The 71,144-nt window shown below is 37.6% G+C and overlaps 6 protein-coding genes and 2 pseudogenes across 11 annotated transcripts; 3 read left to right on the top strand and 5 right to left on the bottom strand.

The window, feature by feature from the left end:
- Positions 1-2,194: 2,194 nt before the first annotated feature.
- Positions 2,195-2,755, bottom strand: LOC147924345 (uncharacterized). The gene has a single exon (XM_087496730.1). The coding sequence runs from the start codon at positions 2,753-2,755 to the stop codon at positions 2,195-2,197; it is 561 nt and encodes a 186-aa protein (XP_087352856.1).
- An 8,615-nt stretch (positions 2,756-11,370) lies between these two features.
- Positions 11,371-13,278, top strand: LOC147924344 (uncharacterized). The gene is made up of 3 exons (XM_087496729.1): positions 11,371-11,423; positions 11,514-13,167; positions 13,267-13,278. The coding sequence occupies exons 1-3, from the start codon at positions 11,392-11,394 to the stop codon at positions 13,276-13,278; spliced, it is 1,698 nt and encodes a 565-aa protein (XP_087352855.1). The 5' UTR covers positions 11,371-11,391.
- Positions 13,279-16,172: 2,894 nt separating this feature from the next.
- On the top strand, positions 16,173-18,630 carry LOC104759744 (uncharacterized; annotated as a pseudogene).
- Positions 18,631-18,988: 358 nt separating this feature from the next.
- LOC104757887 (protein MEI2-like 4) lies at positions 18,989-21,071 on the bottom strand. The gene is made up of 4 exons (XM_010480666.3): positions 20,380-21,071; positions 20,208-20,300; positions 19,960-20,104; positions 18,989-19,394 (listed from the first exon to the last, which is right to left on the bottom strand). Exons 1-4 carry the CDS (start codon positions 20,820-20,822, stop codon positions 19,218-19,220), a joined length of 858 nt encoding a protein of 285 aa, XP_010478968.1. The 5' UTR covers positions 20,823-21,071; the 3' UTR covers positions 18,989-19,217.
- An 8,525-nt stretch (positions 21,072-29,596) lies between these two features.
- LOC147924343 (uncharacterized) lies at positions 29,597-33,273 on the bottom strand. The gene is made up of 3 exons (XM_087496728.1): positions 33,139-33,273; positions 31,276-32,899; positions 29,597-31,086 (listed from the first exon to the last, which is right to left on the bottom strand). Exons 1-3 carry the CDS (start codon positions 33,271-33,273, stop codon positions 29,597-29,599), a joined length of 3,249 nt encoding a protein of 1,082 aa, XP_087352854.1.
- A 1,490-nt stretch (positions 33,274-34,763) lies between these two features.
- Positions 34,764-38,881, bottom strand: LOC104759745 (biotin--protein ligase 2-like; annotated as a pseudogene).
- An 805-nt stretch (positions 38,882-39,686) lies between these two features.
- Positions 39,687-45,313, bottom strand: LOC104757888 (O-fucosyltransferase 11). 6 transcript variants are annotated; one of them, XM_087495911.1, is made up of 12 exons: positions 44,906-45,313; positions 44,113-44,195; positions 42,465-43,052; positions 42,265-42,358; positions 42,063-42,136; positions 41,898-41,986; positions 41,613-41,810; positions 41,310-41,514; positions 41,050-41,217; positions 40,798-40,965; positions 40,524-40,714; positions 39,687-40,309 (listed from the first exon to the last, which is right to left on the bottom strand). In XM_087495911.1, the coding sequence occupies exons 3-12, from the start codon at positions 42,816-42,818 to the stop codon at positions 40,078-40,080; spliced, it is 1,773 nt and encodes a 590-aa protein (XP_087352037.1). In that variant the 5' UTR covers positions 42,819-43,052; positions 44,113-44,195; positions 44,906-45,313; the 3' UTR covers positions 39,687-40,077. The 6 variants fall into 6 exon arrangements, with proteins under 6 accessions (XP_087352037.1, XP_087352039.1, XP_087352040.1 ...); XM_087495913.1 differs by having other exon boundaries at positions 42,265-42,355; positions 44,113-44,232; positions 44,906-45,231; XM_087495914.1 differs by having other exon boundaries at positions 42,265-42,355; positions 44,906-45,119.
- Positions 45,314-50,869: 5,556 nt separating this feature from the next.
- Positions 50,870-51,322, top strand: LOC147924342 (uncharacterized). Its single transcript, XM_087496727.1, has one exon. It carries the CDS (start codon positions 50,870-50,872, stop codon positions 51,320-51,322), a length of 453 nt encoding a protein of 150 aa, XP_087352853.1.
- The last annotated feature ends 19,822 nt before the right edge of the window (positions 51,323-71,144 follow it).

The following is a 71,144-nucleotide window of genomic DNA, read 5'->3' as shown; positions in this document are numbered from 1 at the left end:
TGACTTCAGAGGATATACATGGGGAGATCGCTTCATCGACGATCTCTGTACTAGAGCTCCCCTAGGAGGTGAAGAGGGTCTGGTAATATTTGATATCTCTCTTTCAATTTTTGCATGACCTTCCTCTTCTTCAATGACAGAAATATTATTGATTGCTTTCCTTCTTCTGGTAGAAGCATGGAAAAACCACGTATTCCTATCCCCCAAGGCGAGCCAAAGTTGGCGGCTTCTTTGCTTCCAAAACTCCTCCTCAGCTTGGTAAGCCGCCAAAAGTTCTTTATTAATTAGAGATATTTGATCATTGTCTATTGCATCACTGACCATACTGTCCTCTTGTCGCTGTCTGAGCTCTTCAATTTTCTGTTGGCTATTAGAGTCTTTCTCTCTATTCCATTTTATGATAACCCGACGACAAAGGTTGATTCTCTCATCTGTGGTCGTGGCGGTTGAGTGTTTCCAGGCCGTCTGGATTAGCTTTTTAACTTCTGCATTGTCTCCTAATTTGTGGTCATATCGAAATAGACCAGCTTGTTTCTTTTTTTCAGAGTTAAAGGAGATAATGATTGGTCTGTGGTCAGAGCCTTCAAAGCATAGGTATTCACTACGACCAGAGGGTTAGGCCTCCGCCCAGGCACTATTGGCCATGGCTCTATCAAGACGACAGCAAACCAAAATGTGAGTGCCTCTGTCCCCGCCAAGAGAGAAAATTCCCAGAGTAGTTAAGTTCATATAGATCACATTCAGACATAAAGGTTCTAAGGTCAACAAATGATCCTTCTGATCTTACCGGTCCTCCTCTTTTTCAGAGTTATTAATGATATCATTGAAATCTCCTGTTAGGATCCATGGACCCTCTCTTGTTTCTGCAAAAGCACAGAGTTCTTCCCAATTTTGGATTCGTTTTGTTCTGTCCGGCTCGCCATAGAGAAAGGTAGCAAAGAAAGACCTTCCTTTGGCACTTATCTTGGCGTTAATGAAATTCTGGCTAGAGTTAATGATTTCTACCTCTGTTCCTTGTTTCCAGAAAAGCGCAAGTCCCCCAGCTCCCGGAGAAAGTGGTGGGATAATCATATCTGAAGGATAATCTAGCCAATCTAACTTTTGGAGCACTTGTTCTGAACTATTCTTTGTCTCCATGAGGAATAAGAAGTCAGGAGATATTTTCCGGTGAATATCCCTGAGTCGACGAACTGTTATGGGATTCCCCAACCCACAACAGTTCCAGCTCACTATCTTTAAGGAAGAGGAGCTGGTGGATTCTGAATACCCACTCCTTTCTTCCTTGTGGATATTAGATTGATAGGTGGGGGTGCAGTTGAAGACTCTGACCTACTAGCGGGTGAAGGGGGCTCAGATACATGAGCGGGTGAAGGGTTTGACTTTGAAGTTCTACCTCTACTAGAGTTCCCTTTCTCGGTAACAAAGGTACCTTTTCCTGAACTAACTTTTCTTGGGGACCCTTTAGTGAGGTTTCGCCTTTGGGTTTTAGCGCCTGGAAGTAATACATTAACCTTGGTTCCTGTTTTGTGAATTGGGGGGCGCCCTCTGGCTCTTTTACTGCTCAAACCCGGCGTTTGCTCTAATCTGGGGAGGATATCAGGTGAGGGGCGGTTTATAGTCTTTGTTATGTCCATCATCTGTGATTCATTACCAACAAGGGCAGGTGGTTGTCTAGAGGTAGAGGCAAGGATTTTGGAAGCTGTTTCTTCCATTAAGTTTCTTGATTCTCCTTGGATTACTCTTAGTTTGCGAGCTGCACTTTCAGTTGCATCCGCGTATGAAGTGTACTGGACTGTTACTTCCATCAATTCTTCCATAACTTGTTCCTTGGAGGTTACCACCAGAGGTGGAGGATCTTGGGAGGGCACTCTCATTGGTGGGGACTTTTCCCCTGTGGTGGTTAGGGTTCTCCTAGTCTCCCGGGTTGGGGCCCGCGGGGGTGGGGGTTAAAATCTCCTTGATCGCGTTCTAGAGGTGGCCGGCGGGCTCTAGAAGAGGCAGATGAATCATCCCGGGGTTGAGTCGAGGAGTGGGATCTTTCTCTCCACCGCATGTTTCTTGTGAGAGATTTTGATGGGGATTTGTCTCTTGGACGGTAAACAGATGCTCGACCCTTATGGGGGTGGTACCGCGATGGTTCACGGAGCCGAGAGGAATTTGCTCTAGTAGCTTGGTGGTGACTGCGACTTAAATCTTAAGCCCTACTGTAGGAGTCAAATTCCAAACGCTCATAAGGTCTCTTTTGTGGGATTGAGCTTCTCTGCGAGTTGATGCTTCTTATAGGGCTATGGGGATGTTCTTGCGGGGGTAAGAAATTTTTTTCTGGGGTATAGTAGTTCCTCACCGTACCTTGGGAGTTAAGATTTGAGTTAGGTTTGGTAGGGTGTGCACTTTGGGTTTGTTCTTCTGATTCCAGTAAGCCTGGGCAGTTTTTCTTCTCATGGGTGATTATGAGGCAGTGTTGACAGTGGTTCTTCAGATTTTTATAATCCAGAAAGACAAAGGTTTCAGATCCTGTGGAGAACTCTACAATCGTCTCTTTGGTGATAGGTTGGAGTCCCTCGATAAGCACACGCACCTTCGCAGAGTCTGAGGAGATATCAAGTTCCATAACTTCTCCAATCTCTTCACCTATTGTTTGGAGCATAGTCGGTTGCCAGAAATGCTTTGGGAGACCTTGGACTTCTACCCAAAAAGGGATTTGCGAGGGGAAAGAGTCAGAGATTGTTGGTTCCCATCGTTGGAGAATGACCATCTACTGGTCAAAGTGCAAAGGTCTTTCTTCTAAGACTCTTTGGAGATCTTCCTCAAAGTCGAAACGAAGTTGAAAGATACCCGTCCTAGATCTGATCCTTTAGTTTTTCCATTTAGGTTCCAGCGTTTCTCCAGGAAGGGTAGAAGAGCCCACATACGCTGACCCGATGGGTTTGTGAGGCAACCAATGAGGGTAAGGGCATTCTCCTCCATTAGTGCAGAGCAGTCTAGCTCCGGTGCTCGGATTCGCTTCTTTGGGGGAGGAGAGTAACCTCGTACTACTCCTTTTCCTTTTTGATAAGCAGGGATCCTGTTATTCATGGTACCAGGTTTTTGTTTGGAGGAAATCAAACCGGAGTAAAAGCAGATTGGTATAGAAGTGGCTTTGAGAGGATTATTCTATCGTCGAGAGTATGAGGAGGGGACTAGTAATCTGGTAAGACGCAAGATTATGCGGAGGAGGAGGCCGGCAGAAGCTTACTTGCGGCGGGGGAGGGGGGTTGGTGTTTGGGAGTTTGAAAATGGGGGGAGGCATAATATCCTGTGTGTAAAGTTCCAACGGATGGGTAAAGACCAGCAAGACTTACCTTTTTTGCTAAAAAGGAGTAGGTGAGATCCGGATAAAAGCTTGCTTCATGGTACTTCGGTGAAAACACTAGGACTCGTGCCTGGGAGAGTCTTCAAAAATTAACTCAGAGGTAATCTTTTTGAGTAGAAACACGTGGATCCAAAGTGTTTGGACATAAGCTTATTCGGATCTTAGATATTGTAGATGCATGTCTAATCATGTAAGTTCTCGCAAACCTTAAGTAAAATTAAATCCAAACAGATTATTTGCAAATACCAACCATAATATTCGTTAGTCATCTAAACTCCAACAAATCAGGGATTTTAAACAAAACCGTTTTATACAACTTACCATTCACCACAAACGTCACCATAGTAAATAATTGCCATATATGTTCGTCAATTATTTAGCAAAAAAACACGGTGAATCCAAACAGCTTTGTTTCAATTATATACCATAACAATTCTGTTGCCATAATCATCACCATAGTAAATCATTTTCATATCGTAATGTAATCTGGTAAAGTTATGCGAATGAAAACAATATTGATTTCAAAAACTTACCATAATATCAAACATGTTAAACAAAAACAGATACTATTTTAATGCAATCAACAATCATGCTCGACCATATTTCTTCAAACAAATAATAAAATGAAAACATTAACTGAAAATCTAGAATTGATTTTCCGAATATTCTACAATTACCACAATCGCAACAACTCATAACTAAAACTTCTATATAAACAAGAGAATACGACATACACTTAAAAACACATCAAACGTAGAAAAATAGATCAGAAAATCACCTTAGTAGAAGAGATGGCTGCCAATGATGGTTTCACTCATGTCTCCGAACTTAAGGACTTCAAAACAACATGGAAAATAAAATTCAAGATTGTGCATACGTAGACGCAGTATACCACATACACTGGAGAGACTCTAGAGATGATTTTGGCTGATACCATAATAAGTCTATTATTTTTACAAAAACTTTTGAAAATATTTTATATATGTTCCAATGATCTTGGAAGGTTTTCAAAATATATAATTTCATTATTTATCATTGTTAAGGTACCCTCATTCATACCACTGTTAATAAGTAGCAGTTGAACAAGTTTCAAAGGCTTATTGTCTTTGGTGAGTGGCGAATAATAGAGAACTTTCAACTTACAAGAGCCTCAGGAAAGTTTCAGGATAGGTAAGTATAATGTATTTTTTGTTTAAATTATATATATAGATTAATATTTCTAATATTAGTATTGAATAATTATTTTCTAATGCAGATGTTGTTGGCCAAGTGCTTTCTATTGGTGACATGAAAACGTCAGAGCTCAGTGACAAACCAAAAAAGAGATTAGAGGTTGAGCTGCGAGACACAAGGTAGTGATTACAGATTTTCTCTGTTGAGAAAGAGCTAAAAAAATAATAAAGACTAAATATTTTCAAAATAATTTCAATGCAGTGACCAGCGTCTGTCATGTACTTTGTGGGGAAAGTCATGTACTTTGTGTGGAAAGTTTGCTGACAATATTTGGACAGCATGTCATGATGCAAATGATGCAATGGTCATTACAAGATTTTGATTGTGGATAAAGACGAAAACCCTCAGAAGGAAACTATGAATGTTGTTTTCAAAGAAGTGTTTCAGAATTTGAAATAACTCGCTTAGAAAACGTTCATCAAGGTAAGAATATTTCTTTAGTGTTTTCTGTATTTTAATATTTTTAAGATTTAAAATTCTACGTTTTTTTAATATATAACCTATTACCACTTCTAATATTCGAAAAAGATTATTACAATGGATGAAAAGACTGTCGAAGATGGTGTAGAGGAGTATGGTTTTTGTTACAGAGAAACATTTTTGTGAAGGAATAAGTTAGTGTTTTATCTTAACGTTGAAAGTATTATCTTAAGGACAAATGATTTATCTTTATTGTTAAGATTATGTTGTAATAAGTTAGTGTGGTTTTTTTTTCTGTTTGAAGTATACCTATTGTATCTACCGTAAGTTTATTTCAAAAAAATTTCCATACTATTAAAAACTTTTGTTTTCTATAAATAAATATTTGTTTCCTTTGTTAGATTTTTAAAAATAGCGAATATAAACTATTTTCTTTAATTATTATTTGTCAATCATAGACAATCACAAAACAGAGACAAGATTAAAAAAAGCAACACATTGAGATGAATATGGAACTTGAAAAACTTACAAGTAACAAATGATGATGTATTCTTTATTCCACAGCCAGTTTGTAAGTGTACTCATCTTAATGTAAAATCAGAATCAGCCTAAAAAAAATCGTATTAGAGTTTAGTAAACTTTAAAGCCCGTAATTATTTAAATTTAAAATTGATTTTGTTACTTATCTTTGATATCTTAGTCCTCAACTGTTTCATTTCCTGATATCCTGATAAGGTCAATAAAACTCATATCTAAAAAGAAGAACTGACAAGTAAACAATGTAATTTTATAAGATTTTAATTAAAAGTATATGAAGCAAACTTATTTCTAAAGGATCAACAAGTCTCGTACCGGATTTACATTGGACAAATTCCACGTCAAGACTATATTCAAACGAAATGAATCAATTAGATTACAAATTAAACTGTTGGTTTAATTAGAGAAATAGATCCCAACTATTATCTTACCAGTTCAATCGATTTCCAATAACATCAAAAAGCAGTTATTGTAGTGGTGGATCTCATTTTGTCATAGGGAAATCGGTTGACCTGTTTGATGAATTAACATGCTCAACAGATCCTCCAACTGCTTCTTCAACTCTCCCATCTCTGTTGGAGCCACGGAGCCTTGGATAATGGTGTTGTCCCTGGTTCCAGTTCAATCGTGAAAGGATCAGACTGAGATGGTGGTAACCCTACAACGACCGGAACACGTCCTCAAACTGCTTAACAACCCGAATACAGCTAACCGTAGACTGCCCCACTGACTCTGGCATCGATATAGTAACCAAATAAGCCTCACGGCTCTTCTCGATCATCTTCCCAGCCTGCATGGCCGAGATCACGAGACTCCCCGAAGTCGGTCTAACTCCCTCAAAAACCAACTTTCCTCCTGGACGCTCAAACTCACTCTACCATGGTAGCAATCAAGATGTACTTTATGTTGATGTAACCAATCCATCCCGAGAATAACATCATACAACTCCACTTGACAGATAAGCAAATCCGCTGGCCACGACTCTCCAGCGATCTGAATATCAACTCCCCTCGCTCGTCCAATGACCCTCAGAAACTTGCTTCCTGCAACTCTGACAACTCTTGCACGCTCCACGGAATCTCCTCTGATATCAGCACTCTCTACACACTCCGGAGTAATGAAGCTATGAGAAGCTCCATAATCAAACATAACATGGGACTTAAACCCGCCGACCAACAGGGTCCCTAAAATAACCTCATGTGTTGAGAACCTAACACTCTATCACAGGCAAAACATAAAATCTAAACCTACTGAAAATCACAAAGTTAAGTACCAGAAAATATACTTGTGATCGCCCCAGCACTGGTTCCACCAGGCTCGACCGTCGTGTAAACCTGTGGTACCTGCTCAATCTGTGCCACCTGCTGCACTCCAGGCTGCACCACATGCTGCACTGCTACCAATGCCATCTACTGCAACTTGGGACACTTGGGCTTGATGTGCCCAGGCTCCCTGCAATGATAGCACACACGAACCGCTGCCGTCATAGCACTCCTCTGGGGATAGCTAGCTACCTTGTAATCCATGCTCCCACATCCAAAGCACCCTGCACCACTCGGTCTCTGCGTAGCCTCCCACTTCCTCTTGGTTCCCTGCGCAGGCCTGCCGCCCTTGCTAGAACCTCCATCATGATGAGCCTTCCTTGGCTGCACCTCTGGACTAACCGTCACTGCCTATGCCTGGATATCCTCTTCAATCTCTGTTGCAGTCTCAACCAGCTCTGCACGCGTAACATAACTCCGTCCCCTGCAATGGACCCTCAAATCATCACGAAGAGCCCTCATAAACCTCCTAATCTGGGCCTACTCAGACTCCCCGACCCCCATAAGCCAGAAGTCGACTGAACTCCAACTCCAGCTCTGACCGTGTCCCCTGAGATAATTAAAGGAACTGCACCTCCAACTGGTCCAATGCCTCTCTCGGAAAGTACTTCGGTTGAACTCCTCCATGAAAAGAGAAGGAAGAAGTCCCCATGGATTGGTAATTCACACTATGTCTAGTGGCAAGCACCACCTACTGACCGGCCATATTCAACCTGACCGATGCAAGCCAAAGGCGACGGATCAATCACAACCCTCATGTGATCGATGCCGAGAGTCCCCACCAGACATACCAGCCGTAGCCAATGCCATGACCAGCGTACCATGTCCCGCGTACCGTGTACCACATCTTATGTACCGCATAACATGTCCACTGTACCAGCTGCTATGTCCGCGACCGTTCATCCGTGTACCGCGAGACAATCCAAACAACCACCATCCTACCACCAACCATCACCTTCTATTTAGGTATGTTTTTATTATTTTTATTTTATCATTATTATTTATGGTTTTAGGTTTTTGTTTCAAGGAGGATGCATTTAGAGATATACCAAAAACAATTCGAATGAACTTAGTCTAGTTCATACTCGATGTCAAGCAACCAAAATAAGTACAAACGGTTAGTCACCACACTTTCATACCACTGCCGAATTCTTAGAAAATTTTTGGGCAACTATAAAACGTCTAAGAGTTGACAAACATCATTCCATCAAGGTGACATTGTTCTTAAACCCTACACTTTTCCTTATGATTTTTAATCCTCAACTCTTTCTTTTTTTCCCCCGAGGACGGTGTGATTTAAGTCTGGGGGGAAGGATGTTCCCTCCTATACTAATGCTACTTTCTATTTTGTTAACTTGAGACCTTTTTCCACTTATATATCAATAATTTTGACGTTTTTTCGAGTCACATTTTTTTTATTGAGTCAAAACTAGTAAGGGATTATGATCTTATTCTAATGGTTTATTTGATTTGGATTAACACTCTTATGACTCTTGATTATGCTTGACAACAGAACCAAAGTTTGGAAAGACTGTGAGCCGACTCAACAATCCTCAAGTCCCTATTCAATGGATATTCAGATGATCTAACGTTGTCTCTAACTTTTATAGGACCTAAACCGGACTTAATTTTCAGGCCTTGGGAATTGGTATACATTGGATTAGATCTCTACATTCAAGCCACACAAGACATTGCACTTCTTCAAAAGTATGTTCCCCTCTCTCTTCCCTTCAATATTCTAAAAAAAAAAAGATAAAAAAAAGAAAAAAAAGAAGAAGAAAAGAATAAGGATATAGGTAGCAAAGAAGTGAGCCAATGGATGTCGCGTAAACCCGTGCATACGTTGGATTTCATGAAAGTCTGTCCAATGTATCTAAAAAAAAAGAGAAGAAAAAGAGTAAGGGATCTATAAAAAAAAATGATATCCTAGAAAATTAGGGAGAAATAGATTCCTTGGAAGTGAGAAAAGGGAGAGGAAAGGAATCATACAAAGAAAGTCTTGGCTTAAAGAGAGTCGACAAGCTTTTGATCGATTTTCCCTTGGTAAGATTTCACTTTTTTATTATTGCTTTAATTTATGTAAAGAAATGACAATGGGGATTCTGGAAACTCTAAAGAATTGTGGGATCAAGGAGAGTTGATGGTTCTCATAGTGGATTACAAATGGAAGTTCCTAATGTCAAAGCGAAGAAGAGTGCAAAGACGATATCCCCAAAGATAAGTGAATTCCCATTATTTTCAAAACCTCTTTTCCATGATTTATTCTGATTATTTGCTTAAGGACAAGCAAAGTCTAAATCTGCGGGAGTTGATAACATTATTATTTTACCCATTTTAGCTATAGTTTTAGTATGCATTTAGGAAGAATTTAGTATGATTTCAATGCTTTAATGTCTATTATCAAGTATTTTAGGTTTCGAGAAGGTTTTACAAGTTTTATAGCAAAAAGGACCAAAAGACAATGAAAATACGTTTCAGGAAAGATTCAGAGATTGACAGTACGGGATACTTTTGAAGAACTTCCAAAACCCATATTTTGACGTACTTGGTGTCTATGGAAAGCTGGAAGAGTCATCTTTCTCGTAGAAGTATAATCAAGTCAATCCATTCAATTATCAGGAAGTTATGCCCAATTTACTCAGACGTGTTATAAACCGACGTAAGGAGAACCAATCAGCCAAGTAGACTTTAATGACGGCCCAATTAGCAAACATTACGGCGGCCCGACCCGGAGGAATCACCACGTTCTAGAAGCTTCATACGCTGCTCCTTGCCATGCACTTAACAAGAAAAGACGTTTCTACCCTTACAAAACCCTAAACCTAGACAAAACCCTATAGATACTCTTCTAAACCTAGGGTTTAGAGTGTGCACATCTTGTAGCAGCCAAGAGACACGACCAGAGGAGCAGCCGACGACCAGACCTCTCTCTCGTCCCTCTTTTTGAAGCTTTGAGATCCACCAACTCTTTCTATTCTATTTACTTTGTTCTTTGTTTCATGAGGAAGAAGATCCTACAACTTTGTTTGACAATCATTGAAGTAATATATAAATCATTTTTCTCTATTTATTCTTTTATGTTTATGAGTTTATTAAATCTTGCTTTGATGATTCCCTTAAAAATGCTAGAGTAGTTTTCTAGTTGGGTTTCAAGGGATAATCAAAGGCGGGAGATGATTTTAGTTTAGGTGGCAATTTTTAGGGTTTGTTAGATTTATATTCTTGTTTATTCTATGCTTTAATTCTAAGTCTTTGCTTAATGTTTTAAGTTAGCCTCATGAACTAACTATGATCTAAAGTGTGTATGCTTTACCAAAAACTTGCATGTGTGCTTGACCTAGCTTAGATGTGTGAGGAGTCATAGGAAGCACATACCCCTTACCTATGGAATCTCATGGATTAGAATCGAACCTTTTTAAAATGCTTTGATCTATGCGTCGCTGCCTGCGACAGTTAAGTAGCGGAGAGTAGAGATCTTAGACACACTACAAAAAAACTCAACATTGATAGCACATTGTTATAGCAAGGTTTGCTCAACTGCTATTGAAGGTAATTTACAATTTATGTTATCATATAATAGCTATTCAGTAACGCTATAATAGGATTTCAATAAGCGGGAAACTAAAATCTCTAATTCTGCCAAATACTTAGGCAAAAATAAGACTTTTTGCCTTCACTCTCTCTCATTTCTCTCTTCCTCGATAAACCCTATGACATAAACTTTTTGCCTTCACTCTCATTTCCTCGATTTCAAAAGTTATTGTTAATTTCAAACCCTAAAATTTGTTCCGCCGTCACCTCTGTCACCTTCGTCGCCTCCGTCCTAGAAGCTAATCAGCCGCGACATCACCGGAACTATTGGCCGCCCTAAATCCACCAAAATCTGTCAGCGTTGAGCTCCAATCAAAGGCAAAATTCTATCTTACTCTGTTAATTTCTTCCTTTAATCTGATTTTATCACCGAATATATTCTTGTTGCGTCTGAAAATTGTTTTTTCACAAAGAACAGATTTTTTGTGTCTTTGTTGGATCTGTTCTGAAAATCCGATTTGGTTTGCCACATGCGTATAAGCTATTATATGATTTGGTCGAGAATCTCCTCTTATTGCATGTCTGTTCTTGAAAAGTTTTCTTAAAATCGAGTTTGTTGGATATGTTATCGAATCTGTTTTACCTTCATATGTTTGAAGAATCTGCAGATCTGTTATAACTTTACTGATTCTGTAATATTATATTGTTTTGCAAGTGTTATCGAGTAAAACAATGGGAGTTTGAAGCTTATCTTTCTCTTATCACACAACAGGTTAGTACCATCTTCTCTTTGATTCTGTAAACAAATCGAGTTTGTTTTCTTTTTTTTGGTGTGTTTTCAGATTGCTTTGTTTAAAATATACAAAATTATAGAGTTTGTTATGGTTGAGTTATATATTGTATGTGTTTGAGTAATTATATGTGTTTGAGTAATTATATGTGTTTGAGTAGTTTGTTAATTGGATCTAAAGGTTTAAATTAAGGTTAGAACTTATAATGGTGGACAAGGATTGGGTGCATCTTTGCAGGTAAGAATTTTAGTTATGTAACTTAGATGTTAGTAGGTGTTTGGAGTCTTTACTTGGTTTTTTTTTCGTTAACTCTGCAAAAAAATGAAGAGCTGATCCTGCGTATGAGAGAGGGGCAACAAATTTTGTTCGAGCTGTGTCTGCGGATATGGGAGACGTTGATTTGATTGTATGTCCTTGCATTGATTGCCGTAATATTGATCGGCATGCTGGCAGTATAGTAGTTGATCATCTGGTAACAAGAGGAATGGATGAAGCATATAAGATGCGGTCTGATTGGTATCAACATGGAGAATTGAATCCAGTGGTTGATGGTGAAAGCAATCAAAGTCAGTGGAATGATGAGATTTTTGGGTTATATCAAGCGGCTGAATATCTGGATGAGGAGTTTGCTAATACGGATGAGTTGAGTCAGATTGCAGAGGGTGAGGATTTGAAAGAAGATGAGTTCCTTGCAAAGCTTGGGGATGCTGAAACACCATTATATCCATCATGTGTCAACCATAGCAAGCTGTCAGCTATTGTATCACTGTTCAGACTAAAGACACAGAATGGCTGGTCTGACAAGAACTTCAATGATCTGTTGGAGACATTGCCAGAGATGTTACCAGAAGACAATGTGCTGCACACATCACTATATGAGGTGAAGAAATTTTTGAAATCCTTTGATATGGGTTACCAGAAGATTCATGCATGTGTCAATGATTGCATCCTATTCAGAAAAAAGTACCAGACGCTTGAGAACTGTCCTAAATGCAAAGCTTCAAGACGGAAGACTAACATGCATACTGGAGAAGTAAAGAAAGGTGTCCCTCATAAAGTATTACGGTACTTCCCCATAATCCCACGCTTTAAGAGAATGTTTAGGTCTGTTGATATGGCTAAGGATTTAAGGTGGCACTTTAATAACAAGAATAGTGATGGAAAACTCCGCCACCCTGTGGATTCAGTCACATGGGATCAGATGAATGCTAAATACCCTTCATTTGCATCTGAAGAAAGAAATATGAGGCTTGGACTTTCCACTGATGGATTTAATCCATTCAACATGAAGAATACCATGTATAGTTGCTGGCTTGTTATGTTAGTAAACTACAATCTGCCACCTGACTTATGCATGAAGAAGGAGAACATCATGCTTACATTGCTAATTCCTGGTCCACAACAGCCGGGTAATAATATAGATGTGTACTTAGAACCAATCATTGAGGATCTACAACATATGTGGAACGATGTGGAGTTAACATATGATGCTGTTAGTAAATCAACTTTTACTCTTAAGGCAATCCTGCTATGGACGATTAGTGATTTTCCTGCATATGGGAATCTTGCAGGCTGCAAAGTAAAAGGTAAAATGGGATGTCCTTTATGTGGGAAAAATACAGACAGTATGTGGTTGAAGTTCAGTAGAAAACATGTCTACATGTGCCATAGAAAGGGTCTGCCACCAACTCATAGTTTTCGGTGGAAGAAGTCTTGGTTTGATGGAAAAGCTGAACATGGGAGAAAGAAAATAGTATTAAGTGGGCAGGAAATTTCTCAACATTTGAAAAATTTCAAAAACAACTTTGGCAATTTGAAACAGTCTGCATGTAAGAGGACAAGGATGACATCAACTGGATTGGGTTCTGATAGTGAGGATTTATCTAGTGAATCTGAGGAAGATGAAGAGGAAGAGATAGACAAGGAGGAGATATCAAGATGGAAGAAACGGTCAATCTTTTTTAGACTACCTTATTGGGAGGTGTATATATGCCTAATGTTATGTATTTTGGATTCAGACTTTACAACCTATGTTGAATGACTTTGTTGACTTCTGTTCTGAATGTTGAATTGGAGACAGGTTTATGTTTAATGATTTAAATCTCTACTTGTTCTGTTAATTGGTTTATAGATTTAAACAGGTTTAGAGCTTTCTGGAAAAAAATATAATTGGACAAAAAAAACAATTCAATTCATATTTCATAGCTCTCATAATTTGTTATCAAACATTATACTACAACTAATAAAAATGCTATAAGTATATTATATATAACAATTCTCAAAAGCTATTGTATAAGAATATATTATAGCATTGAAGTCATGCTGCATCAATATATTTCAAAGCAAAAGATAATTGCTATTGTATAAGGACCTACGATAACAAAAATCTACGTGTTATATAATAACAAATAATAGCATCAAAATATTGCTATAGTATCTTTGCCAATCATAGCATACGAAAACAACGCTATTGTATGGATGACACCTAGCATGGCTGCCGATGTCACAGCATTTGCGATTTCGCTGTGAAATACCTACCATAGCAGTTTTTCTGCGCTAACAATGTACATATCTCTTGTAGTGACAGTTAGCTTGTGATCTATAAGTTAACAATTCATTCGTGTTTCGTAGTCCGAGTTTTAGATAAACAAACTAATCCTAAACTTTCCTAGATCGATAGATCATCGATTCCCTGCGATTCCCTTGATGCCCAACACTTGTTTTATTATTTTTACTTGCTTTTATTTACGTTTATTGCTTACTACGACGGTGACAACAAAAACCCCCCATTTTTATTGAGTCCTAGCCTTACATCTCTTCCGATTCTAAACAACAACTCTCTCTCTCTCTCTCTGTGGGATCGATCCTTAAATACTCCAACCGATTAACTGTGCACTTGCAGTAGTTGTGTGGTCTTTTGAGGTAAATGATTGAAGTGAACAAAAACCACGCACATCAGGCGGGCTTTCCTCTCAAGAGCAGTGAGGTTGGGCTCAACCAGACAGAGGATACGATGAGGGGTGATCAAATTCCAGTAATGCTCTCCGTCGAAAAGAGCTTTTGTAAACCTTTAAAAAGTTTGGAACATGGCTGTTCCGGTGCAGTACATTGTTATCCAAATGTGAAATTCTTTGAGATGAAGGACAATAGAAAGTAAAATTCAGCTTCCTTACGTGAGCGAGGTGACCAGTTGAGAGGGAAGTGGTCCGCCCAGCCATTCACAGTGGTAAGACTAATGCGAACTAAAAACCAGCACTCACGCCAGTCATCGTCCCAATATGGTAGCCCGGACACTATCTTAAGGTTGGAAAGCTGGCGAAATCCCTGTCGAGCGTTGGATGTACCAAACCAAGCCAAGCTCGAGGAGATCAGTAACCATAAGGCTGTGACCGGCCTCCGTGCCACCATCAAAAGGATAATACTAGTTCTAAGGAGGTTTGGGGAAAGTTGCGCAAGGGCAATTTGTAGGGTACTAAGATACCTAACCAACACCTCGAAGAGGTGAAAGAATAAGCCACATCCCTTGAAATAAAATTCATAAGCACATAACCAGCCATCACAGTGGTTTTCAAGGGATTCGTTAACAAAAGGAAGCGTGATTTCAACATCCAGAGAAATCGAGCAGAGTTTTTTGCATCGGTGAGCGCTGTGAGAGTAGAGACGGAGTGATAATGATGTCCCGTAAAATCTTTTGGATGGGTGCAAATATGGTCCGCCGTATGAAATCTTTTATTTTTTGGGGTAGAAGAGGTAGCTCTAGTCGGCGAAGGAGATAGGGATTCAGCAGACTGAGTGCAACTCTTTTGCTTGGGTTCCAGGTACGGGAAATTATTCTCACTTGAACTCAGAGGGTGTTCTTCCTTGCAATTTCAATTGGAATTAAAGTGAGAAAGCTGAAGAGTCTATTATTGTCTGGGAAGATGCAAAAGTGTGGAGACCAAATTCAGAAGTGGAATTAGTTTCTGATGCTTTAGGTACAATGGTTGCGTGGCCTAATGATAAACTTGTGTTTGTGTGAAATTGTGATGTACTTTGAGTTGTGTGGTTGGATTATGTTTATTAGTTTATGCTTTTAGAACATTCTAACCTTGATTTCAATTAATGTATTTAGGATTTTTAAAGTTTAACCTTTTATTTTTAAATAATAAATAGATAAAATTATAAAATAATTAAAAAACAGTAAAATTGCTATAGCAGGTGAACAAACGCTATTTTATATTAACAAAAAATAGCATATCGTAAAACGTTATCTAATGTACTAAAACGCTATATTATTGTTCAATAGTGTTTTTCCAATGCTAAGAATACACAATTTTCTTGTAGTAAATGCATTTTTCTTTTTCTGGTTTAAACTTCAATAAGTTTGTGTTGTAGACAATGTTTTCACGACCGGACCGTACCGGCCGGTCCGACTGGTTGACCCGCGACCCAGAAAGTTCTCCGGTTTGGGTCCACTACTAATAACCAGAAATCTTAAAACCGGTAAAACCTAGAAAAACCGCTATAAACCCACGACTCGGTGATTCGGACCGGACCGGCCGAGTAACGGTTCAAAAAAAATATTTTCGATTTTGAATCTTGGATTTTTAAGACCAAATATAGGGTTTAGTTATTGAGAACCTCTCATCGCTTGGCTTCATCTTTTCTCACAGTCCTAATCTCTCGTAGTGCTTAACGAAACAGTTGGTTTTCAATTTCTCTTTTATTTATAATTTTTTATATATCTGATCTCCATCATTACTTGATTTTGCACATTAATTTTTTCATGATCGTGGCTTTTTTTTGTAATCATGGCTCTGTTTTTTAAACTATTATAGTTAATCACCAATTCATCATCGTGTTTGCATATATAGCAATCGATTATGTCGTATACTTGTATTATAAATAATTGATCCTCATGTGTTGTGCATCTTTTAAGAATCTGTTATAGTATTATGTTTGAACTCTTTTTTTCTTTTTCTTGTGTAGTTTTGTATTTTACGAGTAATGGAAACTGAAGAAGACTATGAAGAAATAGCAGCTGCAAACCGTTCAGTCCGAAGAAAAAGTGATATAGCTTGGTCCTATGTGATTCAATCAAAAGATGCAAGAGGGAAAACAGTTTTGGAATGTTCATTTTGTCACAAAAAAAAAATAGGAGGTGGAATTAATAGGATGAAACAACATCTTGCTGGTGTGAAAGGAAATACAGATGCGTGTTCGCAGATTCCAGGAGATGTGCGATTTAAGATATTGAACACTTTGAAAAAAATTGAGAACAAGAAGAAAAAGCTTGTTTTAGATGATACGAACGATAGTCCTGAAATTCAAGATGGTGATGGAGATGATATCGAAAGTGATGTTCGCCCAAGTCAAAAGAGGAAGAAAAAAGGTATTGATCTACATGAATACTTTAAAAGAGGTGTGCATGATCCGACCCAACCTACTATAAAAGTTTGTATGCAAAGTAAAGAGAGAATACATGATGTGGACATGTCTGTTGCATTGTGGTTTTATGACGCTTGTATTCCAATGAATGTCGTGAATTCTCCACTTTTCCAGCCTATGATGAATAAGGTAGCAAGTATGGGTCATGGATATGTGGGGCTTTCATACCATGCTCTACGTGTTGGATTGTTGCGTGATGCTAAAGTGCAAGTTTCTTTGATCATTGATAAGTTTAGGAGTACTTGAGCTACTACTGGATGTACTCTTATGGCAGATGGATGGAAGGACACAAAACAAAGACCGCTAGTTAATTTCTTAGTTTATTGTCCTAAAGGAATCACATTTCTCAAGTTAGTTGATGCTTCTGATATCTATGCAAGTGCTGAGAATTTATGCAACTTGTTTGTTGAAGTTGTGGGTATGGTCGGTTCAGAAAATGTACTTCATTTTGTAACTGATAGTGCACCCAACTACAAAGCTGCTGGAAAGCTTCTCGCTGAAAAGTTTCCCACCATTTCTTGGTCTCCATGTGCAGCTCATTGTATCAATCTCATTTTGGAAGATGTGACAAAACTACCTTCTGTTCACAATTTAGCACATCGGATGTCTAAGGTAACCATTTTTGTTTACAACAATAAGTCGACTTTAAATTGGGTCAGAAAAACACCTGGTTGGAGAGAGATCATTCGACCTGGAGAAACACGTTTTGCTACAACTTTCATTGCTCTACAAAGTCTCTATCAACATAAAGAAGATCTACAAGCTTTGGTTACAAGTACAGATGCTGAACTCAAGCAGCTTTTCAAGATGTCTAAAGCAAAGGAAGCTAAATTGATTATCCTAGATGAGCAAATGTGGAATGAATGCTTGATAATCGTCAAGATTATGACTCCTATCATTCGACTGTTACGCATTTGTGATGCTGATGAGAAGCCTTCTTTGCCATATGTGTATGAAGGGATGTATCGAGCAAGATTAGGAATTAAAATGATGTTCAGAAAAAAAAAACTCTCTACCAGCCTTATACAAACATCATTGATAGAAGATGGGATCGTATGTTGCGCCATGATCTTCATGCTGCAGCGTACTATTTGAACCCAGCTTTCATGTATGATCAAACTTCAGTTTGTGAGAAGCCTGAAGTTATGAGTGGGTTGATGAGCTTAATTGGAAAGCAAACAGAGAACAGCAAAACAAAGCTCGTTCAAGAGCTTAGGTCTTACAGAGAACGTGTAGGTAGCTTTTCTCCTGATATGGCTCTTACTTGCAGCAAAACATCTCAGCAAGGTAAGTTACTTAACATGGATTTGACTTGCATTTTACTTTTTATATATATAAAGTAGTGTGATATAATTCAATTGATATTTTAGATGAATGGTGGAGATATTTTGGTTATGATGCTCCTCGTTTGCAAAAGTTAGCAAAAATAATTCTTAGTCAAACTGCTTCTTCATCTGGATGTGAGCGCAATTGGAGTGTGTTTGAGCGGATTCATACCAAGAAGAGGAATAGATAAGAGCATCAACGACTTAATGATCTCGTCTTTGTTCACTACAATTTACGTTTGCAACAAAGGTGAGTATCATACTATCATTAAATAATATGATCTCTTGAGTCTTTGTTCTAGACGTAATGATCTCGTTTTTGTTTTACATGTACAGGTCAAAAAGAAAAAGATCATATGATCCTGTTGACTATGAATCTATTGATAAAACAGAGTTTTGGATCGTTGAAGAAGAAGGAGCAGGTGAATTTGAATATGATGAATTAGAGAATGCTCTTGCTGAAGAATATCCCAAAGACCACGAAGATACAAACCTTGAAAAGTCTAATGGTATCTATATAAATTAAAATTGTCCATTTCACTTTTAGAATTTTCTTTTAGTTGCCTACATTATTTGGTTAAACTATGTAATTTCAGTTGCCTACATTATTTGGTTAAACTATGTGATTTCTAAATGTTTCAGATTTTGATGAAAACTTCACTATGCCACCTGAAGAACACAAGTCATGGTGATAAAGACAACGAATATTGGTTGAGATGATGTTCTTTAATATATTTTAGTGATGATTTTTTACTTAGTATTTTTTTTTCTATTCAATAGGTTCATTCACTTTATTAGTTTATTTTTGTTTTTAGATTAATAATTTATTAACTATGGTATGATTATTTTTATTTTAGTATTTTATAAAACTATATAATTTTTATAAATATAATAAACAAATCATAATCAATAGTCGAACATGGTTGAACCGATAACCCGGTGACCCAGAAAGTAATCCGGTTCATCTTCCGGTCCAGTCGTGAAAACATTGGTTGTTGTAGAAGTCAACGAGACACATAGCTGAAAACAATAAAAAATCAAAAAGACATAGGAAAACTAAACGTGGAATAATTGAGCACTTTGACCATTGTAGCGGTATTTAAGTCCATAACACACCTTAACAAACACATTAACTAGGAAAGTAAAAAGTGAACGAGAGAGAAAGAGGGAAGCTATGTTTCCATTTCACCCCAGCTGGTGACGCCACGTCATCCTGCAAAATCTCAAATCCAGGGAGATAATGAAAACACAATTCCTCTTCTAGGAAACCCTAGAAATCTTAACGCCATGAACCACGACGTGAACCACCGCCACGTAAGCCGACTCTGTCACCAAGCGTCGTGAGAGTGTAACCTATGAAGCCATCACTCGGCGGAGACAGAACCACCGGAAGATAATTGTCGGTGTGGCAAGTGAACCTTGAGTCCTTGAAATGTTTAGTCAGCTCTTCTTTCCCCTATAACAAAAATCAACCACAAAATTTTAACAACTCTAAATACGCAGCTGCAGCAACTAAACCAAGAATAAAAGATTCTTTAACAACCAAAACAAGCGTCTTTAACAAACAAAAACGAAAGAGATCCAAACACTAAATCATATCAGAAAAAGAAACGACGTTTACTCTATATAAGCAACAACAATAAATAAACCAAAAGCAATACAGTCTTTTAACAAACAAAACAAGACAAAAAGAGACTTAAAAACACAAAATTGCACTACTTAACTCCAAACTACATTTACAAAACCAAGAATAACAGAGAGTCTTCTAACAAAACGTTAACTCTAACAACATTTACAAAACCAAGTATAAAAGAGTCTTAACAAGCAAAACAAGAAAAAAGAGACTCAAACACAAAATTGCGGAATTTAACTCTAAACTAGCAACAACAGATACTAAACTTTCACAAGAATAACAGAGAATCTTCTAACAAAAAAAAGAAAGAGACTTAAACACAAAATTTTACTACTTAATTCTACATAAGCAAAAACAAATTAATCACCAAAAAGAAAAAAACTCAAACCTGATACTTAGCCACAGTGATTTCGCAGACCTTCTTCCTATATCCGAGATTACCCCAAGAAAAGTTTTCGAATTCTCTCTGGAATCTCTCAGCTGCGACGGAGGTAGTGAAGTTAACGAAGGCATAACCCAAATTTGCTCGTTTCCTGTAAAAATATTAAATGTATCCATCATCACCGACATTGCAAGAAGCATTTATTTCACTCTAATCTTGCCCAAAGAAAGTGAAAAAAATTAGCATTAACTCACACAAAATCCATAGGCAGATATAGAAAGTCATATGAAGACTCTCTGTTGTGTTTCCGGCAATGCTTGTCCAAAATCCTCAAAAGATCGGTTCGTCTACATAAAAAAATTATTTTAGTTCATCTATCACAACTAAAAGAAAACTAAGTTGAGAGAGAAGAGAGATAAATCTGACCCGAGACAGTTAGGTATATTCTTAACCATGACGGATGTTTTACCGGCGAGCTTATTTTCCGGTAAAGGCACAAACTTTTCGGAAGAAAACTTCTTCAAAAGCCGAGGTGGGAGACATCTCTGGTTACAAAACCCATTACGGAAAGGGCTTTTTGCCGGCTTAACATCTGCGCCGGTACTAGCCTCCCAAGGCTTGGTGTTATAAGGAAACGGCTTGCTCGTCTGAAGCTTGGTCTGATAAGGTAACGTCGTGTTCTTCTGAAGCTTAGTCTGACAAAGAAACGGCTTGGTCTTTTGAAGCTTGGTGTGATAAGGAAACGGCTTGTTAAAGTAGAATATAGGAGGCGGGGGCGAAGGATGGTACAGATTAGGGTTTCGAGTAAACGCCGGTGAAAATTCCGGTGCGTTTGGGTTTAGTGATTTAATGGGATTTTTCTTTTCCATGGAGATGGAAGAAGGTGAAAGAAGAGATAGAGAGAGAGGAGAAGGAGCTTTGTGTTCTAGTGAGGCGACAGTGAGGGCAAAGGGCTTTTGAGAAGATAAGGTTGTGAAAGTGTATACATACAGACGTACAAGGGGGAGTGAGAGAGATGAGGCGTGACTTGTTGTGGGAGAAACGAGGAGAGATTTGAAGTTTTAAGGTGATTGAAAACGTGTCAGAAGAGAAGAATCAGACTAGAAGCTTTTTCAGACAAGTTTTTGGGCTATTTGTTTTTTTTCTTCTTATTTTGTTTTTAACTTTTTTGGCATTTAATGTCGTCTAATGTCCCAATACTTTATTTTGATAAAAAAAAATGGTAGCCTTTTTATGGTCTATTGAATATTTTGATCTGGCGGCGTGATTGAGAAGATGGGAGAAACAGAGTTTACCCAGTGGGTTCTCAAACGTATTGTCGATGAGACATCTTCTGATTTGTACAATTAATGGGTCAATATTTCAATTGCAGGACAAATGTGAAGATATTTTTCACATATTCCGGTTCAAAATTGAAACTCAAATGTTACTAATTAAAACCTGATTTATAGAAATCTGGTTTCAAATAAAAACACAAATTTGATAATATATCTAGATATAGCTTATTCTTTGCTTCTCTATATAAAACTCTGTTTCTCCCTCTTAGATGGTTATTTAAAAACAAATGAATAGTCCAAATTGATTAGAACCAAATTAAAAGAAAAGAAATATAATATATATAAAGTTACATTTCTCACGAAATAAACAAAGATAGTTTTAGTTAAAATGATATGTTGATATGCAATACTGCATACACTAATACTGATATAGAGTTTTTCTTCTTTCTATTCAATTTGCTTTGCTACAATATATAAACTTATTAATATAGATGTAAAATGATGGGTCTGATTGGTAATATAGCCAAAACTGTACAGAATAGCTGTAAGTTAAAATTCTAAGTTTTTACGGAATAGTGCAAAGCTGTAAAAAAGAGATGTACATGAAAGTTGTATAAAAAAACTGAAAATAAAGTTTTTGGTAAAGCTTTTATGATTGGTAAAAATCCAAAGTTATATCATTTGTAAAGCTTTATTAGTGTTTACCAATCACGCCCGATATCTTGATACAGTTATTGCATGTCCATTTATTTCCATGCAAACTGTAGACCATGTTCACACTTACATTTATCAAACATAGGATTCTAATTTGTATTCTATCTTGTTAGAAAGAGTTGGTGAAACAGATACTATTATTATTTAACACTAGTTTTTCAGGTTGAACAGTAGAAGTGAATGTGTCCGTTTGAAGGTCTTTTTATTGACATAAATGTTTTGTCGTTTATACGGGAAACTAGTGGAATTTTTTTATAATGTTAGACCATCATTACTGGAGTAACCCATCATAGTTACTCTCACATTAATTTATTATATAAATAATCATAAATTAAGTAAAATAACCCTAAAAGAACTTAAGCAAAATCACTTTATTACTAGAGAACCCCAAAAAAGGTTACTCAAGCATTTAAATAATAATTTTTTAATTTATGTTTATTAATTATCAAAATTTAATTATGTAAAATGATAAAACAATTATTTAATTTTTTTATATTACATAAAACTTTGAAATATTAAACATATTTTACAAATTTTGGAATATTAAACATATTTTACAAAATTTAGAATATTAAATATATTTTACAAAATTCAGATTAACTTTCATATAAGATGACAAATACTGTATAACATGTATTAATTTTATGTTTGGATTTATTTCTCTATGTTTTAAGTTTCTTGATGAATGGTTAGATAAAAATTTAAAACAAACATTGCATTGCATGATGGATGGATTAACAGAACACAATCAAGAACATTCATAATAGAACACAATCTAACAAAAGAGTAAAGAAGAGTTTCCGATCAAATATCTAATGGCAAATATTAAAATCAAATCTAGTTCATATAGTGAAATTTCAGATAAATTCAGCAGCCTACTTTAATAGAAAACAGATCGGACTATACAAGCTAATAGAAAGAATCGTACGAGCATCAATGGATAGTGGATACTATCACCTAAACTTCAAGACATCTCTTAATGCAGACAGACTACTTTGACAACTTCAGTCATTAGTATATTACAAACTCCACTTATTCTAAGTCCTACATTACCAAGACCATACTAACTCAAAAGACATTACCTATACGCTTCCTTCTCTTCAATTTCTAAGTTTGGATCAAGATATGTTAAGCGGGTCACTTCCAATTTCTAAGTTTGGTTCTGTTGATTTTGATTGCCCTGAAAAGAAGAAGATCAAGATCAGAAGAAAATCATTCTGAAGTAACCAACAACAACAACGAGAGACATGCCTCCGATAAAGTCTCAGTTTGCAGTACAACAACCACCAGCTCTAACGATGATGGTGGTGACAAGAAAAATTTGAGCCATTAGCTTCAATACCATCGAGATTTAGCCGGAAAAATCAACGATTCGATGGTAATCGGTTGATTTTTCCGATGGTTGTTGATTCGCCTGATTATCTCCCACGGACGAGAGAGACGAGAGAGGAGAGAGATGTCGGGAAAGAATGAAAAAAAAAATGAGGAAAAAAAAAATTACCTTTTATATTTCTGAATCCACCAATCACAAATAGCCACGTCGCGTTACTTAAGCTGTTGCTCCAAACCCTTCCCACAGAACCGATACTCTTCATATTGGACTAAAATATGGGTTTTATATTACAAATTTGGGCCCCAATACAGAGAGTAACCCAGAGAGTTACACCAGTAATCATGCTCTTAACGATATTAAAGCATCACTAGTGGGAGAACTGATCACGTTACTCAAAAAACAAAAAAAAAAATATTTTAATATATAACAAATAAGAAATTAAGAAAAGGTAAAGGAACGTTTCTTCCTCTGATACTTTGAGCAACATTTTCTTACATCTCTCTCCTTCTTATATTTTTTATTAGCTTTTAATAAGAGAATTTAGTGGGAAGGAATCACCAGTAATAATAGTCTTAGTGTATAATTAATTTTTTTGTTTGAATAATTAATTATTCAAATAAGAAATAGTATACTATCTGTTTGAATAATTAATTTTTTTTTTAAAAATAAATAAATATATAGACAGGTGTTAACTGAGTTTGATTTTAGATACTACAAGTGTTCAAGCAATTTTGTATAAAACTACAACATTGAAACATATTTAAATCCGTTTTAACTCTATCTATGGGCACAGGATGGAGTCCCAACCAAGGTCTGGACTGGAGATACCAATAGAGGTTTCAACGGAGAACTCATCATTATCAGCCTTCACAATGCTGACGGGAGAACTCATCATTACAGCCTTGACAATGCTGACGGAATTGTCATCAATGCATTTCCAAACAGTTTCATGCCTTAATTAAAATCAACACTCGAAGAGGCTACGTACTCGAGCGAATCAAGTGATTTTAAATAGAACAAAATCTATGATGAACCGGCTCACATATATTAATCTCAATAGATAAACAGGATTCCATATTGAATGTTTAGTATATCCATGGACTGTAAGATGAATTTTCTATTTCCTAGAAAACTTGTTCTAAGAGCATGTCCAACAGAACCTTAAACCAATATTTTGAAACTCGGATCAGACCGGTTGGTCGAACCGGTTTAACTGCAAACCGAAAAATATCCCAATTTGGTTATTACTTAAAAATCGGATATTAAAAAACTTGGATAAAACCGGAAAAATTCGGCTAAAACCCGCTAACCGGTGGTTTAACCGGAAATCTGGGTCAATTTTAACACTTAATTGTTTAACTTAAACGAGTATATATATAGAAAAAATCATGTACTGCTTTCTCTATTATCATCCGATGTGGGAGAAAATTTGAGTGTACCTCGTTTCCTTCTGTTTTTTGTTCAGTCACATTTTTTTTTAGTATTAATTTATGTGGAAAATAGAAATACTTTTTTTTATTAGTATTCTCATATTCTCCTATTATATCTTGCTGTTCTTGTTTGGATTTAAAATGATAAAAAATAAAATTTTATAATTATTGCTCAAAAATATATACTAATTCATAAATGATAGATATGGAAAGATTTTGTTTGGATATTCATAAAACAAAAGTATAAACATATATGATATATATTGATATTCAGTAAATTAATGACCAACGGTCGGACCGGATCAACCCAGTGACCCAGAAGGTTGTCCGGTTTACTTTTCGGATCGGGTTTAAAAACATTGCCTTAAATCCTCAAAATTTGAAAGGTTTTTAATTCAAACAGACCTTTAAACCCTCAAATTTTAAGGGTTTGAATAGTGAACCCTCAAATTTGAGCGTGCACTATTGAACTCCTTAAAATTTTATATATATTTTATTTTAGTCCTTATAACTTTTATATTTTACAAATAGTTCTCTTATATCTGTGGAAATAATTATATTGAATAACTTTATATTTTATATGTTATTTTATTTTATGTTTTTGATATATATGTATATATATGTTGTTTTATCATATAGAATATTGTATTTTATTAATATTTTTGATATATTTTTTAATTGTGTATTTTATATTTATCTATGAAAGTTTTGTAATTATAATAAATTTTGGTAAGACTATGGACTATAATGTAAATAGAAAAATTTAAAAAATTAAATTTGAGAATATACCATTGGAGTAAGTCACCTTCCAACTTTTATTTTAAAGGTGAACTCTTCTTAAAATGAAGACATTGTTGAAGAAGCCCTAAGCAGCCACATTCAATTGTCTCTACGTACGTTAAGAGTACGTAATCTTCAAGACCAACAAATTCGGAGTCATAGAGTAAATTAATTTTTTTTTCTAAAACTATTGTGAAGGGCTGTATATAAAAAATAAAAAAAGATATTACAAGAAAAGAAAGCAAGAGAAAAGAAAGGTCGCATTTTTACATATAGACAAATAAAAAGTCGCATGTAATATTTTCGCATTTATGGCGAAGCATCCGGACAAGAAATTAACTTTTCCAAATCTTCTATTATATTTGGAACCAAGGTCCCGTTCCATATACGACAAGAGATCAAATCTATTGTTGGGATATCACAAGAAGGAGGTATGGATACATATTTGGGTCTCCCCGAGAAGATTCATGGGTCAAAGGTACAAGTCTTTGCATTCGTGAGGGATAAACTCTATAAAAGGGTAAACTTATGGACTTTAAAATCCCTATCCAAAGGAGGCAAGAAAGTCTTGATGAAATCAGTGGCGCAAGCAATTCCGACATATGTAATGTCGTGTTTTCTCTTACCAAAAGCTATATGTTCAAAATTAAGTAATACCATTGCCGATTTCTGGTGGAGAAATAAAACAGATAGTAAAGGACTACTTTGGATCTCTTGGGAGCAAATGTGTACCCAACTCTCGGAAGGTGGGCTAGGCTTTCGAACACTAGAAGAATTTAATCTTGCCCTGTTGGCAAAGCAACTATGGAGATTGCTCAGATATCCAGATTCTCTCCTTAGTCGAGTTCTTAAAAAGAGATACTTTCGATATTGTAGTCCATTAGAGATACAAGTATCAAATCGACTTTTATATGGCTGGAAGAGCATGTTGGCGGCAAAACATGTTCTCTCGTACAAAATCCATAAGACCATAAGCTCGGGGTTCACTACGTGCATTTGGACTGAACCATGGATCCCGGATACGCCTGCGCGGCCGCCACAAGGATTAACTAATGAGAGAAATCCCTTGATTTGTGTTAACACCTTTGTTGATTTCAACACAAAAAGTGGAAAATGGAGCGTCTTGGGGAACTCTTCCCCCCGAAAGAAATTACCCTTATTTTGGGAATTAAACCGAGCTTAAATGCCTCGAGGGACGGGTATTCGTGGACCTTGACAAAGTCTGGAAATTGTACCATTAAGTCTGGATACGAAGTCGCGAGAGCTATCTCTCGTCCTGTTTGCGACCTCCATCCTCAGGGACCTAGTATTACGACACTCAAGGCGGAAGCATGGAAGTTAAAAACATCACAAAAGCTGAAGCATTTCGTGTGGTAATGTGTGACTGTGTGCTTGGCAACATGCCAACGCTTGCATTATCGCCATATTGGTAGAGATAAAGATTGCCCTAGATGTGGAGCGGAGGAGGAAACTATAAATGATATGCTTTTAGAATGCCCCCCAGCAAATCAAGTGTGGGCTTTAACGATAATCCCTACCCACCCTATGGTGTTTCCCTCATCTTCCCTATATAGTAACCTCGATTTTCTATATGGGAGCGGTAGAGACTATGGTGCACTTGGTTAAAATCTGCGGACATTCCCTTGGGTGATGTGATACATTTGGAAGGCAAGAAACAAGAAAGTATTTGAAAATATCTCAGAGTCTCTGCAAGATACATTGGGAAAAGCTATCAAAGAAGAAGAAGTTTGGAGAAAAGCAAATAATAGAGACATAGCACTAGCGGTAGTAGAAGCAGGCACACCTTCGACCCCAATTCCACAAGAATCTCTTGTATGCTTTATAGATGGATCTTGGCATACGCAGGTGGATAGGTGTAACAACCCATCCCGTGGACCCCACTAGCCTCACTGCTAGCCGCCTCAACGCACCTCAATTGGTGACAGCTTGTCCTGTGGGAAGGTTGTTAATGGGTGGGGACCAGGGTTCGAGGGACGTCTGGCGCACCAATAACCTACTGGTGGATTGAGATATCCACAGTGATGGGTTAGGATCGATGCCCTGCAGGGCCATATTTGGGATCCGTTGAGGCGGCTAGCAGTGAGGCTAGTGGGCTAGCAGTGAGGCTAGTGGGGTCCACGAGACGGGTTGTTACAATAGGAGTGGGCATGGTTGGATTGCGTCTATCGGTGATAGAATCCTGCACATGGGGCTAAAAGGATCGCACAAAAGCCTATCCCCTTTAAATGCAGAGTTAGATACCCTTATTTGGGCTATGGAGTGTTTATTAGCATTGGACTTGGATAAAGCTCTTTTTGCTACGGATTGTTCAGATCTCCTAAGGATGACGTCTAATATCGAGGATTGACCGACCTTTTCATCAGAATTGAAGGATTTTACTCATTTCAGAGATAGATTTACTAATTTTAATATTAGATATATTCCTCGAGAGGATAATATCCGTGCTGATAAACTTGCGAAATATGCAAGAGTACGAGGTTTCTGTTTTTCCCATGTAAACTCGTCCGTACCTAACTAGCTCTCTCTCGAAGAGAGACACCTTCGATAACTTAGGGTTTGAATGGTAACTACGGTCAGGGCGGCCAAATCCATCTGCGATCTGGACCGCTCCATTTTTAAAGCGGACTACATACCGCTGCGAACCAAATCTATTTGTATGCAAAAGCGGTCCGCAGTTGGTCTGCTGCAGTCTTGTCTCTGCTTTATTTAGACCGCACCACTGCAGATGGTAAATAAAAAGCGGTTCAGTACACAGATGGATTGATCCGCTCCAATCACTGCAACCATTCACATCTTTAATATATGGGGTTTGATTGTAAAAAAAAAAAAGAAAGTCACATGTAATATTCTAATATGTTGTATCTAACGTACCTTCTGTCTTGTCTCTTTAAGTTCCGTTTTGTCTTATTTTATGCTGTCTTATGTGGTCTTTGTGAATTTATGTCGCTTTATTCATGTGAAAGTTAAAGATAATTCGGAGCCACATGTATAATAACAGAGGCAGAGTCCGAAGAAAAACTTGATCAGAAAAAAAAAAAACTTTATCAGAAAAGCTTTGATCTTAAAGCTAATTTTAGCTTCTACTTGCATGCCACCGAGGTTTGAATTTTTTCTTTTGCATGTTTTTAGCAAAAGTCAGTGACTTCTCATATAACTTGTTCTGATGACTCGTTTCGACGTAACTAAACAGTATTTGACTCATTATTTTCGTTTAGATTATTTGTAACTATATCACGTGCGAATTTTCTTTTTAATCTGGTAAAAACACATCAATTTTTGATAAGCCTTTAAAAAGATTCTTAATTATGTTTTAAACAAGAGGCAACGAAATGAAGCCATCATGAAACATAAAACGTGTCACAAAAATTAGTCGATCTTCTAAAATACGTAATCCGTAATTATTACTACAAATATCATCATGAAACATAAAGCGTGTACTCAATACAGTAGATTTTAGGTAAATATGAAAAATAAATTGAAAAAAGAGTAGGCAAAAAGAGGTGATGATAATTTATATATGAAAACAAACGTGAGAAGTCTGAGTACAAAGTAGGGGACTATGGGTTGATAGATTTGATATCAGTATGGCCTCAAAAGTCTTCCCTTGTTTTGGGCATCATTACCTTTATATATAGCTATCGAAAATACAAAAACTAATCTGTAGTTCTACTTACAATTTTGTTATTAATTTTGGTATCAAACCAAACACGACAATGTAATAGCTGTTTTGATCTGTTTCACTCTTTCGATAACTATACTTTACAAAATTAAAAGAATAGACTAGTAAGGTCTTGTTTAAAAAAAAAAAAGAAAAAAAAAAAGAAAAAAAAAGGGCCTTGTTTTACAGACTTTGTCTTTTTCCTGCAGGGCGTTTTTATCTTCCCGACGGAAAAAGTGTAAGCTTTCAAAAAAAATACAATAATTGTCTTCTCCAAATTATTACGACGTATGTATCGTAATTAAATTAATATTTTTTAAATAGCAACCACACTGTCAATGTTCATTAAGAAAAGAGTCATATAGAGTTTTTTTTTTTTTTTTTCAACCAAACATTAATCAAATTAAAAAATAACGTCCCGATTGGTTGCTCAAACCGGGGGAAAAGAGTTTACAAAAGAAATTTCAAATAATAAAGGTCTTGAAAAGCGGGCAAGGCAATCTGCTCGTACGTTGAGCTCTCGAGTAATCCTGGTCAGTGAGAAGGATGGAAAACGTGATCTGAGCATAAAAAACTCCTCCAACAGATTCGAAAAAGCTGGCCAATCGTCTGGCATCTGCACCATCGCCACTAATTCTGCACAATCTGTCTCGAAGCTCTGACAGGCTACTCCAGCCGCTATGAGTGACTCCATGGCCCAAATCAAGGCTTGCAGCTCTGCATGTAAGGACGTAGGACCGCGCCTCTGACTCCGAGCTCCCAAAAGAAGTGTTGAATCTTCATCACTACAACACCACCACCCTAGACCCTGCAGAGTATCTGAACCTTTCCAAGAACCATCAATCTGACATCGAGGAAACACCCTCCTGTCCTCCAACAAAGGCATAGAAGGCGAATAATTGACCGCGAAAGATTTGGCTTCTTCCCACAAAATTTTATCATTATTCGCCTGAAGAATAATCTCCATCGGCTCAGCCTCTAAGCCCTGAAAAACTTTTTTATTCCTGTCTTTCCATAGTGACCAAAGTATCCAGGAAAGGCGAGGAGCTACATCAGGTTCCCCCGATTGAGAAGCAGCCCGCCAGAAAATAAAGTCTAAATTCGCATAGATTGAAGCAAATGGGAAGCCATCAAGAGCTAACAAGACCGGTGACAACCCCCAAACATCCCGCGAGCGAGGGCACTCAAAGAGAGCATGATTGATAGTCTCTGGTGCAGACTCACATTGTTTACAGAGAGTATCACACCGGACACCCCTGTACGCAAGTCGTTCTAACACTAGGAGAGTGCCCGAAGCAATCTGCCAGAAAAAATGTTGGACCTTCGGGGGAACATCAAGCTTCCACGCCTGGGCTCTAAGGGCCAAACATGTCGGCCCGTATTCGACATCCGTCATTAATTCTCTAGCTAACCGATATCCTGATTTAACCGTATATTTTCCTGACTTGGAAAAGTGCCATACTAAGCGATCCGGTTGCTGGACTTTACTGACCGCCATACTCTGAATAATCGGTATATCCTCCGGATCCAAATACTCCTCCAGAGTAGGCAGATGCCAATCCTTCGTAGCAGGATTAATTAAATGATTCACCATCAAACTCGGTAGCCAGAGACGACCCCGACCATTAGCTGGACGTGGTCGAATGTCCGGTATCCATGGGTCTCTCCAAACCGAAATAGAATTACCCGAACCTACCGCCCATCGTGCTCCATGTTCCACCAAACCCTTAGTTGAGAAAATACTCCTCCAAGCAAAGGAGGGATTATATGGTTTTTTGGCCATAAGAGGATGTTTATTACTAAAATATCGGCCTTTCAACACCCGAGCCATTAAGGACATCGGATGTTGGAGTAACCGCCAATACTGTTTCGCTAACATAGCATCATTAACTTGTTCCAGAGCTCTGAAACCAAGACCCCCTTCACATTTATCCTTGCACAATTTTTCCTAGGCTACCCAATGTAAACCACGGGCCCTATCATTGGATTTCCACCAAAAAGTGGAAATAGCACTTGTTAATTTAGACGTCAAATCTTGTGGCAATTTGTAACAGGACATCACATGAGTGGGGAGTGCCAACGCCACTGATTTAATCATAATCTCCTTACCTGCTTTCGATAAAAGCTTTGCATTCCAACCATTAACACGGTCGTCCAACCGATCCTTAACATATCCAAAAACCTTCGTCTTGGAACCTTGGAGGCTTTCATGTATGCCTAAATAAGAGCCCATACCTCCCTCTTTAGAAATACCAATAACTGACTTCAACTGATTCCTTATCTCAGGAGGAACCTTCTTGCCAAACATTATAGAGGATTTCTCTAGATTAACCTCTTGCCCTGATGTTTTGCCATAATTCCTGATAATTTCCATGACCGTCTTACATTCAGTCACCTCTGCTTTACAGAAAAACAGACTGTCGTCAGCAAACAACAAATGCGAAATGGTAGGGCTATCGCGAGCGATTGTGATACCCGTTACTTTCTTCTCCCTTTCTGCCTTTTTGATATTCGCTATCAGCACCTCTGTGCAAAGGATAAACAAATACGGTGACAATGGATCCCCCTGGCGAAGACCACGCTGAGGTTTAATAAAACCCCGGGGTTGACCATTGAGGAGAACTTGATATGACACCGAGGATACGCACCACATGATCCAGGAAATCCATTTCCTATCAAACCCTAACTTAACCATAACCGCCTTTAAGAAATCCCATTCCACACGATCATAAGCTTTACTCATATCTGTTTTAAAGGCCAGAAACTCCGATTTACACCTACGATTAGTATTTAACCCATGAAACATTTCCTGCGCAACCAAAATATTATCCGTAATCAAACGGCCCGAAACAAAAGCCGACTGTGTTTCGGAAACCAGGGATGGGAGAAACCGTTTTAGCCGGAAACACAGAACCTTGGAAATAATTTTATAGCTCACATTACAAAGGCTGATCGGTCTAAACTCCGCCATCCGCTGCGGCCGATCAACTTTAGGAATGAGACAAATATTTGTCTCGTTTAAACGTGGATCAAAACTGCCTGATCGGAAAAATTCTCTAACCAAAGCCACTAAATCCCCTTTTAAGGATGACCAAAAACGTTGAAAAAACAAAGCCGTCATGCCGTCAGGTCCTGGAGTTTTTTCCGGATGCATAGCAAACAGGGCCTTCCGAACTTCCGCTTCTGAAATTTCCCGAATTAAATCTCTGTTCATAGCATCCGAAATTAATGGATTAATCTCTTGAAGCATCTCCGTCACACCTTGGGCCTCTGAATTCCTAAAAAGGTCCTCAAAATATTTTGTAACGATATTCTCCATCCCGGAGGCCAATTCATTCCATACATTATCAGCATCAAACAAACCAATAATCCTATTTCTTACCCGTCGCTGTCTAGTAGAGGCTTGGAAAAATTTTGTATTCTTATCCCCAACCCGTAGCCAAAACTTCCTACTCTTTTGTTGCCAGTATAATTCTTCATCCCGGTACGCCTCTTTCAATTTCCTCTCTATACCCCGAATTTCCTCCTGAGAAATCAAATCATCCATCTTCGCCTCCTGTAAAGCCGCCTTTAGGGAAGAGATGAGCCTTGGGCCTGAATAAACGTTATTCTTTCTCCACCAAGAAATCGAATTCCTGCAATTTTTTATCTTATCCACAAATCCCGGGATCCGGAAGTTTTTCGTACGATTCCAACCGGACTCAAGGTGTGACGGAGAAATTACTATTAAAAGCTGGGAAATCAACCAAGGATTAAGAGATTTGAAAGAGAAATTACTATTAAAAACTGGGAAATCAACCAAGGATTTAATAACCAAGAGTAAACAAGCTTAAGAACCCTAAGTGGCTGATAAAACAAGAGATAAGATAAGAGAGATGTCTCCTTAATAGGTTTAGAGTATTTATAGGAGAGTAGAAGAGAACCTAGGTCAACCCAAAACAAACTGAGTCAAACCCGGGTCAAAAATAAAACAAGTGTGGAGATGGCTCCAGCGGCCATGGTTTGGCCGCTTGTCTTGGCCGCTGGTGCATCCGCTTGCCTCTTTGTGAACTCCATCGGCCATGGTTTGGCCGCTGGTGCATCCGCTTGCCTCCTTGTAAGCTCCATCGGCCAGCTCTTGACCGCTGATCCTTAGCCGCTGGTGTACTCGCTTGAGATCCTCAACGCCTCACGCGGCCACGTCTTGACCGCTGATCCTTGGCCGCTGCTCCATACGCTCAATATACGTCCTCTGGCTGTATATACGCTCACTAAAACAGGTATATCTCCTTTCACACACATCCGATTGTCCTGAAATTTCCTCCATTGGAAAGCTTACTCAATTTCCAATTACTTTGGTGAAGAACTCCAGAGCTAAATCCCAAGGAAATATCTTCATACGATTCGATCTTTGAGGAACTGCAGACTGGTTCCGAATCATCAATCATCTTGTGCACATCTAAATGTGTGTCATCCATTATATTGCTAATTCTTGACTTATTTAGCTCCAAAGCACACTTTTCTTGTAGATCTCTACTCCAACACCTGAGATACCAAACTTGATGCAAAATGCAACCTAAACAACCTAAATGCTAATGAATATGCACAAAACAATGAATAATTAAGCTTTAAAATCACATTAAACACAAGATATCAGTTTTCCAGGTTTTGTTCCCCAAAGGTGTGTAAAACTGTGGCCAATTGCTGGAGGTTCTCTCCTCTTGTGCCATCCACTTCAATCAATGTCTTCGTGTGAAACAGCTGGATACGTCATCTTCTTATGTAATGGTCCAATTTGTTGTAGATTGTGGTGAGTCAGTAGTCTAAAAAGACACAAGTCCCTGTTTCTCCAGCAATGCCACACCGAAAAGAAATAATTGGAATAACCGACTAAAAGCACTTTTTTTCGTCTGCTGTAATATCGTTATTCCGTGTGTATTGTTGAGCTTGAAGCAATTGGTGATGGACTTGTAATTGCATAAATGCTATTTCTTCCTGCATTAGTTTTCGCTCTGCTTCAATATGTGACACTTCGTCAAGCTCAGGCTGCACTCTTTCAAGCATAGACGTCTCTTGCACATTGTCCCTCGATCTCCTAGCAACCTCAGTAGTTTTAATTCCAGCCGTGTACACAACATGAGACATGAACTCAGTAGTCACTGCTGTTTCTTTTGTTTTAGCAGTACTCTTGGACATACATTATTGAATGTCAAACCATTCTAGCCTCAAACCCAACTCTGTCCTTGCTGGAACTGAACTAAGAGAGCTTGATTTAGCAACTGATTTCTGCATACTGGAATGACCTCTTGGAAATAGATCATGCTTCTGGAAAATATGTAGATTGTGTTTAATAGTTACATTCTTCAACAAGAATTTGATGGACTTTGGATCAGCTCCCCTTGTCTTCTTAACAGCTGAAAGTAGTAGCAGGTGTTTAAATGTGTTCTTCTCCCAGATTACTCTTCTACTCTCAGTTGTAAACTATTCTTGAAATTTCAACCAGCACATGTACCACAATTGAATGTGCAGTAGCTTGATGCCCTCTCCTGCGGTTTGGGAAACGTCAATGCCCAACTGTGAAGCAACAATGCAAAAATTCTGTTCCAAATGTAGGAAAATTATCTCCTGTGGAAGGGTAGATACTCAATACTCAATACTGATGACTGATAATGGAGTAAAATGATTATCAGTACTCAATACTCTATTATTCCCTATCTTACTCTACTCTCTTCTAAATAACTAATCAACAAATATTTTTTTGGAGGATAGCTCTAAAGAGAGAAAGATGCTCATAATGGAGGAATCGTTAAGCAGTCTCATGAGAGGATTACATTAACTTGGTCCATAGATAGATCAAAGAAATTTTCAAATTTATCAAAGTAGGCACCAAGAATTTTCTTCTCTTTTAAGCAGGTTCGATGCAAGAGAGATGTCTTTTAGTATTGCATTTAAGCATGTGGTTGGTTGCTCATTGTCCACATTCAATCCTACACCTGCAAAAAGCATCAGCTTTGTCATTTTCTTTTGGATAAAAAGTAAATCAAGTCAAAGTAACCAGACTACAACCAATCCTGCTTCTAAAATTGCTTCGACTTTCTTATAAAGTCACCAACTTCTAAAGAGTAATGCTTATTACCAATACTAACATGGAACTTTCTTGATCTGTATGTGGAGGTGAATGCATCCAACCTTTAGGCCATTCAAATAAAGATCATTGGCCACTTTATTTTTAACATCAATATACGGCAAACCCTAAAAATCGATGAACTATGAATGCGCAACACTTAAAAAACAGATTTCTGAAACAAGGGACACCACATATGTTACAAATATTTCTATTTAGCTATTTAGGATTATTTCTATTTTCTTATTTCCTTTTCTCTTAGGGTTTTACTTTACGAGTTTGATTATATATAGAAGTGAAGTCTAGGTTGTAAGACTCATCCAAGCTAGAAAGTGCTTTGGAGGTTTCAATCGAATTAGGCCGAGGGAAGAGAACATAGTTCTCTTTGGGAGTTTTACTCTTGTTACTTTATTATTTTGTTTCTATACTATTATAATAAAAGCGTTTTTGATATTACTTCTTGTTTTGGGATTCTATCTCTAACAATTGGTCCGACCTAAAGACAAATGCCTGAAACATGGCACAGACACGACAAGCTGAACGTTTGGAAGAGTTAGAGAAGAATCATAATACTTTCTCTAAGGGGGTGTATTGAAAGTGAAATTTTGAAGGATTTTGTGAGATTTATGATATTTTGGATTTTAGGAAATTTAAAGTGGGGTTTTAAAGTATTTGATGGATTTGGTGTTATTTTTCATTTGTAATAAAAAAATTAGTTTGTGATTTCATGAGATTTGGTGAGATTTTAAAAATAATTTTGGAGTGATTTTATGAGATTTTCCACAAAATCACATTAAATACAAAAGTCACCATCCTATTTTCTGGGCAAGCCATGTTCGTGTTCTTTGGTTTTGTTTAATTTATATTACTGAGTATAACCATAGTGCGTTGTATAATTTATAGTTACATGTGACATCAGTTTGAATTTAAACCCTTTTCATTCCTACTTTTCCGGGCAATATTACTTGGGTATTACTTTTAAAATTGCAGCTTAATTAAATTGTTGAACCAAATAGCTACTGTGAAACATGATGGGACTGCTGAGTTTGAAGTTTCTGCTGATCTATAACAAAATTTTGTTAGAAGATTTCAAAAGCAACATAGAAAATCTCACATAGTCTCTCTCGATAAATGAACCATATATGAGAGATACAAACCTCTTTGATTATATCAATCAAATTCAGAATAGTCTTTGATATATGAATCAGATTTAGAATATTCGAGGCACGTCTCCTGAGCTTTTTTGTTCAAAAGAGAGTTGAACACTATAGATAAGAAAGTTGAAAATGACTTTTTTCTTCGATAATGTGAATTGTTTTTTTTTTAACCAATGACCAATCCTTCCCAAGTCACACTTGTAAAGGTGTGATTTTTCAAACAAGATTTCTCTTACAAAAATGTATACATAGTCTTTCAAAATCACTGTTATGATTTTATCAGAAAAAAAGTTATGTTTTGAATAACAGAGGATTTGATATAATTTTTACAAATTTTTGATTGAATAACAGAGATTGTGAGTGATTTTGAATGATTTTTTACAAATTCCATATTCAATAACATTGGATTTGAGAAGTGATTTAGAAATCATTAATTGAATAACAGGTGATTTTAAAAGAAATCCAAAATCATTCGAAATTCCACTTTCAATACACCCCCTAAGAATCTTCAAACTTTAGAAAAGAGTCTGAGGTTTTGTCTTCAAAGATCGATGGGCTATATGCCAAATCTGATGAAATGCAAACCTTTTTTAAGCAATTCATGCAAGATTCTGGTCAAAAGAGTGGGGTTACCTCCGACTCGCACGACCTCTCGTCAGCTTCTACAGTCAAAAGTAACGCTATGGAGCAGCAAGTTACGATGGAAGCTTCTAAAGATGATAACCTCTGTGTGGTGCAGCAAGTCGAGATGCCGAGTTTCAATAGTGAAGATCCACTTGGGTGGTTGGCACGAGCTGAACCATACTTCTCACTTCACGACACATATCCTGATAAGAAATTTAATATCGCCTTCCTGACAATAGTAGGCGATGCGCTGCACTGGTTACAGTGGCTTCGCCAGCAAATTCCAACACTGTCTTGGGTACAGCTTAAGACAGAAATGATGGAACAGGTTGGAGGAGACATTACAACATCTTCGTTCGAACAATTAGCAACCCTTCAGCAAACAGGTTCAGTGGATGAGTTTGTCACTGAATTTCTTGCTCGAGCAGCTCAAATTCTTCTCTAGATCTGCACCTTCAGTTGGGGTTATTTCTCAACGGACTAAAAGAGGAGATTCATGTGAATAATGTCCATATGATGCTAGAGAATTAAGAACGACAATTCATGTTTCATGCTCTATTGAAAAAGAGTTGGAATTTTACTATGGAGACAAAGACAAACCACCTGATAAGGCAGTTAGGCGATTTAAAGAGAGTTTTGGAGCTAAAAATCATTCCCTACGGACCCCTGATCATGGGAAACAAGCTGTGTTAACACATACATCTTCTCAGGTTTGTTCAAGCAGCAACACTTATAGGCCAAAGGGTACACGTCAATATTCACACCAAGAGTATCTCGACATGAAGGCGAGAGGATTATGTTTCCGCTGCAAGCAACCCTACTCTCCTCAACATGGTTGTCCATATAAGTCTCTTAAAGCTTTGATGTTGGCAGAGGACGAAACAGTTATAGATGGAGAGATAATGGTTGTGTAAGGGCAAGTAACATTTTGAATCCAGCCTTGAGGACAAGGCTGTTTGGAGCGGTAGACAATGTTACAAATATTTCTATTTAACTATTTAGGATTATTTCTATTTTCTACTTTCCTTTTCTCTAAGGGTTTTATTTTACGAGTTTGGTTATATATAGAGATGAAGTCTAGGTTGTAAGACTCATCCAAGCTAGAAAGTGCTTTGGATGTTTCAGTCGGATTAGGCCGAGGGAAGAGAACATAGTTCTCTTTGGGGGTTTTACTCTTGTTATTTTATTATTTTGTTTATATACTATTATAATAAAAGGGTTTTTGATATTACTTCTTGTTTTGGGATTCTATCTCTAACAACATACATAATGTATCAAAGGCACAACTTAAATATCTTCCATTTCTAGATTAAAAGAATACATAAGACAACCCTTTCGAGATTCCTAAACATTCTTCGGCATTTTCGTCCATTCCAGACATTTTTATTACTTGCTTACTATACTATCTAATCCAACATTGTTCAAAAAACTCTTTACCTCGACCTGTGACACAAACAGAACCAACTGGAATCTCAAAGAAGTTACTGAAAGAAACTTAAAAACAACACCTTAAGAGAATACAAGACAGATGAGACCAAATGAGAAACTAAAAGAGCTTACCGAGGAACGAACAACATCGTGAGTGGAAAGCAACCGCAAAGACAAAATGAGAAGCCTCCCAAGCCTATGAGTTGAAATGGAGTTCATGAACAATGAAAGATTGAAGGAATCATCATCTCTGACTAATTCTTGATCTCAGATTGTAAAAAGATTGAAACTTTGGAATTTATCTGGAATTATTGAGCTTCAAACGAGTTGTTGTATCAGTTCCCACAGAGGATTTCCCACACAAAAGTAAGCTACACGAAGCATCAATGTCCATAGCTAGAGCAAAAACACAACACAAAAAGTTTCAAAATTTAATTAAAAAAACAAAATCAATAAAAAGATAACACTTTTGGCATTAAGATGTTAATTAGAACTACAGTATATCAATCGAAGATTCACCAAAGTCAAACAGTCCAGAAATCAACAGTGAGTCCACAAATTAACAGTGATGACAAATTAACGCTAAAACAATGCTTGGTGTTATATCAAATCAATAGTGTTTTAGCTCAACTATTTGATATTTTTGTTTTGAATTTGTGTTATTTCAAATATTCCTTTTAGTATGCTTTTTATGTTTGGTGTTTTAACGTATATTTTCAAAACGTTTCCATTTCCTAACTTTTTAAAAAAAAAATTTCCTGCATCCGAAACGTTTTGCTTCCACGTTTCTATTTCGATGCAACCTAGTTTAAAACTACAAAAGAACTGGCTAGAAAATATTAAAGTTTTGTATAATCTATAATCAGTTAATTATGATGGTGATAGTTTGTTTTAGATAACTTTCCTAATTTTAAATTTCAAAATCAGTATATTACATGAATACCCTTATTCCTTGAGATGAATATACTTGAGAGACCTAAGCTAGATAGATTTTCAAATTCTCGTACAATAATTACGTAACTATTGAATGATGATGAACCAAGGTGTGCTGCAATAAAATCAAAGGTTATTAAAGCTAGATTTTTTACGTCATTCCTCAATCGTTCTCTAGGGTGTAGTTTAAACCTTTGAAGATCTACTTGCATATTTGCATTGATTCACATATGATTACGAAAGAGGAACGTGTAATGAAGACGAAAGAGAACATGTTTGCGGAAGCCAGATCGATTGAATGTAAAATCTAGTGGGAAGCTGGGGGACTGTTACAAAGAACTTTCAGAACAACAAAAAATAAGACCAACTGTAAATTACTATACACTTGAACAATTTGAGGGACAGAGTGTAAAGTAATGACCAAAAAAAAGAAGAAGAAAACATAAGTACAGAAAATCACACCCCTGTTTTTGTGACTATCCTAACTCCTACATGACAAGAAATAGCAAGCAACACAGTTTCAATCCTAGAGAGTTCTTACACTTGTGTGAACTCAATTCCCTCATAAAAATCTCCTTCATATATGATTGCTTGCTTCCGTCAAGAGCACAAAAACGTTCAGGACTTGGCACAAAGCTTCAGTGTAAGGGTCAAAAAGACTCGAGACTATAGTCTTGCAGTATTCATGAGGTTGGAAGTTGGATGAAGTGCTCCAAGATTCTGAATGTTTCCGGTAGCTGAGAAATTGGAAGACAAATGAAAGATGCATTCACACTCGGGTAAAGGGTATGTGTAAATGGAAGTTTTCCGGTTGATCTTCCTGACCCTAGGTACCATCACTCCCTTTCTATCACTTTCCCCTAGCATCAATTTCATCTCCTTTTTGAAAACTTCCCACCTGTTCAAGATTTAGATTCAGAGGAAATTTGTACAAATTCCTATTCAAAAAGTGTAAAACGGCTCATTATAAGGTCTCTTCTGTGCATGAGAGCTATGGAAGATGTCAAAACTCTGCGTCGTTTCTTGGTTCCATATTTTATCTAAAGTTCATCTCTTCCTAGTGTTTATATTATACATGAACTCTACGATGAGGAAAGGAAGAGTTATTGTACCTCACGTCCATGTCCTGAAGAAGGAGAACGAGTTTGGGTTTGTCCGGTATGACAGTTTTTGCATGTCCACCATAGAGGAATCTCCGATGGCCCATCAAAAAATGGGGAAAGTTTCCACCTTGAGTTGTCACAAACACTTCACTTAACAAGCTCACTGTGTAGTCCAAAGCAGCCATTCTGGAAGAATATCCCTAATTAATCAGAGCAACAAGACAAATATCAGACTTGGAAATGTTGATTTGGCTTAGAGACTGATGTATGTCAAAATAAAAACCTCAAATGGGGCAAGCTCCTCTGGAGTTGCAAGAGACTCTTTTGTGTAGAGACGGGAAAACATTTCCTGGAGAGGAGCCAAATGTTTCTCAGGCTGATAGATTCGTCCCGAGGCCAAATATATTGAAGTGTTGTTATCAAATCCCATACCACGGAGCATCATACCGACCTATGTTGACAATGGAAAATAGCAATTGGAAAACAAAGCTCAATAAAGAAAATTTTGATGGAAATGTTGTTAATCAATGTCAACCTCTAACGGGGAAAGGGGACATTTTCCATTAACTCGGTTAAGGTCGGGCCTAATGACACGATCTCTTCGTTTGAACTTTCCTTTCCAACTTTTCTGTCTGATCACATCCATTTCAGATTTCTCAGCTCTTCCACCTTCGTAGAGACAACATGAGAATGCCACCATGTCCTTGAAAAAAACCAAGGCTTTTTAATTAAATCCTTGTCTCTCTAAACCATAAAAGTGATTCTAACTAAATACATCAAAGACAAATAATATACCTCCTCAAACCGAAGGTGAACTGAGACATACTTTCCTCCGGTCTCTGAGCTTTTCTCGACCATCCGATCGACTAACTTTTCAGCTAGTGTTGATATGGGTGAAGAAAACTTCAATGCGTTGTAATTAGCTATGCACCTCAAAAGTTGGATATATGGTGGAACACTCATCGCCAGTCTATTTGCGAAAGGAGAAATCCGTATAACCCTGAAAACAAAGTAAACAATGACACCATGTTCCTTAAGAGACCAAAAAAAAAAAAAAAAGAGAGTTGTTAAGTCATGTAAGAAGATAAGTCAACCTACCCATGTTCCTTTAAGACCGGATAGACGTCCCCATTATAGTAGTTTACGGTAGCCCAAGCTTGAACCCGAATAGTAGGGATACTTGACATGTTGTAATTAAAACGAGTCATTATCTCATCAGGAACATCTCTCACAATTTTCACATAACCTTCGAGGCTCGATATGAAATGATCTTCGTCATAAATATCCCCAAATGTGCTGCCACAATTATTATACATTCCTTAGTCCAAAATATTTTAACAAAAACTGTGAAAAGGAAATGATATTTCCAAAATGGCTACTTACCTTGAATCCTTCCAAATAGCATGAAATTCAAACTGGGGTATGACTAAAACTGCGTTCAGGAGTCCAGCAACAGCCACAGCATTGCAAATCTGAAACAATCGAAAAGTTGAATAACAACTCTTTTAGAAACATGTTTTAGCAAGAGGAACAAGAAGAAGATGATACCGCGGAACGCTGCTGATTAAGACCACCATTTGCCTCAACGATCAAGTAACCACTAGGAGCAAGATGAGATGATTCTGAAACAAAAATTCATCAAAACACATTGTAAGATTGTTCTAAAGAATCAAGTTTGTTTAATGATCCCAGAAACTGGGAAGCAAGCAGCCATAAATAAAATCTAAACGGAAATAAGTTAGCTCCTTACCTCTGGTAAGACCAAGATGTGATGAAACTGTTGAATTAGGACAAGGTTTTGGCATTTTTGGTCTCCTTTTGTATTTCCACACAGAAGACAACTGCTACCAAAATCAAACAAGGCTTTTAAAACAATCGACATAAAAATCGAGACTTTACTGTAAAAAATGTGGAAGAAGAAGAAGAAGAAGAAGAGAATGCAAAAAGAACCTCAAGGGCGGTTGAATTGTCAGAGAGAATGTCATCTTTAAGTTTCCGGTAAATCTCGGGGCTCCGATAAACAGACCCAGGAACATAAACCCACCCGACAAGACCCGAGAAAGGACCGACACACATGAGAAGCCCAGAAGCGTAAATCATAGGAAGGAGAAGCAAGTAACGGAGATTTCTCCGGAGAGAGAAAGAGGAAGCTCTGAGTAAAGTCTGCCGCCGTTGACGACGGAGGACACGCCGGTTTGGAGATAAAGGCGGGCTTGGTGACTCACTTCGACAGCCATTATCGCTACCTGTAATAACACCATTGTTGCTCCCGCCATTGGGCTGGTGGTGGATTTTGCTTTTCATCAAGCAGAAACTATAAAGTTTCGATTTTTTTTGGGTGGAGAGAGAGAGAGAAAGATCTGGTTTTTGTGTGTGTTTAATACTCTCCGAGCTTGAGAGAGAGAGAGAGAGAGGAAGAGAGAGAGAGAGAGAGAGAGTGGTGTATCACAGAGATCCCATGGAGGTTTGTACAGATAATGTTGGAGACGATGGATCTGTGGAAAGTTTCAGTAGCATTGTCGAAGTTCTTTTTCTGGTCTGACGCATAAGACAGTGAGATTATTAAAGGGACGAAACATGATTACACCAAGAATAAATTAGTCATTTAAAGTTTTTCTTTGTTGTTGGTCATTTCATTTTTTTATAAAATTTAAAATAATGTCAACGTCGTTTTATGATTCAATCCAACAAATTCAAAATTTGATTTGGAAAATGTTTCTTTCACTGATTAACTTATTTTAGAGTAAGTTTCAACTGATTTTTTTTTTGAGAAATTACCTAGAATATTACATAAAAGTAGGTTTATTACTATAACAACACGTTATGAAATCCGAGTTACTCAAACAATACAGAAAAGTTTGATTATTACTTTTAAACCAGGGTTGTGTGGTTTATTACAGTAATGCCATTTACATTTAAATTTAGTATTTGATTTTTAAGAGAAATGAACACAAAAATCTTGAAAGATCGATTCCTAATTTTTTTGGGATTTTCTTAAATTTGGGTTAGCAAAAAACATCATATTGATTCCTTCTAATTTGATTCATCTTCTTCGACTAAAATCATGGCAAAAGAAAAAAAATTATCAGGGATGGACAAATGTTCCGTGAGGTCACTGTTCACTTTTTCAGATATACAGTCAAACCTCTATAAATTAATACTCGGTAAATTAATACTCTCTGTAAATTAATAAATTTCTTTAGTCCCAAGTTGGGACCAGTGTAATTTTGGACATAATTCGATAATATAATAAAATAATAACTTTTTGAAAATCCTTTGTAAATATATGGTCCCAATAATAGTATAAATTAATAATTATATAAAATTATCAAAATACATGTATATATATGAACATTAAATTTGGTTAGACCTCATTTCTAATATTAAATTTATTACAGTAATGCCATTTCTCATTCTGCAACAGAATATTTACTAATAAATTTCAAAACCATGAACTGATTAATTTCTAACTGGATCAATGTAAAAACAAAAATTCTAAGGATAAAGACATGCCAAAGATCCAAACAAAGAAACCTAGAGTAGTTACGAGATAATTACATCAAGACATAAACAATGAAGACAATCATAATATACATACCCGAGAAGTCTGAAAAACAGCATGGCTTGCAAGCATATGGTTCTCAGCTGCTCACTTTTCCTTTCATGATTCACCAACGAAACCTGAAACAATCATTCACCCTCCAATGGAATAGAGAAACTACAAAATTACAGAAAATAGTAGAAAAAGTCCAATCTATGAGTTTAACAGCAACACAAATACTAAACCAATCTAAAAGGCATCACCATCAAAACTTGCAGAAAAAGACCATCAAAAAGCAAAGCAAAACCTGTAATATCTCAGTTAGTAATAACGAGAGACCTTGTAAGTGACACAATAAGTAGTCTAGTTAGTCAATTTCAGTGTAGCTTAGCTCACATGTATATGTAAAGAGAGTTCTTTTGAGTGCATCCAAAATTAAGCACAGCAAGTTAACATTAAAACTAACCTTCAAATAATTACTTGATAGAATACTCAATGTTTTGTAAATAATAGGTTCTAATACTTTAAATTAGTAATTTCATCGAACATATGGTGTGCATATGAGACAAGCAATGTAGATTGTATAAAAAATCAAAACTCCAGATATCTAATACTTTAGGAGTTACCGGATCAACACAAATCTGAAGGAAAATCCATAAAACAATATAATACATAATAAAAAAAAAACTGGAGGAACGAGTATAAGGAAGAACAAGACTTGACGTGAACACATATAACTTCGACAAAATCATTCATAAACAAGACTCTCAAATTAAAACAAAAACCAAGCCAGATCTACAGAAAAGAGGTAGATCGAAAGAAGAAAAAAGGAATGAGGGAAAGGCAGTACCCTATCAACAATTAAGCGATGCTAGCTCTAGTAGCATTTGTAAACCTATCTATATGAAGAGTCAGGTTTCTAGAGTAAGAAGGGGTTGTAAGTGTCGTTCTTTGCCTCAGTGACTCAAAATCCAATATTTTGTGAAGTAAACAAAATTTGAAGGAATATAAGAAAAGTTTAAAGTTCATAAACTTCTAATTTCTTCTTTTACAACACTACAGTTGTCCAAGGTCATGGGGTTTTAGAGTTTTGTCGTTCCCGAGAGTGTGAGAAAAGGAGAAAAAGTTCTAGATAGTGTTCTTAGGAGATTTTTGGAGATTATTGGCCTGTTTGGTGAGATCTTTTCCTGTGGAGTGGAGATCTATTCCTGTGGAGTGGAGATCTTGTGCTAGGAACGATGGAGAAGCCTTCTAAGGTGTTGGATTCGTCAGTTTTGGTGAGTAACTTCCTTTAAAAGAGGTGAGTGCCTGACCATGGCTGATCTAACCCTGAGATTTCCTTGTTTTTGCTTATTCTATGGTGTTTGCGGTGTTTTCTTGCTTGGTATGGTTGTCACATGGATCCTATGGCTTCTTGTGGCTTTTGAGCGAGTTTTGGATGGATTGGAGATGGAGAGAAATGGAGATTCTACTTTCGGCTTCGAGCAGAACGTGTCTGCGGAGCAGAGTGCGGTTGGCTCAGGAGAAGGTTGTGGGGCTGGTGAATGCCTCTAGAGTTGTTGATTCAGAGTATTAGTTCTGTGCCAATGGTACTATACTTGTGCATGTTCGGATCTGTGTGCCCAAATATGAGGAGTATAGGCAGGAGATCCTGAGAGAGGCTCATGTGAGCATGTTATCTATTCATCCATGAGCGACTAAAATGTATCGTGACCTCATGTGGTACTATCACTAGGTCGGGATGAAGAAGGGTACAGCTAGTTGGGTTGCGAGATGCAACGTCTGCCAGCTATTGAAGGCTTAGCATCAGGTTCTGGGTGCCTTGTTAGAGATTTTGCCCATTCCAGAGTGGAATTGGGACATGATCACGATGGACTTCATGGTATGATTGCCAGTGTCTCAGACCTATGATGCAATTTGGGTCAATGTGGACCGGTTGACTAAGTCGGCACACTTTCTGGCCATTAAGAAGACCGATGGAGTAGCGGTGTTGGCTAAGAAGAATGTGAGAGAGATATTCAGATTGCACGGGGTGCCGGCAAGTATCGTGTCTGATAGAGATTCCAAGTTCACTTCAGTGTTTTGAAGGGTATTTCAGGCAGAGATGGGCACTAAGGTGCATATGAGTACAGCCTACAGTCATCAGACATATGGGCTGTCGGAGAGGACGATCCAGACGTTGGAGGATTTGCTGAGGATGTGTGTGCTGGACTGGGGTAGCCATTGGGCGGATCACCTGACCTTGGTAGAGTTTGCTTACAACAAGAACTACCAGGCGAGTGTCGGGATGGCTCCCTAAGAGGCGTTGTATGGGAGGCCATGTCGGCCACCATTATGCTGGACTCAGGTGGGGGGAGAGGAGCATATATGGTGCGAGTTTTATTCAGAAGACCTCATAGAAGATTAGGGTTCTGAAGCTGAACATTAAGGAAGCTCAGGATCGGCAGAGGAGTTATGCCGATAAGAGGAGGAGGGATCTTGAATTTCAGGTGGGAGACAGAGTGTACCTTAAGATGGCCATGTTGCAGGGTCCGAACAGGTCATTGACAGAGACTAATTAAGTCTGAGGTATATGGGTCCGTTCAGGGTAGTTGAGTGGGTGAGACCGGTGGCATATAGGCTGGAGTTGCCAGATGTTATGCGCGCGTTCCACAAGATCTTTCATGTGTCGACGCTGCAGAAGTGTCTCCGCGAGGAAGATCAGTTTTTGGCTAAGATTCCCGAAGATCTTCAGCCCAACATGACTTTGGAGGTGAGACCGGTGAGGGTTCTCCAGCGGAGAGTCAAGGAAATTCAGAAGAAGAAGGTTCCTTTAGTGAGAGTCCTTTGGGACTGTAATGGTGTTAAGGATAGGTGAGGATGAACGCAAGGTTCAAAAAGTGATTCGAGAATCAGGCCGCGACTTGAGCTTTTCTAGATTAGTCCCAGTTGTAGTCTGTGGCTGGAGCGGAATGGAGTATTCCAGCCCATCTCTCTTGTTACTTGGTCGTTTAGGGGTGATTGGTTGTGCGAATAAGTACCAAGATGAGGTGGTGTTCGGTATACGAGATTCCGTGAAGCTTGTGCTAAAAGCGGAAACTTTCTTGAAGTGTGAGTTTCTAAAAGTGGAAAGTTTCCTGAAATGGAAAGTGCTAAAAATAGGAAATTTTATGGGAGTTAGAATTTGCCCATTTTTAGAGGTTGATAGCCTTGGTGGGGCTTGTGTGGCCTTCGTGGCGGACTGTTTAGCCAATTGTGTGGCCTTAGTGGCGGGCTGTTTGGCCAATGTTGCCTGTTTAGGCGGTCCTTCAGGATGTATTGTCTTCATGACGGTCCTTAGGGACGTGTCGCCTGTTTAGGCAATCTTTTGAGATGTATAGTCTTTGTGACGGTCCTCCTAGATGATTGGTCTTTGTGACGGTTTTTTGGGACAAGTGGTCTACGTGACGGTCCTTTGAGACGAGTGGTCTTCATGATGGTCCTTCGGGATAAGTGGTCTTCGTGTTGGTCCTTCGGGATGAATGGTCTTTGTGACGGTCCTTGTTAGGACAATTGTTTGGCCTTTGTGGTGGTCGTGTTTATGACATTTGTTTGGTCTTGGTGGCGGTCTGTTTAGACACAGTCGGCCTTTATGGCGGTCCATTTTAGGACATTTATTGGCTTTAGTGGCAGCCTTTGTGGCATTTTGATGATCCTTGTGTGGTCATGAAGTATTCCAATGAAGGGATATGTGGTTGGTACGACATTGAATGTTTTACCCGAGCCACGGGATGGAGACATGGTTAGGAGATAGGACTCAGACGTGTTCAGAATTGTTGGCTCTAAGGACAGTTGGTTGTTATGGTTGCTACATGGATCATATGGCTTCTTGTGGCTTTTGGTCAAGTTTTGGACGGATTGGAGATGGAGAGAAACAGAGAGTTGACTTTCAGCTCCGAGCAGAACGTGTCTGCGGAGTTGGTGTCGATCGACACCATGTGGGTGTCGGTTGACAACAAGGTGTTGACGGCACATATACTTGATGAGTGTCGGTTTGAGGGTTTTTGGGTCGAGGAGGGGTGTTGGTCGACACTGAGGAGCAGTGTCGGTCGACACCAAGGAGCTGTGTCGATCGACACCAAGGAGTTGTGTCGGTCATAACCAAGGAGCTGTGTCGGTCATAACCAAGGAGCTGTGTCGATCGACACTATGAGGTAGTGTTGATCAACACCTAGAGGGTGTGTCTATTGACATCAGGAGGGTTTCGGTCGACACCAACATTTTCAGCAGGCGGCTGATACCTGTCTTCCTGGTTTGTTTGTGTTTGTTTGTTGCTTGTTTAACATTGGAGTATTAGTTGCTTGTGTGTATAGCCTAATATATGTGAGGGATTGTCTCACTGAGTGTTGATCACAATACTCATGCATCTCAATTTGTGTTTGTGGTGCAGGTAAAGACAAAGTGTGATCGTGGAATCAAGGCAATGAAGAGGAGGATATTCTAGAGGCTCGGTTGTTGGTTCTATGCTGTTGTTAGGTTGTTAAAATGGAATGTAGTGGTCTAGAACGGATGTTTAGGTTGCTTATTGATAACATCATTATTTTACCCATATTAGCTATAGTTTTCATATGCATTTAGGAAGAGTTTGATGAGATTTTAGGTATAAAAAGTCTATTATCAAGTATTTTAGGTTTCAAAAAGGTTTTACAGGTTTTATTGCAAAAGGACCAAAAGACAAGGAAAACATGTTTAAGGACAGATTTAGAGTTTTTCAGTACGGGCCACTTTTGAAGAATTTCCATAACTCAAATTATATCATGCTTGGTGTCTACGGAAAGCTGGAAGAGTCATCTTTCTCTTCGAAGTGGAATCAAGTCAATCCATCCAACCAGCCGGAAGATATTTCTGATTTACCGAGACGTGTTATAAACCGACATAAGGAGAACCATCTAGCCGATGGCCTTTTATTGAAGGCCTGAACAACAACCATCATTGCGGCCCATTCCAAGCCTCCTCCACTGTCCAGAAGCCTCTTTCGCCGCCCCTTGTCCTGCACTTAAGAAGATTAGACCTTTCTATCTTTACAAACTCTAATCCAAGACAAAACTATATAAATACTCTTAAAGACCTGGGGTTTCAAGGTGTGACTTCAAGTTCTCTTCATTGCCTCAAAACCGCCCCTGCCATGCATCATCAACAGCTTTTGGAGCCGTCCTAGCGACAACCAGAGAAGCAGCCGCACCCTCTCGTCCCTCTCAAAGCCCTTGAAGATCCACCAATCTCTCTTTCTACTCTTTTTAATACTTTCATTGCTTTTGGGATCAAGTTACTTTTGTGACAAATAGAAAAGTTTCCTTTTAACCCCTTTTGTTAATTGATTTGTTTTTGATACTATTCTTTATAATATCAATGTCGTTTCTTTGCATCATGAGCGAGTAATTTACTTTGTTGGGTTTTATGGGGTGATTCAAGAGAAATTCATGGTTCGCTTCAATTAGGTTGTTAGATCATATTTTCGGTTCTGTATTAGAGTTCTTTTGGGACATCTTTATCTTAATGCATGTGCTTGGATTGATCACCAAGTGCTGATCTAGAGAACGGGAGCGTTAACCGCGTTATCCTACTTCTCCGAACTAGTGTTATACCAAAACCTCGCGTCGTAACCTGCGTAAGTTGAGTTGCGGAGTTTGGTGAATGTATCAAACTTGTTTTACTAGCTGGTTGACATGCGTCGTTGCCTGCGAAAGTTGAGTAACGGAGTATGAAGACTTTAGACTTTCATTCTATGAAAATAGCTTGTTAGTTAATTAGTGTTTCGTAGTTGAGAACCTAGACCAAAATTAGTATTTACTTGTTAGATCTTACACTTAATATTGCTTAGAACCAAAAAAACCCTAAGATGACTCCCAAAACGCCCAACGCCTTAGTCTTATAGTTTTAAACCGTTTTTATTTACTTGCAATAGATATTAGGAAAACCAAAACCCCAATCTCTTATTTAGTCTTAGCCATAGTTCTTTCTCTTTTAATTCAATTTGTGTTAGCTATTACTCTCTGTGGGATCGATCCTAAAATACTATATTGAATAACTGTGCACTTTCAGTCGTTGTATGGTCTTGTTAGGTAAAAGATTTGGAGTGAAATATCACAAACATCACTTATTCATTGTTCTATGATTTGGTTTATGATATTAGGTATTGATGGTTAGATGTGATTGAATTATTTATTTAGTTATCTAATTCATTGGTTTAACGTTTGGTTATTTCCGCTGTTTGGTTTTATTATGGTTAGGTGGTTAGTGAGTATGGGATCACTAGATTATTAAGGTTAAAAAAAATGGGTCGGGTCGGGTCGATTCAGTCAAGCACTCTAGAATATTTTTGTTGAGTTGTAAACTTCAAAGCTACAAAAAGAGCTAAGAAGGAGGGTGTTTCCGTTCTCTAAGATCTACACAGGCGGGATTTTAAACTAATAGGAGAGTAGGCTTGGACTTGTTTTTAGTTGGGTACAAGCCTATTGTGAGGAATAGGTTATGTAAAGTCCAAAATAAAAGTATCCTTGTAAACGATAGTTTTATCAATAAAAAACAAAGTAGAAAGCATAAACAATGTGTTGCGGTATACTCTATACTTTTACATTTGGTATCAGGGCAGACATCTGATATAAGTTGTGTTACCTTTTCAACATGTGAGATTCTGCGACAAGGATATAGAGAAGTCACAATAGTTTGTTGTGCTGCCTAAGCCACTAAAACTGGATTTGGAGCACTATGGGTTCTGGAAAGTTTTGATGAGACAATCAATTCAGAGCATTAACATGGAAGCATGTTTGCTGTGGAAGATGGATGAGAACCTCCCATGGAAAGGGATGTTAAGGGAGAATTGATTTTGAAGCCTAAGAAGGAATGGACATCTGAGGAGAAAGCTGCATCGAAGCACAATTTGCAAGACCTATTTGTTATCTTTGGTTCTCTACCGATGAATGTTTTCACTCATGTGCAAGGTTGTACGTCTTCAAAAGAGGCTTGGGATATTCTTGAAGTCACTTTTGAAGGTACCAACAACGTGAAATGGACTAGGCTCAATATCTTAGCATATGCGTTTGAAAATCTAACCATTGTAGATGGTGAATCAATTGATGATTTAAGCACCAAGTTGAGCACTATTACTCAGGTGTCTGTGGTTTTGGGGAAGCGTTGCAAAGATAAGAAACTGGTGAAGAAATTTCTCAAAAGTCTGCCAGACAAATTTCAGTCTCACAAATCTGTAATAGATGTCTCACTAAATTCAGATGAGCTGAAGTTTGATTAAGTGGTTGGTATGATACAAGCGTATGAGCTGCAGATGAAGAAGAAGGATCAGACAAGTGGGAAATCTTTTGTCCTAAAGGCTGTTGAATCTCAAGATGATGCTTATGAAGAAAAGGTGGAATTACTGGTTAATAAATACTTTCAGAAGATGGAGAGAGGTCAACAGAGAGGAGGTTCATCACACACTAGGGCTAATTCAGAGAAGGAGCTGAAGAAGGTTGATAAACAAGAAAAACAGTGCTCTGAGTGTAAAGGTTTTGGACACTTTAAGGCTAAATGTCCCAATATCAAACGAAGAAACAAGTTGAAGTGTTACGAATGCAAGGGTTATGATCATACAAAAGCTGAATGTCTTTCTTTAAGATTCAAAGCAAAATTCTTACGTAACTTGGAGTGAAAGTGACATTGACAAATATGAAGACCATGGCGAGATGTTTAATAACTTTGTTACCTTTCTAGGAGTTATTGAGGAAGAAGACGAAAATGAAGTGTCCGCTGAGCAAGATGATAAGAATTAGAATATTGAGGCAGATTCAGAGGATGATGATGCAAGTTTGTCTCCTGAGGATCATATCTCCCTACTGATCAAGATTTTGATGTAGAAGAAAAAAGAGAATTCTGATCTCACCTCTGAAAATAGAGGATTGTTGACTAGAGTTTCTGAGCTGGCCTAAGAGCTGGCTGAAAAGAAGAACAAATCGCAAGGTCTTGAGAAACAATTGGAAGATCAGTTGAGAAATATCAAAATGTTGAGCAAGAGGACGAAGGATCTTGACAAGCTTATGACTTCTTAGAATTGCCAATGTTACTTGGCGTCTAGGATATGAAGGTGAAAACTCAAACAACACCACTCAGTTTTTGAAATGAAGCACATCTGCTGCTGTTAGACTAGTAGAAGACAAGAAGAGACAGACTGCTGATAGTTCAAGAGACAGCGACAGAATGGTGAGAGGAATTTCTTCACGCTTGAGGACACAACCAGCTTACAGATGAGTGCATAGGGTGACTGCTCTCAGACAACTATATAGGGTATATGGTTCTCTTCACAGTTTTCAAAACCTGCAATCAGCATATGGACCTGTGTTCAATCAATAGAGAAGTAGAAAAACAGGATGATGGTACTATGGTGACTTGAATCACTACAAATCACAATGTTATGGGTTTCTGCATCGAGTATCTCAAATGATGCATAATGATCGGTATCACAAGAATACTAGGTGAAGCAATCATGTGTACATTAGGAAATACGATCTGTACAACAACGTAGCCTACATTCATATCTAGGGAATCTGAGCCAAAAAAGGAGAAGTGGTACTTTGACAGTGGGTGTTCAAGACACATAACTGGAACTCAACACTTATCTGTCTGAATTTGAAGGAGTATGAGCTAGCAAAGTCATGTTTGGCGATGGGGCAAAAGGAAAATCAGAGGCAAAGGTGTTACAGGAGGAGAATCTCAGCCGAGCTTGCAAGAAGTATTTCTTTTGGACGGACACCAGGAGGGTGTCGGTAGACACAAATCCTTCAGCAGGCGGCTGACACTTGCTTTCCCAAGTTTAATTATTTATTTGTTGTTTGTTGGTTGGTTGGAGATTCTCAATTTCTTGTGTGTATAGCCTAGTAGATATGGGAAGATTGCCTCATTGAGTGTTTATGACAATACTCATGCATCTCAATTTGTGTTTGTGGTGTAGGTAAAGGCAAAGTGTGATCGTTGAATCAAGGCAATAAATAGGAAGATGTTCTAGAGGCTTGATTGTTTTGTTCTATGCTGATGTTAGGTTGCTAGAATGGAATGTAGTGGTCTAGAACGAATGTTTAGGTTGCTGGTTCAGTGTTCTATGACTTGGTTTATGTTATTGGTATTGTTGGATATATGTTAATTGATTTATTCATTATTGGTTATTTATTACATTGGTTTAATGTTTAGTTATTTCTGCTGCTTGGTTTGAATGTGGTTCGGGTGATAGTGGGTATGAGACCACTAGAAAATTATTATTAAATTTTCAAAATTTGTAATTTATCATAAATAAAATTTATTCTTGTTATTAAATTGTTATATGAATTAAATTCTAACATAATTTATATTTATTATAATTATATTATTACTATATAATAATAATATAAAAAACAGCTACAATTTTAAAAGCTGTCGATAAACAATTAGATTTTAACAGTTAAAATTTTTACAGTCTAAGCACTTACAACTAAAACTTTAAAATCAAAATCTCTACAGTTAAAAGTAACGATGGTTACCAATCAGAACCTATATCAAATGTCACATGTTAAATTGTGAAGAAAAAAATTTCATAACTTAAATGTATCTCTAACTCTTACACTAGGCCAAAAAAATTATTTATTGTAAGTTTTTTTTTAACAAAAATTAGTTTATTGAAGAAAAAAAGGAAAAATAAAAATCAATACCAGATGAAGGATAACTTACTAAAAAGGCACGCTATCACGTGATATACTGATATACACATAATAAACCCGACGATCGCGCATGCTTAAGTCAAAACTCAAAAGCATGAAAACAGAAAACATGCATATACTACACACATGCACATATATATATATCCGTCAGCAACATGCATGCATGGATGTTTGTACACATTCACAAGCTGGACAATAATAATTATTCAAAAACTGTAGAATTTACGACATTAGTTTAAAATACAACAAGTGGGGTTTTAAAAACAAAAGTTGTTTACACAAATTAAGAGAAATCAATCACAGCGTGCTTCTCGTCACTATCCAGCAGTTTTTAAGGTTTGGTGGACTTGATTACCCTTATATGTGTCGACCTTTCTTAATGAGATTACAGGATAATTTGGGTAAAAACCTAAAGCTAAGAAAAGAATAAGAATAAGAATAAGAATAAGAAGAAGAAGAAGAAACATGAGCTTTGCCCGCTTTATTGGGGATCCCACGTTTGAGATCAATCAAACGGCTGAGCTTTGACTAGAAGAGGAAAACAGTTAAGGACCACTCATAAATCAAGGTCCCATGTGGATTTTAATCGTCGAATTTTCAGCTATACCATTAATTCAAGTTTCCCATACATGTACATTCTTTTGACATCATAGTATAACTACTATAATTGGACCCGTGCTATAGCACGGCTTGAAATTTTTTCATTTATAATTTAATTTATACTATTAAAAGGGGAGCATTTTTAATAAGTATACATAGATTAAGAGATTATTACATGAAATGTCACTCAAATAAGAATAAAAATATGTCTAATTCTTGAAGCCAAACAGATAGCCACAAAATCGGAACCAAACAGGTATTAATTGTGTTAAGTTTGCCCAATAAATCGGTTTTAAAAAATCTATATATAGAAAATAAAACTATTGTAACGATAATATATTGCAGATGCCATTAAAGCTAAACAAATCTACCCACATAATTAGCACACCAGAATTTAATGTAACGTATAACACAATTGAAATTATATTGTTAAGATTAGGAAAATCCAGTTTTAGAATATCTTTCTTATAAGTAAATCTATAGTTAATAAGTGATCAATTTGACATTTTACACCTAAATTTCGGATAGTTAACATATGATCAATGTAGCATATTTTAAGGAGTAACGTATATAAAAGATTCCTTGATTGAACAATTAACATTAAAAACAATCAAATCTTATAGATATTTTAAGATTAGTTTTTTATCAAAACTTGACAAACCTATGAATAACGTAACCGACTATGTATCTATAAATAAGTCAATTCACAATAACTCAATACTCGAAAAAAGTCAATCACCCAAAACAGAGAGGTTCTTTATAAAAAACCTTATTTTATGTCGTCAAAATTTATTTGTTCTTTGTTTTGTTTTTAGATTGTTATATGTTTAGATGTTCTATTTATTTTCCTTTTTAGTTTATGATTATTATATATTCTCAGTTATAATTTAAATAAATAAGCTAATATTTATGATGTGTTTATGTAGGATTTAAAGTATAGTTGGAGAAGCCTATGGTGTTGTCTTCTAATTTCAGGTGGGAAGTTAAAAGTAAATCAATTAATTTACTTTCTCAGATGTATATTACCAAATTCTACTAACCTCTTACACGTATTCTTATTGTTTTTGTTGCAGGGTCAATACTTGATCACAAGTCGATTTATTGATCCATTCACAAAAAATATAAAGATTTCATAGATGTTTTCACTTAATTTGTATCTGTTTTCTTTTCAAATACTTTCTAATCCAATATTTTTATTTATTTCCAGATTGTGAATATTGGCCAAATTGAGAGAATTTATCATCAAAACATCAAACTCCATTCTTAACTCCTAATGCAGTGTATGTTTATAAAGTATGGTGTTAGAAATATTGTTTTTTATTCATTTATGGTTTCTCTTATGTTTTTTAATTTTGGGTTCTAATTTTTTTTTTATAAAAGTTATTTTTATATAAATTTTTTATAAGGAGAAGTCAGAACTATCTTCTTATTTATGTTAATACACCTTTATGTTTAGAGAATATAATATAAGCTAATTTCTGGTGGATATTTTAATTGTGGTCATAACCTTCTAAGTAAACAAGTGTATATATGCTCTTCGCACTACAATGGTTCCAAACATCTTCAGAATCGTTTAATATTTTTTAATCGTGAAGAATTTAGAAAGAATTTACTCAGGTGATTCGTTTTCATCAATTTCACTTCATAGATTTTATATATAGAGCAAACATGCATACTTAAAATCTTTTGTCAAGGTTGGGACACAGTAATTGGAGATAAAAAAAATCGAGAATGGGAACAAAACAAAAATTTTGGAAATAATTTTTTTTACTTTATTAATGTCTCAAGTTAAAAGTACAATGGAAACATAATAGGATGCGGAAAAACTAGAAGAAACCAAGAATTGTCAAAAAATGTAAATAACCACTAGAAATTTAAAAACTTTGTGATACATAATATTTAGAAATCGATGAAGCCAAAGAAGTACCAACCTATATAATCCATTAGATACCACACATTGCCATAGTAAACTAAATGCATCCATATGATTTATAATAACTTCAAAAGTTTTTAGGAAATACAAGAGGGACGAGATAGTAATATATATTCAAAAAAAATCGTAGAGCTATTTATTTCAACGGTATGAGAGGTGAACGGTAATTCATAAATTAAAATACATGTTGTAAACTATTTCCGATTGAATAGCAGATGAGAATTTGAAAATTTGGATAACTAAATATATTTATATTTTTCAAAATACACAAAACATCAAATTATATATCTTATCTAGATAATATATAGTATTAAAATCTTATAATAATTTGTAATAGATATGACATAATTATCAAAATTTAAGTTTTCTGAAACCATATTGTATTTATGGTTAAACTATTTATTATTAGAATTAATTAATTTTAGCTTGAAATATATTTAATAAATGAGAGAAAATTATTTATTGAGCAACTAGAGATATTTACTATTTTGGTTTAGAGGGACGAACTTTTACGGGTAAAGAAAATATTATACTAGGGAATGGCTATTAGGATACGGTTTAGACTTACTTTGAAATCAACCCCGCACGTATGTGCGGGTCAGAATCTAGTTTTGTTTAAAGTGTTGTATTTTCAAATTTTATTTTGTAAAAATGATCATGTTTGTTGTTTGTCTTTTTTTTTTTATAACATGTGTGGTGATAGTTTTAAAAATATGTTTTCTCACAAAATGTTAAAAATATGAATCTTTTGTATATTTTTTCTTCTTATTAGTGGGCCATATGTGGATTGAAATATATATGTAAATATATATATATATATATATATATATATTATATTATACTCATACAGATAAAAAAATTATAATTTTTTTAAATTAAAAAGTTTTTAGTAATGAACCGTTCCAACCCTCAACAGTTACGAAACGGAACAAATTTCCGACAAACGAAAACAGAAAAACAAATTTAGATTTTAACGGTTAAGCGGAGGTAGAGAATCAGATCTATTACCGCTGATAAATAAAAGACTCACAGCTTTATGATTATGTCACTAGATGAGTTCTTTAATCGAAGTATTTGGATCCCGTCTCAAAACTATCACCAACGAGAATTCGGGCAAGGCATGCCTGATGACTAAGCTAAGAGGGAAAGATGTTCCTTTTGTGTGGTCACCAGAGTGTGAGGAGCGTTTCACAAGCCTGAAGAAGATATTGACTACTAAACCAGTATTGGCTTTGCCGAAGCAAAATGAGCCTTATTGTCTATGCTTTGCAGCATGGGAAAGTTATTAGGTGTGTATACAAATGCTTCCAGAGTTTGCTTGGGTGTGTATTGATGCAGCATGGGAAAGTTATTGTCTATGCTTTGCAGCAGTTGCAGATGCACGTGGACAACTATCCTACTCATGAAATGGAGATGGCTGTTGTGGTTTTTGTCTTGAAAATTTGGAGGTTTTATCTTTATGGCGGGAAGGTACATGTATTTACATATCGTAATAGCCTGAAGTACATTTTCTCTCAGCCTGAGCTGATTTTGAGGTAGAGGCGGTGGATGGAGTTGGTGGTAGATTATGATTTGGAGATAGCTTACCATCCTGTTAAAGCTAACTTGGTTGCAGATGCTCAGAATCATAAGCGGCCGACTTAGGCCTAGGAGTATGATATGGAGTCTTTGGTAGGTAAGATCAGTGCATTGAGGTTTTGTGTTATCTCACAGGAGCCTCTGGGTTTGGAGGCAGCTTATCGAGCAAATCTTCTCACTAGAGTTTGTTTGGTTCAGGACAAGGATGTGGAGTTGGTGAATGCCTCTAAGGATGTTGTTTTGGAGTATCAGGTCTCTGTCAATGGTACCATTTTTGTGCACAGTCGGATCTGTGTGCCCAAGGATGAGGAGTTAAGGTAGAAGATTCTGAAGGAGGCTCATGCAAGCATGTTTTCTATTTATCCTGGAGAGACTATACAGTGACCTCAAACGGTATTATCAATCGGTCGGATGAAGAAAGATGTAGCTAACTCGGTTTCAAGGTGTAATGTCTGCTAGTTAGTGAAGGCTGAGCATCAGACTCCGAGTGGCTTACTGTAGAGTTTACCCATTCCAGAGTGGTAGTGCGATATGAACACGGTGGACTTCGTGGTTGGTTTGCCAGTGTCTCGGACTTTTGATGTTATTTGGGTCATTGTGGATCAGTTGACTAAGTCTACACATTCTCTGGCCATTAAGAAAACTGATGAAGTGGTGGTTTTGGCTAAGAAGTATCACTACAAAAAACTGTTGTTATACATCATTTGTTTTATATATTTGCATCATTTTTAAATGATGTAAAAATAATTTGCATCACTTTTAAAAATGATTTACTATTTGTTGATGCAAATAATTTACATCAGTTTATTTTAAATTGATGCTAACTTAAATTGATTATAACAAATGATGTCAATTAGTTGTGTCAGTTTTGTAAATGATTTCAAAATTTGGTATCATTTATAGATAACCGATACTAATAAAAGAATTTTATTTTAATAATAAAAAATTGAATTAAATATTAGTGTCAAATGTTTGCTAAATTAAGTGATTCTAGTTATTGTGTCATTTACAAAGATGTTAAATATTTATATAGTTACAAATATTTGATGTTAAAATAAGTATTAACTTTCATCAATGATTATAATAATTGTATCACATCCTATAATCAATAAAAATAATATTGCGTAAAATGAAATTAGAAAATAAAAACTTAAATTTCATAGAAAAAAAACAAATACATTGCTTAAAAGTTAAAACTAAATCCCAAAGCCTATATACAAAAGTAAACAAACTAACTGTTGAACCCAGAAAGATTTCAAAACTCTTCTTATAACTTGAAGAATCCTTTCTTGAACAAGTAGTTGAAGCAATCTTAACCTTACTTCAGTCTCCATCCATGGGATTCGATTTAGTGTGTGTACGTGTTTCATATTGAATTTCATGTGCGTGTTGTTTTGCAGAACGGATCTGGACATTGATCCTAAAACAAAACCAAAGATTTTAGAGTGTAATAGATTATAGAAAAATTAATTTCTCTTCAAAATTTATAGATCTAATTTACCTTTACAAGGAGAAAGCCATCATGTGCTGATCACCGACCTTTAACAAGTCTTGGAAAATTTCTCGTCTTCAATCCCTTTGTGTATGTTTCTCATCTAATCGTTTAAAGTTAACATATCAGAACAAGTTTTTACTAAATAAAATAAACTGGTAGCAAATAAAACGGAAGTGATAGGATTTTTGAAAGATTTGTCATTTGTATTTGATTTACTTAATTTGTGAAATATGAAAAATAGATATTATGTTTCCAAAAAATAATTAATCAGAAGGGTGGTTACAACTGAGAAAATTAAAAAAAAAACATAAAGAAAAAAATGGGTTGGTTATTAAAAAAAAAAACTGATGTAAAAATCTAAAGAAGTTACCATCATATAAAAGAAGTGATACGAAAGCAATATATTAGTGTCACTTTTATAGAAGCTTGCAAGCAGGTATCTATATTCATGTTAGTTCAAATTATTTGTATTAGTTATGTTATGTACTATCATGTCGATTATTGTTTTATTGATATAATCAAAATTAGTTTTTTCATGATCGATTTTTACGTATCCTCTGTTTCAAAATAAAAAATGCATATAGTAACTAAAATTATTAATATGATTTATTTTAACACCCGTTTTCATTGATGTTAATTTTGTATCATTTTTAAAAATGATCTTACCAACAATTAATAGATGCATCAAGTATCTAAATGATGTAAAATTTAAATTTTATATCAATTATATAAAACAGATACAAACTAATAGAAATTGAATCAATTTTATTTAACTGATGTCAAACTAGTTAATTATAACATTAGTTAATATAATTGATGCTTAGTCATTTATATTTGCTTCATTTATAAATAAGCAATTTAAAATAACATCACTTAACTTTATGATACATTTTAAGTGATACAATATACTTTTTTTTGTAGTGTATGTAAAGAAGATAGTCAGATTGCATGGCCTGCTAGCGAGTATCGTGTCTAACAGAGACTCCAAGTTCACTTTAATGTTTTGGAGCGTGTTTCAGGCAGAGATGGGCACTAAGGTGCATATGCGTACAACCTATCATCCTCAGACAGATAGACAGTCAGAGAGGACGGTTTAGACTTTGAAGGATTTGCTGAGGATGTATGTGCTGAATTAGGGTGGCCATTGGGCGGATCACCTACACTTGATAAAGTTTGCTTACAACAACAGCTACACGATTATGCTGGACTCAGGTGGGAGAGAGGATTATATTTGGTGCAACTTTTATTCATGAAACCACGGAGAAGATCCGGGTTCTGAAGCTGAATATGAAAGAGGCTCATGATCGGTACAGGAGCTATGCTGATAACATAAGGAAATATATTGGGTTTCAGGTTAGTGATAGAGTGTACCTCAAGATGTCCATGTTGCAGGGTCTGAACATGTCACTTTCAGAGACTGACTTGAGTTTGAGGTACATGGGTCCGTTTAGAGTGGTGGAGCGGTGAGGGGGGGGGGGATCGGTTGCATATAGGCCGGAGTTTCCTGAGGTTATACTTGCGTTCCATAAGGTTTTCCATGTGTCGATGTTGAGGAAGTGTCTTCACGAGGATGATGATTTGTTGGCTAAGAATCCTGCAGATCTTCAGTCCAACATGACTATAGAGACGAGACTAGTGAGGTTCTCAAGAAGAGGATCAAGGAACTTTGGCAGAAGACTTAGGAGTCAGAGGCGAAGATGAAGGCAAGGTTCAAGAAGTGGTTCGAGAAGCAGGTCGGGGCTTAAGCTTGTCAATCCTTCGTTCCAGTTTGTTGTTTGGCTTTGTTTTGTGTATCTTATTTTCATTATGTATTTTTGTTTGGAGTTAAAACGTGTGACAACCTGTCCTGCAGACCCCATGTTGTTAAAGGTTGGGGACCAGGATTCGAGGAACGCCTCGTGCACCAATAACCTACTGTGGATTTGGATGAATAGTTCCATTTGCCCGGTGAGGGGTTAGGATCGATGCCCTGCAGGCCCAGCTTTGGGCCTATGGGGGCAAGCTAGCGGAGGGCTAATGGGGTCCACAGGACGGGTTGTTACAAAACGATTATGACATTTAATGAGTAATAAGATGAGTATTTTCTTGGATTTTAACTTACGTTGGCATGAGAAATAAAATATTGTTGGAATATTTCTAAAAATGGAAAGTTTTATGAGGGTTCATAATTGTCCATTTTTGGTGGATGTGTGGTCTTGGTAGCCTTTGTATGGCCTTTCTAGCGGATATTTGAGTCATTGTGTGGCATTTGTGGTGATCTTTTGAGATATTGTGTGGCCTTTGTGGCAGACTTTGAGTCATTGTTTGGCCTTTGTGGTGGTCTTTTGAGACATCATGTGGCCTTTTTGGCGATTTTCGGGATGTGTGACCTTTGTGGCGGTCCTTTGGAATGTGTGGCCCCTATTGTGGTTTTTCGGGATGTATTGCCTTTATGGAAGTCCTTTAGGATGTGTGGCATTTGTGACGATTCTTCGGGATATGTGGCCTTGGTGGCGCTCTATTTGGATATTTTTTTGGCCTTAGGTAATCTTCGTAGATCGGTCGAAGGAAGTGCGGGCTGTGGAGACGGTTGCAAGAGCGTCTTTGGTAGACAGTTGTTCATGATTCGAGGACGAATCTATGTTGGTGAGGGAGAATTATAACACCCGCAAACCAGATTAGTGGTTTGGGTGTCGATCGACACCGAGGAAGGGTGTTTGTCGACACTACTAATCGGTTAGTGCTTAACTTAATTCTGATTTCTCTGGTTTGACACTGGTTGATGAGAGAACTCTAGGTCACATGTATAAAAGAGACAACTCAACGCCTAGAGGTTTTGGTTAGTTGTTTTCATCTCAAAGAGAAGAGAGGAAAAAGAATTCTATGTAAAACTTTTTTATGATCTTTATGTGCATGTTTTTGGAGAGATATGTTCTTGGAGTGGAGATATTAGGCTAAGGACGTGTTGGAGGCTTGTTGTGGTGTTATTTTCGTCGTTGTTGGTCAGAATCTTCTTGTTGAAACGGTGAGTGCATAAGCATTAAACAAGATTTTTCTTATGTGTGGGTGAATGATTTATGTGATGATGTATGTAATGGTGAGATATGAATGAATGGATGGTAAGGTGTTTCAATTCCCCTTATGCAGTTGCAGTATAAGAGGTGTCAATCCTATCTGAGTGTTTGTGAACAATTAAGACATGCATATGAGACTAAGTCAAGCCAAATGTAAGGGTTGTTTGTCACTAACAATCCTATGATGAAAATGCAAAATGCAGAAAGTAAACTACAAGAACTAGATGCTAAATGTAAATGGAACAGAATGATTATGACTTATATGAAGCTAGAACAGAAATAGAAACTACAATAAATAAACTAATGCAAGACAATAATGAACAGGACAATAAGTAAATGCAACAGAAATGCAAATAGAATGAGACTAGAGATAAGACAGGACAACTACAAATCATAAACCAAAGTTCTGGGGAAGAACTCGAGCAAGCACTCGATCGAGTGTAGATCGAGTGCAGGGTCGAGCTGGACTAAATGCAAAAACAGAGCAACACAATAAAAACAGAGCAATGCAAAAACGAATCAAACAACAAGCAAGCAACAGGATTAAGACTTAAAAATCAATAAACAAAGAAGGTCCTGAGGAGGGATTCATGGGCTGAACTAATCATTGTGGTGATCTAACTTGGTCAACAAATCTCAAGCAAACTATGAGCTAATCTCTAGACATATAAATCTAAGACAAGTTTCATCCACTCTCATGGCAAGAAACAATCAAACCTATGCATCTCTAGACTTGTTCTCACATAGTAAAGAGTCTACACAAGTAGGCATTAAGCAATACATCTCAAACCAAACAAGACCTCTAATCTCTTAGCAAGCCTAATGGTAAGCTCTAGATCTAGCCTTATCTATGCTTCTTAAACATTGGTGTGATGCTAAGATGCTTGAAATAAAACCCTACCTTCTCAGATATAGGATCAGCATTAAGAACATCTAGCCTAGAAGAGATCTACAACAATCAAGCTTGACCAAATCAAACAAACCACAAGATCAATCCAGCCTAACCCATCCTCAAGATCCTAGAGAACTACTCACAAGAACACATGATGAACAAAGTCAAAAACCCAGAAAAATGCGAAACTTGCATCATTAGAAAGATGAAACAAAGATCTATAATATTGGAGAAAGAATCAAACTCGAATTCTCAATATTAAGAAAGTTATGGAACCAACAATATTGAAGAATTTAGTCTTTTCTCCTTAAAAACAAGTACAAGATCTAAGAAAAATAAAAGTGCAAAAGGAATAATTCCCAAAAAGGTAAAAACTAGGTTTAGAGAATATCTAAAAAGCTGGACTCTTTTGGTGGCTGCAGGTACAAGGCTTTATATAGGAGAGGGAGTGGAAGCCCTAAAAATACTAAAAGACAAAACAGTCAACGGCTCGGTCAACTCGACCTGTGCTCGGTCGAGTGGCAGGTCGAGCTGGCTTCTCTCGTGCATCCTCCACTCGGTCGAGTCCTCCTCAGCACACGGTCGAGTGTCTGGTCGAGTGCGCGGTCGAGTTGGACACTGGACCTTGGTTCTTCAGCCTTAACTCTCTTGCTTTCCCTTCATGATTGCTTCACTTCTCCTCAGCATTGCTTCCATGCTCCTTAAGCTCCAATATCACCTGATTATGCATGAAAAGATGCAAATGCAATGCAACTAAACTCTAATGCATGATTAGTCCTAAAGCTATGCAATAATAGTGAAAATGGCTAGCAAAAGATGTGAATAAACTAAGGGAAAACATGGTAAAATATATGAACATCAAAGCATGACTTATCTAAGCTTAAGATTTCTTTGTTTTGTGTTTTGTGAGTTGTGTGTTTGATTCCCTTTCTAGTTTGTGTAATTTTGTGGTTCCTATGGCTTTGTGAGACACATGTGTGAACTTTGGTTGAGCTTTGTGCGACTAGAGGAGGAGATCTGACTAGGAGCTTTGAGGAAAATTATGCTCGACATCGTTGTTCATCAACACCAGGAGGGTGTCGGTAAACACCAATGAGTTAACAGCACAAAGGTTTTGGCTAGTGTTAGACGACAATATGTGGAGGTGTCGGTCGACACAAGGTAGGATTTACAGTATGTCGAGTGGGTGTCGGTCGACACGTTCGACACTAACCTTCGTCAGGAGGCCAGTGTCGATCGACACTATGTGAGTGTCGTTTGATTGTGCTTGTTGTTGCTTGTTTATTTGAGATTCTCTAAGTGTGTGTGTATAGCTAGTAGATAGGAGGATTGCCTTCTGAGTGAGTATTGGTGATAATATTCATGCATCTCAATTGTTGTTTGTAGTGAAGGTAAAGGCAAAGTGTGATCGTGGAATCAAAACAACGAAAACGAGGATGTTCTAGTGGCTCGTTAATGTGTTTTATGACTTTTGTTAGGTTGCTAGAGGAATTCATTAGAATGGCGTTAGGTTGCTAGTTTATTGCTTCGTGATATTATTGAATTGATGGTTATTGATTATTGGTTTATTCGCTTATTGGATTTATTGTTTAATAATATTTTGTTATTTTATTGGTTCTTATTCACTGGTTTGTATTGATTAGAGTTATGTTGTTAGTGAGTATAGAAAAACTGTTATTTAATTTTAAAAAGAAAACAGATCGGCTTATTTCATTAACTTAATAATTTAATATTATTATTGCATATATAAAATTAGAAGTGTAAGGAGATTAACACTTTCATCTAACTCATTTTACATCTAACTAACTCTAATTATAACGTAACCACTATATTCTCCACCGGCTCTTAAAGTTTTTTTTCTTTATCAAAATAATTTTTGTTTTCACATTCAAAGATTTTAATTTTTTTTTATAACTAAATGTTTTGTTAAAATATCTTTTTTTAATAATTTATCTTGCTTTTTTAAATAACTAAAAAATCTTCATTGTTGTAAAATTTTGTTAAGATACATTGGTTGACATGTCTGTTATTGTAAAAACTTCTTCAGCCATATAATCTGATCTTTGATATTTAATTATTTTATAACGTTTAATTATATTGATAATAATTTTAAAAGCAAAAGTTACTCTTAAAAGTATACTTTCATCTATCTGCAATAACTTATCATTTCTGAAAATCAAACTTTAATTTTAGTGTAAAAATCAAAAAAAAAAAGAATGTTGATCATTCAATTAAAGAGTTTTGCATTTTTACAAATTGAGATTTTACATCTCAATAATGGTTTCATAACTATATGAAACAACCCGATCCATTTTTTTTAATCATAATAACAATAATAAATATAATTAAGTATCCCATACTACTTAACTAAACCAACCAAACCACAATACATCATTAAACCAGCAATAACCAATATGCACAGCGGAAACATACCAACAATACAAAACCAATGTATCATCAATACAGTCACATTCCTAACCATTCTATCCAGCAACCTAGCATAACTCTGTCCAAGGTTCCAACATAAACAATATAGCAAAGACCACCAACACACAAACGAGACCCTAGATCATCCTCTTCATCGCCATGATTCCACGTCACATACCTGCACACCACAAACAACAATTGAGATGCGTAAGTGTTATCACAAATACTTAGTGAGTCAATCCTCCCATCTACTGGGTTATATACACAAGCAACTGAGATACCAATGTTTAACAAATAACAACCAAACACAAACAGGAAAAACAGACATCAGCCGCTGCTGACAGGAATTGGTGTCGACCGACACTACCTAAGTGTCGATCAACACTCCACACTTGGTGTAGGCCGACACCTAATTGGTATCGATCGACACCGGCTCTGCAACTCGTTTCTGCACGAAGCCAAAAGTCGAAGATCCGCTTCCCAAATCCTCTAAATCGTCCGAAACTAATCCAAAACTCCTAGAAACTCATAGTAACCCACATCCAACCACAGAGATACAAGAATACAACACAAACAACAACAAAACAAGCAAAACAAAGGAATTCTCAGGCTTAGATCTGCCATGGTCATGCACTCACCTCTTTGCATGAAGTTTCTGACCAAAAGAAAACAAATCCAACACCTTAGGAAGCTTCTCCTTCGTCCTTAGCTCTAGATCCCCACTCCACAGGAACATATCTCCCAAAAACAGCCAAGAAACCTCCCAATCTCTCCCAAAAACCTCAAGAACACTTTCTTCTCTTTTGTTTTGTCTCAAACGGCGACAAACTCTTCCAAAACACGATCTAGGTCGATTTCCCACTTAAATAGTCCGGTTCTATGGTTTCTCTTAAACAAAACCGATGAAATAAAATAATCTGGTCGAACCAGAAAAGCTGGTGTCGATCGACACCCATCCCCAAAATGCCCAATTTGACAATAGTGTAACATCCGTGAACCGAAATCCCGGTTTGGGAGTTGCATCGGTCGATGCAGATGTTGCATCGCTCGATGCAGATGTCGCATCGCTCGATGCAGGTTCAAGTTTCTGCGTTTTGACTTAAGTTAAACGCTGCATTTTGGGCAAAGGGGAAAGGAAAACCCTGAAATCGTTATTTTGTCTCATTAGTCGTGGGTAGCCGATTTTGAGCGAAAGAAAAGAGAGAAAACTGTTCTTGAGCGTTCTTGAGAAATTCTGGAGATTTGAGGCTGTTCCTGTAGATATTTGTAGCTGGGACCGTGGTAGGAGCTTCCTAGAAGCGTTTTCTTCTGGTGTTTAGGTTCAGATTCGTCTTGGCAAAGGTAAGTGCAGGACCATGGCTTATCTAAGCTAGAGAACTCTCTAATTTGTTTGTTGTGTGTTGTTAGACTTGTTAGATCGTTGTTCTGGTCGTTAGGAAGCTTTCTTGTGGCTTGGGATTGCATTTTGTGGTTGTAGGAACGAAGATCCGGCGAGAAGCTTCAGAGGAAAACGATGCTCGACATTGCATCGGTCGACGCACTTTGTGCGTCGGTCGATGCAGATGCGAGGACGGCGCGTAAACTCTAGGGTTTTCGTGTTATGTCGAGCATGCGTCGGTCGATGCATTGGGAGCATCGGTCGATGCAAGTTAACCTTGCATCGGTTGACGCAGATCTTGCGTCGGTCGACGCAACCTCCTTTTGGTGTCGATCGATGCATTTTGGTGTCGGTCGATGCAGAGTCCTGGTTTGTTTATTGTTATTTGTTGATTGTTGTTGATGGTTAGAGATGACTCTATTGCTTGTGTGTATAGCCCAGTAGATGGGAGGATTGCATTACTGAGTGTTTATAAAATACACATGCATTGCAATATGTGTTTGTGGTGCAGGTAAAGGCAAAGTGTGATCGTGGAATCAAGGCAATGAAGAGGAGGATGCTCTAGGAACTCAGTTTGATGCTGTCTGGCATTGCTAGGTTGCTAGAGTTGGGTCATTAGAAACATTGTTAGGTTGCTGGTTTCATGTTTTCTGATGGTTGGTTATTGGATATGGAGTATGTTATAATATTGGTTATTATTGGAAATTTATTGGTATTGTTATCCCGCTGTAGGTTGTGATTGTGGTTAGGTGGCTAGTGGGTATGGGACCACTAGCTGTTGTTTATTTATTATATTATAATTATTATTTATTATTTTTTTTTTAAAAAAAAAGGTCGGTCCTTTCATTTTGGTATCAGAGCCATTACGGTTGTAGGTTTGGGTTCACTAGGTTTCTGTTGTGATGTTTGGTATTGCATGTCTTGATTGATTATGTGAGTTAGTCAATTGTGTGTGGCATAGAGTCCTAGAACATCCTCTTCGAGCCGACTGTGTGATTCCACGGTGAGTTTATGTTTCTGTGTTATAATAGAAATTATTTGCTTAGTCTTCTGTTCATGGTAGTGCAGATGGCTAGAGATGGTGCTGGTGCTGGTCGTGGTCGTGGACGCGGACGTGGTCATGGACGCGGACGTGGTCGTGGTAGGGGCAGAGTCCCAGAGGTTAGTGAGACCGAGGATCAGAGTATCACAGCTGAGGGTGTTGGCGAGTCGCAGGATGTTCCGGGGAATTCAGTGAGTGTGGCCGGAGGGGGCGGTGTTGATGCTCCAGTGGCTGAGGATGCTAGGGCTCTAGGTGTGGGAGTTCCATCGAGAGGAGTCCCTGGTACTGACGTTGTGGATATGCTAGCACAGGCAGAGCCGGCGGAAGACCCAAGCAGATGAAGCATCTGCTTGCGGCCGTAAAATATATAAACATATAATCAGCCTTTTTTCAATAAATGTCTCTTTATCCTAGTGGTAGTAGTAGGGTAATGCACTCATCCTACGTCCTGAGTTTGAACTGCAGCTCTTACATTTCTTTTATTCATTATTTTTTCCTTAAAAACAGGCACAACAAAATCATTGGGCTTGTGGCCCTATATATCTCTGCGCCGGGTCTGAGCACAGGTGTTGGAGCGGTTACCACCAGTGGTACCGGCTCAGGCTCAGGTAGTTCCACCAGTGGTGGCGGAGGAGCGGCAGCCAGTGGCTGCAGATGTGGAAGTTCATGGACGTTATTTGTTTATGCTCAAAGAGATGAGGGGTCTTTTCACTGAGAAGTTTTTGGGTGGTACAGATCCTACTGTTGCGGATGTGTGGAGGACGAGTGTGGAACGTAACTTCCATACTCTGAGATGACCTGAGGAGTTTTGGGTGGACATAGGGGTCTACCATTTGAGTGGTGATGCTGAGTTGTGGTGGAGATCAGTGGCTGCTAGGAGAGTGCAGCGGAAGATGACTTGGGCTGAGTTTGTCTTGGAGTTCAACGGCAAGTATTATCCTAGAGAGGCATTGGATCGGTTGGAGGTGCAGTTTCTTTAGTTGTCTCAGGGGACACGGTCAGTGCGGGAGCTGGAGTCTGAGGAGGCTCAGATCAGGAGATTTTGGAGGGCTCTACGTGATGATTTAGAGTTCACTGTAGAGGGCAGAGTTATGCTACGCGTGTAGAGCTGGTTGAGACTGCAGCAGAGATTGAGAAGGATATCCGGGCACAGTCAGTGGTGGCTAGTCCAGCAGTTCAGTCTAGTAAGTCTCAGCAGCAGGGTGGTTCTAGCAGGGGCGGTAGGCCTGCACAGGGAACCAAGAGGAGGTGGGAGGCTACGTAGACGCAGAGTGGTGCGAGTTGCTTCAAGTGTGGGAGCAAGGATCACAAGGTTGCTAGTTGTCCCAAGAGGAGTGATCCGACGGCAGGGCCTTGGGTATGTTATCATTGTAGGGAGACAGGGCACATCAAGCCTTTTTGTCCCAAGTTGCAGCCGACTGCAGTGACAGCGTTGCAGCCGACAGCAGTGGCAGCGTTGCAGCAGGTGCAGCCTGGAGGTCAGCAGGTGGCACAGATTGAGCAGGCGCCACGGGTTACACGACAGCAGAGATTGGTGGAACCAGTGCCGGGGCGATCACAGGTATAATTTCTGGTACTTAAACTTTGTGAATTTAAGTAGGTTCAGATTTTATGTTTTTCCTGCGATAAAGTGTTAGGTTCTCAACACATGAGGTTTGTGTAGGGACCTTGTTGGTGGGTGGGTTTAAGTCCCATGTTATGTTCGATTCTAGAGCTTCTCACAGCTTCATTACTCCGGAGTGTGCATAGAGTGCAAGAATCAGTGGAGATCCCAGGGATCGTACAGGAGTTGTCAGAGTTGCGGGAGGCAAGTTCCTGAGAGTTATTGGACGAGCTAGAGGAATTGATATTCAGATCGCAGGAGAGTCATGGCCAGTGGTTTTGCTTATCAGTCCAGTGGAGTTATATGATGTTATTCTCGGGATAGATTGGTTGCATCGGCATATGGTGCCTTTGGATTGCCATCGGGGTAGAGTGGAGTTTGAGCGTCCAGGAGGGAAGTTGGTTTTTCAGGGGATTAGACCGACTTCGGGGAGTTTGTGATCTCAGCCATTCAGGCTGGGAAGATGATTGAGAAGGGTCGTCAGGCTTATTTGGTTACTATATCTATGCCAGAGTCAGTGGGGAAGTCTACGGTTAGCGGTATTCCGGTAGTGGAGAAGTTTGAGGATGTGTTTCAGTCTTTTCAGGGATTCCCACCATCTCGGTCGGATCCTTTTACCATTGAACTGAAACCGGGGACGACACCGTTATCCAAGACTCCTTACAGAATGGCTCTAGCAGAGATGGCAAAGCTGAAGAAACAGCTAGAGGATTTGTTGAGTAAGGGATTCATCCGTCCTAGCGTATCACCATGAGGAGCGCCGGTGTTGTTTGTCAAGAAGAAGGATGGGAGTTTCAGGTTGTGCATTGATTATCGGGATTTGAACCGGGTTACTGTGAAGAACAAGTACCCTCTTCCCAGGATTGATGAGTTTTTGGATCAGTTGAGGGGTGCTACTTGGTTCTCTAAGGTAGATCTGGCGTCGGGTTATCGTCAGATACCGATAGATGAGGCAGATGTGAGGAAGACTACTTTCAGGACGAGGTATGGGCATTATGAGTTTGTGGTGATGCCTTTCGGGTTGACCAACGCCAGCAACGTTTATGAGATTGATGAACAGCGTGTTTCAGGATTTTCTGGACGTGTCTGTCATCATTTTCATCGACGATATTCTGGTTTATTCTAAGAGTCCTGAAGAGCATACAGTTCATTTGAGGGCAGTTCTGGAGAAGCTGCGAGAGCAGAAGTTGTTTGCCAAGTTGAGCAAGTGTAGTTTTTGGCAGCGTGAGATGGGTTTTCTAGGTCATATTGTGGGGGTTTCTGTGGATCCGGAGAAGATTCAGGCTATCAGGGATTGGCCTAGACCGCATAATGCCATAGAGATCAGGATTTTCCTTGGGTTGGCAGGTTACTACAAGAGGTTTGTGCAGGGATTTGCAAGTAGAGCACG

Source organism: Camelina sativa, chromosome 17 (genome assembly GCF_030686135.1).
Source record: "Camelina sativa cultivar CO46 ecotype springtype chromosome 17, ASM3068613v1".
Lineage (NCBI taxonomy): Eukaryota > Viridiplantae > Streptophyta > Magnoliopsida > Brassicales > Brassicaceae > Camelina > Camelina sativa.
The sequence above is the reverse complement of the archived record's forward strand: the minus strand, read 5'-3'. Positions and strand labels throughout refer to the sequence as shown.

Coding starts and splice junctions, on each gene's coding strand:
- LOC147924342 (XM_087496727.1), top strand. CDS start 50,870: ATGGAAAGGGATGTTAAGGGAGAATTGATTTTGAAGCCTAAGAAGGAA.
- LOC147924344 (XM_087496729.1), top strand. CDS start 11,392: ATGGTGGACAAGGATTGGGTGCATCTTTGCAG. Junction 11,424..11,513: donor GATTGGGTGCATCTTTGCAG/GTAAGAATTTTA, acceptor AAAAAAATGAAG/AGCTGATCCTGCGTATGAGA.
- LOC147924343 (XM_087496728.1), bottom strand. CDS start 33,273: ATGGAGCTTACAAGGAGGCAAGCGGATGCACCAGCGGCCAAACCATGG. Junction 32,900..33,138: donor CTGGAGCCATCTCCACACTT/GTTTTATTTTTG, acceptor TTGATTTCCCAG/CTTTTAATAGTAATTTCTCC. Junction 31,087..31,275: donor AAAGCTTTTATCGAAAGCAG/GTAAGGAGATTA, acceptor ATAAATGTGAAG/GGGGTCTTGGTTTCAGAGCT.
- LOC147924345 (XM_087496730.1), bottom strand. CDS start 2,755: ATGGTCATTCTCCAACGATGGGAACCAACAATCTCTGACTCTTTCCCC.
- LOC104757887 (XM_010480666.3), bottom strand. CDS start 20,822: ATGGAAAAGAAAAATCCCATTAAATCACTAAACCCAAACGCACCGGAA. Junction 20,105..20,207: donor TATCTGCCTATGGATTTTGT/GTGAGTTAATGC, acceptor ATATTTTTACAG/GAAACGAGCAAATTTGGGTT. Junction 19,395..19,959: donor TCACTGTGGCTAAGTATCAG/GTTTGAGTTTTT, acceptor TTTTTGTTATAG/GGGAAAGAAGAGCTGACTAA.
- LOC104757888 (XM_087495911.1), bottom strand. CDS start 42,818: ATGAAAAGCAAAATCCACCACCAGCCCAATGGCGGGAGCAACAATGGT. Junction 42,137..42,264: donor ACATCTTGGTCTTACCAGAG/GTAAGGAGCTAA, acceptor TTTTTGTTTCAG/AATCATCTCATCTTGCTCCT. Junction 41,515..41,612: donor CCGGTCTTAAAGGAACATGG/GTAGGTTGACTT, acceptor CTTTGTTTTCAG/GGTTATACGGATTTCTCCTT.